Raw genomic sequence first — 72089 nt, 5'->3', positions numbered from 1 at the left:
CACCAAAGAAGATTACACATAAGCATATGAAAAGATGTTCTACATCATATGTCATCAAGAAATGCACATTTAAAACAGTGAGATACCACCACACACCTGTTGGAATGGCCCAGATCCAGAACACCGCCACCACCATTTGCTGGTGAACATGTGGAATTCTCATTCATTGCTGGTGGGCATGCAAAATGGTACAGCCACTTTGGAAGACAGGTGAGCAGTTTCTTACAAAACTAAGCACACTCTTACCATGAGATCTGGCAATTACGTTTGTTGATATTTACCCAAAGCAGTTGAAAACATGTCCACCCAGAAACCTGCACATGAATGTTTATAGCAACTTCAGAATTGCCAAAACTTGGAAACAACCAAGGTGTTCATTATTTAGGTGAATGGATAAATAAACTCATACTTCTAGACAATGGGATATTATTCAGTGCTATAAAGAAATGAGCTGTCACATCATGAAAAGTCATGGAGGAGCCTGAAATTCATCTTACTAAGAGAAAGAAGTCAATCTGAAAAGATTGCATGCTGTATAATTTCAACTATCTGATGTTTTGGAAAAGGCAAAACTAAGAAGACAGTGGATTGGAGGAGAGGGAGGGATGAATAGGCAAAGCACAGAGGATTTTTTGGGGCAATGAAACTACTCTATAATGATGGTTACATATCATTATCTATTTGTCCAAACCCACAGAATGTACAACACCAAGAACGAACTCCAATGTAAATTATGGACTCTGGGTAATAATGATGTACCAATGTGTGTTCATCAGTTGTAACAAATGTACACTCTTGTTGGGGATGTTGATAGTGGGGGAGACGAAACAGGGAACATATGCGAAATCTCTTCCTTCTGCTCAGTTTCATTGTGAACACAAAACTACTTTAAAAAATAAAGTCTATTTTAAAAAGAGAAGAGGTCTTAGGACAGAACCTTAGAGAATTCTTAATATTGAGGAACTAGCCTTAGAATAATTCTGCCGTTCCTTGTGAAAGTAATTAACTTAAATATCTGCTCTGAATATAAAAGTGAACATAAGCTGTTTTTGAGTAAATTTTCTGTAGGCAAATGATGAAATAATTTTTTTTAGCTGTTTTCTGATATAATGACCCTTAGCATTCATACTTTCAACAGTCTCAGCTTTGATACTCAGAAACAACATGGAGAGCCAGAGATTTGCTGAAGCACAAATTCAAACCACATTCACTTTAAGACTCCCATTTGGGAGAGTAACTTAGCTTTTGAATAAGCTTACCATTCCTTTCTGTTATCCTCTGCTCCTCATTTCTTACTTAGTGACACCTGAAGGATCTGAAAGAATTATGTATATTTGTTCATTAGTTTCATGCATATTAATTGGGGAATTCCATGTAGTATTGGTGAGTTTGAGGATTAACAAAGATTTGTATTGGGCCACATATCTTGAAAATACCAAGGATGTACTGTGCCTATTGTAAATTAAATTTGGCCTTGTCTCCTAGCATTCGAATTTTTTATGACTAACACTAGGAGTTTAGTTATGATAGGGGAAAAGGGATAAATATTTGAGTATCTCGTTTATATAAGAATAACTTTTTTCTGCTTGGGGAGAACATTCATTGGAGATCTTAATAAGGATTGACTTTTCTTGGTAATAGGATTGATATCAGTGGTGCATGACATCTATGCAGCCAGACACAAATCTGAACTTGTTGGACCCTAAATAAGTGTTTAAATATTTGTTAATGTTTCCCAAAATGATTGGTTTGTAAGATGGTTAATAGTAATTTATGCAAAAGTCCAGAAATTAGGTGTTCTTATTCACTGAGAAAAGTCTGCCTTAAAAATTAAACTTTTTTTTCTGATATTAAGAGCACTATGAAAATATATAGAATAAAAAGTAGAAGCTATCTTCTGCCCACTGTGTAGAAGTCGGCTTATCCTACATTGAGTGTTGATCCTTAGATTTTTCCTTGCATTTCTGTACATGTATGTACAGATGTGCAATCATCATTTTAGGGTTTAATTTGTTTTGTTTTCCCTTAGTGGGGTAATACAATAAGTATTATTTTCCAACTAGCAGATTTTTTTTTTTTTTTTACCGCAGCATTTCTCAGAGTTTGCATTATGCCTTATGCATTGTGCATCTCCAAAAGTGGGATACATGATACTGCATTTGTCAACTTGACCATAGAAACCTCTTGTCCAGGAGCCTCTTATAGAAACACTGGTTTGGGGAGTACTGATTTGCAGTTTTTGCCTAATATCTGGGAAACAGGGTGGTGATTTTGCTTTATGATCCAGTTAATGGTGAGTCACTTTATAATATAAAATTATTTCACATTTGGCCTTTTTGTTTAGATCTGTTAGTCAAGTGTATTGGTGAAGAAACCAAGTATGAAAGCATCAGACTTCTGTTTGATGGCTTACAGCAGCCAGTACTCAACAAGCAGGTAAAGCTCATTAAAGCTGGTAAACTCATGTTGGCTAGGTTTGGTGAATGACATAGTAGTAAGGTGTCTGGTAACTCGTTAGCTGTATAAATGACACTATACTAAACCAAGGCAATGTAATTTTAAACATTCAGATAGAAAAAAAGTTTTATTTGAGTTATTCTTTTTGTTTCAGTTTTTTCTTAATAAGATGAATTATTTTGATTTAAAATTAATATACAGTAATTGTAGAAAGTTTGGAATAGAAAATTCATGAAATACAGTAAAAAATTAAAAATGGATAATTCCATTATTCAAGTGATATAGAATAACCAGTTAACATTTTTGTGTTTATGGTTTATGTAAACTATATATAAGCTTTATATATTCTGTTGAGATCTCAATACAGTTGTGCTTTTGTGTTCTTGTTTTTCTAAAAATTAAAATATTTAACATAAAAATGAATTAATGAGGCATAATGAAGGGTCCTCCTGCAAACACATGTGTACTTATTACCTATTTTGAGAATAGAACATTATTGATACTACTGAGGCTACTTTTGTGCTTGTTTTATATTATCAGTCCCATTCCTTGCCTTCCCACTTAGAGGTAACCACCATCTTTAATTTTGTCTTTATCTTTTTTATGGTTTTTGTGTTTAGTGCCTTAATATTTACTATTATTATTTTTTTGGTGCTTTAGCTGACTTATGTTTTATTGGACATTGTGATACAGGAACTGTTTCCAGAGCTCAATAAGGTAACTGAAAAGCAGTAATTTTATTCATTATTTTCTTAATGATATGCTGACATTTATTTTAATTAGGGACATAAATGTAAGAAAACCCTTGTCTGTGTTCCCTGTGGTTCTTTAAAAAATTAACCTCAGCAAATTGCCTTTTGTATTTTCTTTATTAAACATGCCCAAACAATTCTGGGGGACAGCTATTGAATAGCTTCTGCTTTGACTTCATCCCTTTTTAATTACAAGTAGATAGGGACCCTATATAGTCTTTCCAGGGGAAGAAGTGAGTGTAAGTCCTACCACTAGAATAGGCCAAGCTCAGTGTTATCATCTGCACCACTGTATGCTATGTAAGTCAGAAACTAGAGTATTTTTGAAGCAAGTTTTATATAAACCCAAGCACAAAATGAACTAAAATTAGAGCATGGTCATGTTATTATTGTGTTGAATCTTGAGGATTTTGAGTTTTGAGCAAAGGTTTAAATCATTATTTTCTGTCTTATTTTTTGACTAATCCTTTTGATTGGATGAAACAACTATTGTTCAGTGCTGTGGTATTGCAATGAAGTGTGACTTTTGTAGAGTAGAGGAAACCAGATTTGGGCCATTTACCTATTATAAACTTTCAAGTTGGCTGGGCACGGTGGCTCACGTCTGTAATCCCAGCATTTTGGGAGGCCGAGGTGGGGGGATCACAAGGTCAGGGGATCAAGACTATCCTAGCTAACATGGTGAAACCCCGTCTCTACTAAAAATACAAAAAATTAGTTGGGCGTGGTGGCAGGTGCCTGTAATCCCACCTACTCGGGAGGCTGACACAGGAGAATCGCTTGAACCTGGGAGGTGGAGGTTGCAGTGAGCCGAGATCGTGCCATTAAGACTCCAGCCTCGGTGACAGAGTGAGACTCCATCTCAAAAGAAAAAAAAAAACTTTCACGTTATTGTGATATTAAGTGCATATTAAAACAGAGTGGCAGTTACAGACTTTATATCTTTAATTTTCATGGGAATCAACAACAGGAAACCTTTAGCTCTGTTTGAGACTTCATAAGGTCTGTCATTAAATGTTGCCTTTTTTCTCGTGTCTAGATATTACTTGCTCCATATGCCAGCCAATTTATTTTGGTTTACAATATATGTATGTCTTAGGTTAGAATTTTAATACACTAGAGCTGTTAGGCAATTTACAAATGAACCTGTGTCATCTTGTCTTCTATTAAATGGATTTATTTTTACTTTAGGTACAAAAGGAAGTTACCTCTGTGACATCTTGGATGTAAACACTTGGATTTGGTATAGAATAACCCATTGAAATTTCTGCTGTGCTAGGGTGGTAGAAATTTACTTTTTTGGGTATATTCTTATATATATTATGTACATTGCTGTCTGAAATTTTAATTATTTTTGTTTTTAATAAAGACTAACACAAACTTAATAATGATTAAAAGTGATTGAGTCTCATAGTCTTTCATTTGCTAGCTGTGATCCAAATTTTATTAGAACATACGTCACTTGTTATTGCCATTTTTAAAAGAGAAAATTCATAATGATGTTGGGGCAAACAGATAAGACTGATAAACTTCGTATTGTATAGCTTTGAAAATAATTATGCCTAGTATGGAGAAACAGGAATAAGATCTGATTTTCTTATTTAGAGTTAATATATTTTAGTAGATTGGTTTTCTTTTTTTTATTTTGTACATAGTTAACTGTGTATCTATAAATAAAACATCCTATATGAGTTTTTAATAATAAGGGATTTCTCCTTACTCTTCCTGGGTGTCTGACAGGTTGTAGCCCTGTGCGGTTTGAAAACTGAATACTTATAGATACTCTTGATTGTGTGATTGCCTCTAAGTTTCACTGAATTGTCTGTAACTATCAGTATATTCCCAAAGCTCATATAAACAATTGAGGCAAGTAGATTTTTGGTTTATGTTGTCTGTTATCTCTTCAAAAGAAAAATGTGGAATTACTTATACTTCTTGAAAGTTAAAAGATTATTTTTAAAGAATCAGTGTTTCAAAATTTTTGCAATTCCTTACCATGTCGTGCAGTTATCCTTGAAACAAGTTTGTCAAGATTGAGCATTTTGCATTAGGTTATTGGCTGTAGTGTTGATTCAGAGTATTTATTGAGCTTCATCCATGTATTAGACACTAAGCTGGGTAATGTGAGAACACTGAATATAATTTAGAAAACTAATAAATTTAATTATACCATTCATTAATTTTTCTCAAGATTTCAAAAAATGATTGTTAGGTGTTACAAATTTTTGAAAAGGTTTTCTTAGCAGTTCTATTATATTTTTAAATACTCGAAAGTTCTAGGATATGTATGAGTTTCCATGAATCAGTGGTTTAATACCAGGCCTTAATAAACAGTTACTGATTTCTCAGGGGCAGGTGGGAAATTGATCAAACTATTCACATTTAAATCCATAGCATTTTGAATATTATTATTTAAAATGTTATAGGTAAACTGGAAAAATAAAATATTTTACAGCCTTTTTTATGTCATCCTTACCTACTTTTCTTTAAATTGTGATATTCTCTTTATTAAGAAAAAATTTGTGGGTGTATCATGTCTACTCAAGTTGCCATAACAAAACACTCGACACTGGGTGGCTTACACCACAGAAATGTGCTTCTCACAGTTACGGAGGCTGGGAAGTCTAAGATCAAGGTGCCAGCAAATTAGGTTCCATACTGAGGCCTGTTCTCTTGGCTTGTAGGCGGCTGGCTTCTCGACATGTGCTCACATGACCTCTCGTGCACATGTGGAGAGGTAAAAATAAATCTCATTCTTTCTTCCTCTTCTTAAAAGGCCACCAATCCTGTTGAATTACGGTCTGACTCTTCGGTCTTCATTTAACCTAAATTATCTCCGAAAGGCTGTATCTTCAAATATAGTCATATTGGGATTTATGGTTTCAGCATATGAATTTTAGGATATAGTTCAATCCATAACAATAGGTGAGCTCCATTTAAAGAAGATGTTATGTATAAAAGACTGAATGAAGAAACAAATGAGTCTGTACATGTAAAATTAATAAATCATATTATGAAAGGGGAAAGGAACTAAAATACAATCCCTATTTAATTTGCCAGGCATTTTATATACATCATCACAGCAACTCTGAGGTGGCGTTTCTTCTATTTTATAGGTGAGGATATGGGGGCTTGAAAGAGTGATAAAATTAGAATTTGAACTTAATATCTCTAGTCTGCATGTTCTTATCATTGTTGCACCATGAAAGGAACTTGTTTTCAGATGTAGTCACTCTCTGGATCCCTTTAAAAAGTATCCTCTCTGGTTTATTTCAAAAATTTACTTTGCACATTCCTTTCTATTCATTTTTGTGTGTGTCCTCTAGTGTATGAGCTTCATGAAGAACACATTTTTAAATGTGTTTACATAAACAGAGCTGTCAGTTTTTCTGGTTAGGGGAGATACAATGCAGTGAAATATATGTGAAAACACTTTGAAATTTATAAAGAACATTGTAAGATTGTGTTAAAAGTATTAAGTGTTTTTTTCTTCAACTTTTAAGTCCCAGGGTACATGTGCAGGATGTGTGGGTTTGTTACATAGGTAAACGTGTGCCATGGTGGTTTGCAGCACAGATGAACCCATCACCTAGGTATTAAGCCCAGCATCCATTAACTATTCTTCCTGATGCTCTCCCTCCCCCTGCCACCTCCTAGCCCCCCGCCACAGGCCCCAGTGTGTGTTTTCCCTGCCATGTGTCCATGTGTTTTCCTTGTTCAGCTCCCACTTGTGAGAACATGCAGTATTTGGTTTTCTCTTCCTGCATTAGTTTGCTGCGGGTAATAGTTGCGTATTAGAAGATCCTGTGAAATGATTGAAAGCATTTAAATTACCATGTATTGACTTCCTAAAAAATGTTATATTTTTACAATAGAAGTATAAACAGAAGTCTAATTTGCCCACTGTTGTTCTTAGCAGACTGTATAATGACATATGTACCAGCTATAATTTCAGATACAATCAACATGAGAATAAAAAATGACTGACTGAATGAAGAAACAAATGAGTATGTCTTCTTAGTCCACTGTACAATAGTACTCCTTTATTCTTCCTGATGCTTTCCCTTCCCCTGCAGTTTTGCTTTCCAAGGTTTCAGTTACCCAAGGTCAATCAAGGTCTGAAAATAGGTGAGTACAGTGTAATACATTTTGAAAGACCACACTCACATAACTTTTTGTTGTAGTATGTCATTGTAATCGTTCTATTTTGTTAATCTCTTACTGTGCCTAATTTTACGTGAAATTTTATAGGTATGTATAGGAAAAAACAGTATAGTCATACGCTTCATAATGATGTTTTAGTCAATGATGGATTGCATATATGACAGTGGCCCCCTAAGATTGTAATGGAGCTGAAAAATTCTTGTCGCTTGGTGATGTAGCCAGCTTAATGTCATAGAACAACATTTGTGGTGATGCTAGTGCAAACTAAACCTACCGTATTTCTAGTCACATAAAATTGATAATAAACCACTATGTTACTGGCTTATATATTTACTGTACTTTTTAGCATTACTTTAGGGTGTACTCCTTCTACTTATAAAAAAAGAGTTGACTATAAAACAGCTTGAGGTAGGTTTTTCAGGAAGAATTCCAGAAGAAAGCATTGTTATCTTAAGAGAGGACAGCCCCATGCATGTTACTGCCCCTGAATACCTTCAGTGGCATAAGATGTGGAGGTGGAAGACGGTGATGTTGATGATCCTGTCCCTTTGTAGGCTTACGCTAGTGTGTATGTGTCTTAGTTTTTTGTTTTTTAAACTTTTATGAGACGGGGTCTCACTTTGTTATCCAGGCTAGAGTGCAGAGGCGTGATTGCAGCTCACTGCAGCCTCAAACTCCTGGGCTCAAGGGATCCTCCTGCCTCAGCCTCCCAAGTTGGTGGATTCGCAGGTGTGAGGCTGAGGTGGGAGGATCCCTTGAGCCCAGGAGTTTGAGACCAGCCTGGGAAACATAGTGACACCCTTTCTCTGCAAAAAAAAAGAGGAAAATTAGTCAGACATGGTGGCACATCACTGTAGTCCCAGCTACTCATGAGGCTGAGCTGAGAGGATTACTTGAGCCTGGGAGGTCGAGGCTTCAGTGAGCAGTGATTGTGCCATTGCACTCTACCTTGGGCAACAGAGTGAGACCCTCTCTCTAAAGAAATTAATTAAAGAAAAATAAATTTAAAAATAGAAAAAAAGCTTATAGTATAAAATATAGTAAAAGAAAATACTTTTGTACAGCTGTACAATATGTTTGTGTTTCAGGCTAGGTATTATTACAAAAGCATCAAAAAGTTAATGCTACTGTCACTCATTTGCATGTTGTGGGCTTTCCTGAATAGGATGGGGATGGGTAGAATTTTAAGCAGTGACCAGATAATCAAGGGACCAGCAGCCTGCATTATCAGTGCTGTAGTTCTAGAGAACAGCAGTTACTGAAGTTACATTACTAGTTTGTTCATTATCACTTTTATTTTCCGGTAGTAGATGGGATATTTTTCACAAAGAGATAGTTTTACCTAGAGATAGATTTTTCTTTTTCTTTTTTTTTTTTCTTTTGAGACAGTCTCACTCTGTTGCCCAGGCTGGAGTGCAGTGGCGTGGTCTCGGCTCACTGCAACCTCCACCTCCCGGGTTCAAGCGATTCTCCTGCCTCAGCCCTCTGAGTAGCTGGGACTACAGGCGCCCACTACCACCCATGGGTAATTTTTGTATTTTTAGTAGAGACGGGGTTTCACCACGTTGGTCAGGCTGGTCTCGAACTCCTGACCTTGTGATCTGCCCATCTCAGCCTCCCAAAGTGCTGGGATTATAGGCATGAGCCACCCTGCCTGGCCTCAGAGATAGATTTTCATTGAGGAATAAGGCAAGGCTAGGTGAAGAAGACTTAAGCAGATTAATGATACATCTGTGTTGTAAATGAGCAGGAATGATGCTATTTGTATTTCTTAGTGTGACACAAAATTTGTGATCACATAATCACAGTGTCACAATGTGATGAGTTATTGAAATTTTCAGGAGCACTGTTTGTGTTAATGCTAATAATATAAAGTCTGTGCATTGTGATGTTATCAGTAAAATAAAACATATGTTTATCCTTCAAATATATAGCCTTCCTTACTTCATCTGTGGAGTTTAGAGCTGAACAAAGAATCAACATCCAATTAAGAACATCAAGCTCAGTTAAAAATTCAATTAGCCGTATTTATTTATTGCTATAAAATAATACTTAGAAATATTTTAGGGGCTGATTTCATTACTCACATGCTTACAGATTATTTAATGATTTGTCTTACCAAAAGAAAAGGTTATTTTGTTTACTTCTCTGACATTTTTGACTTTCATGAAAATCTGGATACTCACAAGTGAATATATATTATTAGAGGGGGAAGGTTAAAGTGTAGTTTTTAAGAAACACTTAGAAGGTAATTTTTTTTTGTTTTTAACATTTTTTTGCATGTTTTTGTACATGAATTCATATTTTCATAGGGGCCATTTCTGGGTAATTGATAAAGAAAAGGGGTTTAGTTGGCTCACGGTTATGCAGACGGTACAGGAAGTATGGTGGTGGCATCTGCTTTGCTTCTGGGGAGGTCTCAAGAAACTTACAATCATGACGGAAGGCAAAGGGGGAGCAGACACATCACATGGCCAGAGCAGGAGCAAGAGAGAGAGAGCAGGAAGTTGCCACACACTTTGAAATGACCAGTTTTCATGAGAACTTAACTGTCACTAGAATAGTACCAAGGGGATGGTACTAAAGCATTTATGAGAAATCTACCTCCATAATCTAGTCACCTCCTACTAAGCCCCACCTCCAATGCTCAGGATTATAATTCAACATGAGATTTGGGTGGGGACACATATCCAAACTGTATCAGAAACCAAAAGGCTGGAGTTCATTCCTCAGTCATCCTTCTATCTTTATAAATTTGGACTTGAACCAGGCTCAGCAATTTAGATGTTCCCGTCTCTATGTAGGCAACAAACCAAGGCACAAGAATAGTCTAATGTCCTGGGTTTTAGCTGTGGTGAAGGTGAACCCAGCAGCTCTCCAGCCTTAGTCTGGGACCTGCAGCACCAGGGCTGTGTACTAAGACTGTTCTTGTGGTGGAATTTTAGCCATGCCTCACTTACCTTGCTGTCCATTTTCTAGGATAGCTTTCCAAGTTGCTTGATTTGGGGAGCAAGCTAATACCCTTCTGATAATGTCTCTGTTTACAGAATATATTTTTTTCCAACCAAGTATCCTAATGAATAATGAGCCTAGTATAATTTTCACTGTTGTAACTAATATGCCAGCCATCCTTGTCATGGATTAGAGTTAATTATTTTTAGATTCTAGCTAGCTTATTTGTTAACAATGTCTTTCATGAAGTATTTAACTTAGGTTCTTAGAGGCCTCAGAGGCACTACTCGCTAGAAATTTGAGATCCTCCCAATTTATTATAAAACTCCAAAGCTCCTTCTTTGATTGCATTGGATAACAGAACTGGTTCCTTTTGCTGTATAGGAGGTAAAGGAGCTTAAAATGTCTTCGATTTTATCAGCAAAAAACAAAAAAAAACAACACCAGGAATTATAACCTCTCATTTACAAAGTATATAGGACACAGAGCTGTAGGTTGCCCCAGGGCTGCTGCAGCTGATTATGGAGTTGTACTGAGGACTGGTAATCAGTTGAATTGTGTCCTCCAAAAAGATCTTGAAGTCTTGTGTGGGGGGACTTCCATCCTAACCCCCCAGTAACTATGAATGTGACCTTGTCTGTAAAGAGGTTTTTGCAGACAATTAAGATGAAGTCATTATAGAGCAGGCACTAATCCAGTATTATTGATGGCCTTATAAAAGGGAAATTTGGACACAAATATAATCATGTAAAAAAAGAAGAGGATGTAAAGACATGGAGAGAATACCACATATAAGCCAAGGATGCCTTAGGCTAGAGGCTACCTGGTAGGTAAAGCTCTTTTCCTGCTAGGTAAAGCTAGTAGGGTTAGGGTTAGGGTTAGGAAAAGCTCTTTTCCTGCTAGGAAAGAGGCATGGAACAGATTCTCTCTCACTGCCCTCAGAAGAAACCAACACTGCCAGCTTGACCACAGACTTCTAGCCTCCAGAACTGTTAGATTATACATTTCTGTCATTTCAGCCAACCAGTTTGTGGTACTTTGTTGTGGTGGCCCCAGGAAACGAATACAGGAACCTTTACCTAATCTTGGCAAGCAGTTATGGCTTCTTGCCAAACCAAACATCCATGGGACTACATCCTCACAGAGGTAGCAACTTCTTCTGAAGGACACCTGTTAGCAGCCTAAACTTTCCTCTAAGAAACCCAGCCTACTCTTGTCTCACACTGCTGAAGGCAGCTACTGCTATGGTCTGAATGTTTATTTTCCCCCAAATTCTGTATGTTGAAACCTGATGGTCAATGTGATGATGTTGGAGTTTGGGCCTTTGGGACGTAATTGAGTCATGAGGGTGCTGAATGGGATTAGTGCTTCCTATAAATGAGGCCCCAAAGTCGCCTGGCCTCTTTCATCTTCTGATGATGCAGTCAGTTGGTGCCATCTGTGAATCTGGAGGCAGTCCCTCACCAGCCACCAAATCTGCTAGTGCCTTGCTTTTGGATTCTCCAGCCTCCACAACTGTGAGAAATAAAATTTCTGTTGTTTATAAGCTACCCATTCTATTGTATTTTGCTATAGCAGCCTGATACCGTTTGGCTCTATCCCTACGCACATCTTACCTTGAATTGTAGCTCCCATAATCCCCATGTGTCTTGGGAGGGACCCGGTGGGAGGTAATTGAACCATGGGGGTGGGTTTTTCCCATGTTGTTCTTGTGATAGTGAAAGTCTCATGAGACCTGACAGTTAAATAAAGGGCAGTTCCCCTACATATGCTCTCTTGTCTGCTGTTATGTAAGATATGCCTTTGCCCCTCCTTCACCTCCTGCCATGACAGTGAGGCCTTCTCAGCCATGTGGAACTGTGAGTCCATTAAGCCTCTTTTTCTTTATAAATTACCCAGTCTTGGGTATGTCTTTATTAGCACCGTGAGAATGGACTGATACAGTAAATTGGTACCAGTAGAGTGGGTTATTGCTATTAAGATATCTGAAAATGTGGAAGTGACTTTGGAACTGGGTAACAGGCAGAGGTTGGAACAGTCTGGAGGGCTCAGAAGAAGACAGGAAGATGTGGGAAAGTTTGGAGCTTTCTAGAGACTTGTTGAATGGTTTTGACCAAAAAGTCCAGGCCGAGGAGGTCTCAGATGGAGATGAGGAACTTACTGGGAACTGGAGCAAAGGTGATTCTAGCTATGCTTTAGCAAAGAGACTGGTGGCATTTTGCCCCTGCCCTAAAGATCTGTGGAACTTTGGACTTGAGAGAGATGATTTAGGTTATCTGGCAAAAGAAACTTCTAGATGGTAAAGCATTCAAGAAGAAGCAGAACATAAAAGTTTGGAAGATTTGTGCTCACTTCAGCAGCACATATACAAAAAAAAAAAAAAAATTGGAAGATTTGTAGCCTGACGATGCAATAGAAAAGAAAGACCCATTTTTCGGGGGGAGAAATTCAGGCCTGCTGCCGAAATGCGCATAGGTAAGGAGGAGCCAAATGCTGATCATCAAGACAATGGGGAAAATGTCTCCAGGGCGTGTCAGAGACCTTCATGGCAGCCCCCCCCATCACAGGCCCAGAGGCCTAGAAGGGAAAAATAGCTCCCTGGGCCAGGTCCAGGCACCCCCTGCTGTGTCCAGCCTAGGGACTTGGTGCCCTGCATCCCAGCTGCTTTATTTAGCTCCAACCGTGGCTAAAGGGGGCCAAGATGCAGCTCGGGCCATGCATTCAGAGGGTGCAAACCCCAAGCCTTGGCAGCTTCCATGTGGTGTTGAGCCTGCAGGTGCACAGAAATCAAGAATCGAGATTTGGGAACCTCCTTCTAGATTTCAGAGGATGTATGGAAATGCCTGGATGTCCAGGCAGAAGTTTTACCATGGTGGCAGGGCCCTCATGGAGAGCCTCTGCTAGGGCAGTGCTGAATGGAAATGTGGGGTTGGACACCACACACAGAGTTCCCACTGGGGCACTGCCTAATGGAGCTGTGAGAAGAAGGCCCACTGGGGCACTGCCTAATGGAGCCATTAGAAGAGCTGTGAGAAGGGGGCTGTCAGAATGGTAGATTCACCAACAGCTTGTACCATGTGCCTGGAAAAGCCACAGGCAGTCAATGCCAGCTCATGAAAGCAACCAGGAGGCCGGGGGCGGGGTGGGGGCAGCTATACCCTGAAAAGCCACAGGGACGTAGCTGCTCAAGACCGTGGGAACCCACCTCTTGCATCAGCATGACTTGGATGTGAGATGTGGAGTCAAAGAAGGTCATTTTGTAGCTTTAAGATTTGACTGCCCTGCTGGATTTTGGACTTGCATGGGGCCTGTAGCCCCTTTGTTTTGACCAATTTCTCCCATTTGGAATGGCTGTATTTACCCAATGGCTGTACTCTAGTTGTATCTAGGAAGTAACTAGCTTGCTTTTGATTTTACAGGCTCATAGGTGGAAGGGATTTGCCTTGTCTCAGATGAGACTTTGGAATGTGGGCTTTTGAGTTAATGCTGGAATGAGTTGAGACTTTGGGGTACTGTTGGGAAGGCATGGTTGGTTTTGAAATGTGAGGACATGATATGTGGGAGGGGCCGGGGCAGAATGATATGGTTTGGCTGTGTTCCCACCCAAATCTCATCTTGAATTGTAGCTCCCATAATCCTCATGTGTCATGGGAGGGACCTGGTGTGAGGTAATTGAATCATGGGGGCAGGTCTTCCCCATGCTATTCTCATGATAGTGAATACGTCTCATGAGATGGTTTCATAAAGGGCAGTTACCCTTCACACACTCTGTTGCCTGCCTCCATGTAAGATGTGCCTTTGCTCCTTCTCCGCCTTCTGCCATGATTGTGAGGCCTCCCCAGCCATGTGGAACTGTAAGTCCATTAAGCCTCTTTTTCTTTATAAATTACCCAGTCTCGGGTATGTCCTTATTAGCAGCATGAGAATGGACTAATAGCCCAAACAAAGACAGCTAACATGGTTTTAACGTGTCTGACTGATGGAGGTATAACGAAACCAACTCATTGTGTTATTAGTATACTTGAGGAAGATCTTAGGCACACAGCCAGTACAGGTAAATTAAAATCCTCAACATTAACTTGGAAGTTTTTATTTGTAGGAATCAGTACTGGCCTCAAAACCATTTTTATAGCAGATTCTGTATATCAAAGCCACCAAATTTCGTAGTCTTTCTTAAAATACCACTCACTTTTCTCTCCTACTTAAAAATTGGATGCATTTTTCTTCTCATTTTAGGGGTGTGAGGGGGGATGGAGTGTCATCAGATGGTAAGTGGCTTATGATCAAGAGAAATGATACCAGTGAAAATCTGTCAGAGTTTTCCTTCAGTCATATTGTCTTTAGTTGCAGGTGTTTGAGTGAGAGAAGAAATAACTATCAAAGACCAAAGAGCTTATCTTCAATTTTATTGTTGGGAATCTACAATTGCAAAGTGGTTCAAAGTCATTTCTTACACCACTGCACAATACACACACACGTTTAGGAAACTTAAAAAAAGTTCTTTAAAAGAGTCTAATAAGATTTACCCTATTTTACTGGCCAAGTGTAAAAAGTAAACCCTAAATGTACCTTTCTCTAATTTTCCTTGTACAATCTTATTGACATTTTTTATAGCTAATCCATATATGCATAGAACTGAGGCTATTATTTTGCTGCAACAACTTTTATAAAAAGGTTATGAAGTTTAAAAGTATATTTTGTATCAAGAGTACTTAATATTTGTAAACACTAAGAAACAAACATACTTCCTATCAAAACCTCCAGCTGCCATTTGCACACTATTTTTAAGGTGAAGCCTCCCGTTTCTTGAATTACTTATGCAGAGCTGAGCAGGCTCATATGGTTCCACTCCCACCTTAAGTATTTGTTCTTTGGGCCTAAGTCATTTCATCAGCATGGGTATTTTCTGACCACCCACTCAGAGGGTCCCACTTTCCAGCAGAAGTTCTCATATCTGGACTTAAGAATGATTTACAGGCTGGGCACGGTGGCTCAAGCCTGTAATCCCAGCACTTTGGGAGGCTGAGGCAGGCGGATCACGAGGTCAGGAGATCGAGACCATCCTGGCTAACATGGTGAAAACCCGTCTCTACTAAAAATACAAAAAATTAGCCGGGCGTGTTGGCGGGCGCCTGTAGTCCCAGCTACTCGGGAGGCTGAGGCAGGAGAATGGCGTGAACCCGGGAGGCGGAGCTTGCAGTGAGCCGAGATGGCGCCACTGCACTCCAGCCTGGGCAACAGAGCGAGACTCTGTCTCAAAAAAAAAAAAAAGAATGATTTACAGTGACTGTTCAGATTTGGAGGCAGAGCAACTTAAAAAATGAATACCTCTTCCTAAAGTCATTTATTTTCTTCAAGAACTCTGGATGTTCCATAACTAGATGTGTGGTATGAGTAGAATGAATGCAGTGCTGGCATCTTGCTGGAGAGGGAAAAGTGCAGGTTTAGAATTACAGCTTATCTTAGAAGGTTCTCTTCTCATGATACCTTTATATTAGGAGAAGAAAGAGGACAGAGGAAGAGCTGATGAAATCTCATAAAATAACAGCTAATGCCATGTGTTGGGCACTATGCTTAACAAATATCTGTTTAACATGTGTAAATGCTCTTTAGCTCTTGCTTTTCTATAGTATAAAACAGTCCTGGTGTCCTGTTCTTCCCTTTCCTTTCTCTCCTGTCCTTTGACTGTCTTTTGCAGCCTCTGGCCTTTCTCATTATCTACTACAGCTTGCTACCTGACTCATCAAAGGCACATGGGTATTGCAAGAGAGGATGGTATCCTGTGTTTATACCATTAAACTTGCTATTATAACAGGAGCTATAAAGTGAAAAAATAGAGACAAGAAATAAAGCAGAGATTTGTCATCCATGAGCTTGGGGCTATTGATAATTATGAAGAGAGGAAATATTAAATATCATTCTGAACAGTAACTTGATATAGTTGAGAATGCTGGACTTGAGTTCAGAAGACCTAGGTCTAGGTCTTGGATCTGTCAGCGTTAGCTGTATGGTCAAGTCAACCCTTTCTGAGCTTCAGTTTTTTTTCATCTGACAGGTGGGAAAAACATCTCTCTTTCCTACCAAAAGTAAGTTGTGGATATCAAATGAGACAATGTGCTTAAAACTTCCTTGTGAATGATAAAATTTTATGTAAACATAAGCTGTTTGATGGATTAGAAATGGATATGAAGAAGAAAAATATGGTTTAAAATTGTTAGTAAAATTTTATTAAAATTTGGACACGTAAACTATAGTTGGCTTTCTCCTTATAGGGCCCTATGTTAATTTTTTTCTAACTCACTAGCTTGCTGACCCTGAGTAATCATGTCAGTCTCTTCATTTTATAATGCTCTAACCTTCAGATTCTAGGAGCCTGTAAAGATGGTTTTTGCTGTCACAAAGCCAGGTCCTAAAAGGCAGATTTGAATCTCACTTGAAAAAATGCAGTTTCACACATTAAATGCAAGGAGAATTTTTGGCTATTGGTATAAAACAAAGATCACTGCCCAAAATGAAAGAAATATTAAAGAAAAGCTTCCATGGCAGTGACTTCCTGTGGAAAACTTGATCCGACCTTCAACTGCTGGATAAATTACTTTCATTTTTGAGATATATGTAGAAACCACGTTGATATCTTGGTCACCTAGAAAAACATATACATTCTTTTAACTACAGAAAAGGTAATTATCAATCAACAGTAAGGTAGTCCTTTGTAATTATAAAAGGGAAGCTATTTCATAAGCAGGGGTAAAGCGTCACAGAAGACAAGAATGCTAGTGATCATAAGTACAAAGAATTTGATTGCTTTTTCATGCTCCAGATGTAAAATGTGTCTGTTGTTCAATATTGGGTAATTGGGGGAAGTAGAGTTGCCTCAGCTCTGAGATGACTCTAGAAAGAGGTCATTGACATCATAGCCTTTGAACCACTCCAGAACAAGGGCATTAGGGAACTGGGTCAAGAGCAATTAGTTGAAAGATAAAACTGGCTTCCTTTTGCTTGCCTGCCCTATAATTATTTTCACATAATTGATGATGGGACTTAGGGGGATTTCCTTTACCAAAGAGAGGAGAGGATAAATGCTAATTGCCTATAGCTACAACAAACCCGTGGGAACCTAACAGAATTTTATTTTAAAAATATCACCCCAGTATTTAAGAACCCTTCTCTCTTCAGTGGTTTTCACTTCTGGGTGTACACTAGAATCACAGAAAAAGAGTTTAGCCCCAATCCAATTAACTTAGAATCTCTTAAGAGCTGTGGCCGAGCCATTGGTATTTAGTTTAAAATGCTCCTGAAGTGATTCTAATGTATAACCAGTGTTGAGAACCCTTAGGTCCAGGGCTTCCTTAGCCTTCTGCATGAGCTCCTCTCTCTAAAATCCTTCAGTCTAGGCTTGAGTGGTGGACAGCTGATGGCCATCAGCCTCTTTGTCTCATGGGGCTTTTATGCCTGCCCTTCCATCTTCTGTCACGGAAGGGACAGAAGAAGCCAGCACCTTTCCTCCCAGGAAGGGCTGCCTCCTTTGGTCTGGTCCTGCCCTCCACCCTCCTTGGAATAAGTAGCTAAAATGACAGGTCCAGCATGATAAGACTGAGGAAGATCCTGGTGGAACTTCCCAGAGATGCCAAGAAACTGCTTGTGTGTCTTGCAAGCATGCTGGTCTCTGCCCTAGGAAGAGGAAGGGGAAGTGTGTTCTATGTCAGTGGTCTGTATGCACATAATGTGACTCTCAACAGAATTTCTAAAAGTGAGGCTGGCATATAATGTCCCTCAATGCTGCCAGAAATACCAACTGACATCAAGTATGGTTATTCCTATGATTTGTACCACCAACCCACTGTACTGAAAGGGCAGTGCTTACCCCTTCCACTTCTACCTGACTGATTCACACAGAAAGCTTCTTCAAGAAAGAAAATTTAAATGATTTAATGTGATGGTTTTCCATATCCTAAAATTCCAGAGGTGTGATTTTTCTGTAAATGCAAAACTCATTTACATTTCACAATTTAAATAGCTGCTTAGATGTAGTTAAAAGGATTTTAAAACATTTTTGATTTACAAATGTTTTCTCTCTGGGGTTGGATGAAGGCATGTGTGTGCTCGGGGAGTGACAGGGTACATGATCCTCTGCTGTGCTGTGCTGCTGCTTTCCAACAAGCAAAGCAGGAGGGAGTCAGCAATACAGGGAGTCACTTTGCCCTCCTGGCACCACTAGAAGCTCCCTTTCTTGGCCCAATTTTGTTGTTCTTTAGAGAAAGGAAGAGACAGTCATGCTTACCAGAGTCATGTCTTAATAATTCATCTTTTATCATCTGGAACCCATCTCCACCATTGGCCAGGAAGTTTGGGAGGATCACCTTATATACCTCGTCCATTTTGAGAGGGTCATAACTGGGCACTCGACACTTGGTGCAAAGAACATCTAATTTGACTACTCTGTCTCCAGGTTTTCGGGAAAGATCATATACCACATGGATTCCTAGAAAAGAAATGAGTCTGTTTCCACCAGATCCAAAGGGAGATTTCTGTTTCCTAAGGAATTTTGGCCAAACTCTAGAATTGGGGCATGGGGTTGTGGTTTTTCCTTTAGTTTAAACCTGAGTGAAATTTTATCAAGAGAATTGTGACATTACAGCCACCCTTTATTCTTGAGTCCTTCCAGGACATACGAGAACCACTGGAAGGAAAACCAGCTCTGGACCAGAATGGGCAAAGGGTGACTCTACATGGAGAAACCACGTCTTTTTCTGTTTTTCCCTTAAAATGCTGAATTGGCTTACTAAATTGATTCAATGGCCTTAGAAAGTGAGAAACAGATCAGAGGCACAGAGCATTTTACAATTTTGAAGACCATTAAATGGTGGTCATTTGGGATTGGGTGACTTTCACAAGGCATAGAGCTATGCAGTGCTTTGCTAGAGCATCAAAAAACTGCTTTTCCCTCAACTCCCTTCTGGGAAAATGGAGGATGTTTGGGTTGCCCCATAGGCAGTAGGATAGGGCCCCACTGCCTTCTGTAGCCCTTCAATCTCAACAGCAATGTGTTCTGCAGAGGAGAACTCAGCAAAGCAATTCTATCAATCAAGCGGGACCACAACCTAAGGTTAAAAAAATGAGGCCAGATTATGGTTTCCAGGTAAAATAAGATTGCTTTTAAAGGATTAATTCACTGGACTGTGGAATTATTAACAAAAGTGTTTCAGAAGTCCTTGGCAATTTAGGAAGCATTTATTTCCGTTCAACTTTCACTGCAGCCCATGAGATAAACAGGAAAGGTTTTCTCCCTGTGCGCAGAGGGGTTGAGAACTTGCCCCAGGTCACATGGGATTAGAACCAGGTGTGTCTAGAATCAGGTGTGTCTGTGCAGTAGGCTGTTCCTTCCAGGAATCATCCTGGTTAATACAGATTGGACAGCATTCCTGTAAATCTTGGCATGGTTCTGGGCAACGATGAGTAGAACAGAGGAGAGGATTTAAAACATATATATATTGAATGCTTAAATAACTAAGATTTTATTAGAAACTAGACCTCAAAGCAGCTGACCTGCTTAGAGGGCCCACCTGATGTCCAAATCAGACTTGGCAGATACTGCTTATTGCCAGGGCTTTGGGGCTTTGACCCCAACCTAATCTCAGTGGCTCTGAGAGTCCACAGCCATTAAAGGATAAGGTATTGGTTTTGGGTGGGGAAAAATCCAAACCAACTTGACCACAAGAATTTTGGTGAAGGGGAAGCTGAGCCAACCAGCAGGAAATGCCATGTCACTTTAGATGGGCCAGCCCTACAGGATGGGTGACTTACCGCCCACCTGCAGGAACTCTCCGGTGGACTGGCCATAGCGGTGCACGCTGTGCTCAAAGGCCTTCTTCAGGGTGGAACCTTTTAACTGGACCAGGTCAAATGTGCCTCCAAAGGGCAATACAGCAGCCAGGTTCTCCCAGGTAATTGTGCCTGAGGGTAGTCACAGATGAGGCAAGAAGGAAAATAACTTGAGAAAATGCTTACACCATGACCAGTTTCCCTCAGTGCTGGGGGAAGAAATGAGGGGGACATGGGGAGGCTTATAGAGCATCATCAGCTATGTCTAAGTGGTTCCTGACACTGAGGGAGGGAATGAGTTTAGGAGGCCTCTGGCCCTGCACTCCATCACTGGGCAAGATGGCGGGAGCTCACAAATGGCTGTGCCTCAGTTCACCATGCTCAGTCTTAGATCTGCTAGCTTGGGGCTGGATCTCCAGTAGTTTGTTTTGCATTGTTCCGTTCCTCCAGACAATGTGTCCCTGCAACCTCTCCCTGTTGTCTGACAATGGGATGCGTTTGGGGCCTTATACTGATACTGACTGGTTTTCACAGTAAATCAGGGAGGGCTACAAGAGTGTCTTGAGTATTTGTGTAGTTGATTTGTTTTGCCATATGATATAATCTTGGATATCTGTAAATATACTAAGGTAACATTTTAATCCAGTGGTATGTCTTTTGCAGGACAGAAGATTGGTGATTTTGTCTCTTTTTCAGATGCCAAGGTGGCGACTGTTGTTATTTTGCATAAATCAGAAACAACTAGTATAGCTTTGTAAGTCAGAAATTCAGACCAAGTTTGAGTTCCACTAACCTTACCTGCAGCTTCTGTGTGTGAATACATATAAGAACACACAAGCTTGTGTGTGTCCTTCGGGCTAGATTTTAGACCTTAATAATGGCTAACCCTAAGTTAAAGGACTGACATTCTGGTACATGGCTGGCGGCAGAGATGAACTGAGGCTGAACGTGGGTGTGTTCAGGGCAAGAACCACAGCAGAAAAGGAGATCAGAGAGAGAACATGACACACTGAGGAGCTGGGCCTGGGAGCATACCATTGTTGCGCTCATCAATGGGCGACCGGATACCACCTCCATTTAAAATGCACATAGATACATGGTTCCAGAACATTTCATCCGCATGTCTGAGGTTGTTGTTAATCTGCAACAGTAGCACAGATTTACACTAGTTACTCTGGTTCTTCTTCCTTAGGATCAGCTTCAGGAATCTGGTTAGCTCTAGTGAGGAAATAAAGGTACTTTTCACCTGCTGCTGTGTTCCCAGGGATCTCTCAACTATAATTAGAACTAATTTTATGCTCCCAGAAGTAAAAATATACTGTTACCAGTCCATGTCAAACTCTTAGTTCCCCCTCCTAAAAATCCCATACTGTCAGGCCAGGTGGCCTTAGCAAAATGGTCTCCCGGTTGTAGCCCTGGTGTCGGGACTGGGCCTCCCATGCAAGGTGGCCTGCAAAGCCACTCCTGCACAGGCTTCTCCAGGGCAAGCTATGCACTCTTCCTGATTCTGAGGGCTTGGCCCTAGAGCCTGCTCAACACCAGACCTCATGCCAAAGAGAACCTGGCCTCCATGTCTGTGTCTCCAGCTGATTCCCAAGTTGGCAGTTTTGGAAAGACAGAGACCGCCTTTTGAAACTGGGGAGAATCACATCCATTCTTTTATTTTACAAAATATATGTTTAGTTATATGAAATAAAATGAATATATTCTCATTTAGGAGAAAAAAAGCAAAAAAAAAAAAAAAAAAAAAAAGGCCAGGCATGGTGGCTCACACCTGTAAATCCCAGCATTTTGGGAGGCTGTGGCAGGTGGACCACCTAAGGTCAGGAGTTCGAGACCAGCCTAGCCAACATGGTGAAACCCCGTCTCTACTAAAAATACAAAAATTAGCTGGGCATGGTAGTGGACACCTCTAATCCCAGCTACTTGGGAGGCTGAAGCAGGAGAATCGCTTGAACCCGAGGGACGGAGTTTGCAGTGAGCTGAGATCATGGCACTGCACTACAGCATGGACGACAGAGCAAGACTCCATCTCAAAAAATAAATAAATAAATAAAATAAAAAGCAAAAGCTCTCCTTTGTTCTAGCCGCTTTAACAGAGTGGGTAACACTGTCAAGAGCCTGGGTTGTTTCCCTCCAGACTTCTCTTAACATTTATATACCAGCTTCTCCTTAACTACTTCTCTGGCACTGACCGCATGATGCCGAGGAGACACCATGAGTCTGGTCTTGGCATGAGCATGATTGTTGTCATTTAACATGGCAAACATTTATTGAGTGCAGTTGTATCCTGGGCACTGGGCAATGCATGCCAAGCACTGACAGAAATGACTTCCCTGGGTGCAGGCTGTGAGCCCATGGAAGTGGTAGTCCGACACAGGAGACCTTGGCTCAGTAAGTCCCCCAGAGAGCTACCATGGCCATTCTGCCTGGAGACAAGTAGATGGTCTTGTTCTTCATAGCTGATCTTGCTCAGCCATAGGACTTGTTATTACCATTAAAACTGTGTGTTGTCTTTCTGTGCCTGTGAAAGAGGTTCCTGTCACACAAGGCCAAGGTTCTGTGGAGTCAAGTGAACAGATGAGGGAAAAACAGTCTGGCCAAGTGGGATCCAAGCAGATATGCTTTTATCTATTATGTTGATATCTCCAGGGTAGCAGAGTTTGTGCATTTGCATCATCTTACAAAAGGAAAGCAACATCCAAAATTCAGACATCTAAGAACACTTTAAAATAAAGGTTTTAGTTCTTGTAAAGCAATATGTTGGTGGTTACCTGATCTCCTTCCAGCACCTTAAGAAGGTTCTGAGTATGAAGCTACATCAGGCTTTTGTTTAGGCACTAGTGTTTTATTTATTTTTCATATTTATTTAATTTTAGAGTCTCGCTCTGTTGCCCAGGCTGGAGTGCAATGGTGCAATTATAGCTCACTGCAGCCTCCTGGGCTCAAGCCATCCTCCCACCTAGGCCTCCCGAGTAGCTGGGACTATAGGGACATGCCACCACCCTGGCTAAAAATGTTTTGAAATCCCTCATTCTGTAGCTATCAGTCTATCCCTTCTCACATCCTTCCTTACTCTTCCCTCTTCATTTCCTTCCTCCCTAGCATATATCCACTCCTGCTGATGACTTACCATTGCATCACAAATCAGATTGCCCATGTTGCATTCTCTAAAGCGGCACGATTGAGAGGAGCCATCCAGATAGACAATTGTTTTCCCCAGTTCCTGGGTAGAATAATTATCCAATTTTATCCTCCATTTGTTAATGTCTGCTTTTATGCCTGGATCTAAAAGAAAGAAAAGAAGTTAGCCTACAATTAAAGCAAATCTCACACTGGGCTAAATTCTGGAAAAGGAATGAAACATCATCTATCTTACTTGCTGTGAGAACATATTTCTTTACCATATTTGTGTGCATTTTGGTTTTGACCATGAAATTTCCTTAGGAACTTCTATTTTGTTTCCTGGTCATAAGACCTGGAATGCATCTTAATTTAAGAATATTATGAACATCTACCAACTCATCACATCTGTATGAGCTACCCATTGGCCCACCTGGGACAGCATTAGCGGTGGCGGTAGGAGCTCTGAAAGGCCCAGGGGCAGTTATAAAAGGCCTGCTGAGGTGCAGCTGGGCTATTGCTGTCAGCGTGGTCCTGGGCCCCTTACCCATCTGGCTACTGAGAGGCCTGTGTTGTGACTACAGGCTCTCCTGGGTGCTGTGCACCTCACCTTCCTGACGTGATCATAGTCAACAGAAAAGGGAAGGTGAGAGACAAGCACAGGATTGTGTTCTGTATACATATGAAAATCAATGATATAAAAATGTATTTTTACTCTGAGGCTCAGACATAAAAATAAGGTACTCCCTCATTTGATAAAGAAACTGAGGCTCATGAGATTGGGCAACTTGCCCAAGGCACACTGCCTCTAGTTGGGGGGCCAGGACTTGAGCCCTGCTCTGCCCAATTTGAACCCCTTTAGTTCAGTTATCTCTCCTGTAAACACAAGCTGAGAGTGGCTTTTGCATGTCAGGATCAAGATTTTAAAAGGCAGAGGAAGCAGTGATGTATGGAATCCGATGCTGAGAAGACTTGAAGAAGCAAGTGGGGCTTTTGGCATTTGGGTGTGTTTTAAATCTATCCATGAAGAGGGCAAACTCAAGGAAGAAGCTAAATTCTTCAACAGTATTATAGTCTTTTCCTGAAACATTAAAGGAAAAAAATGGGAAGGAGGAAAATATCCAGCCATCTAAATTTTAGATTGGTGGAACATTCCCCTGAACTTCACTTACCTTCAGGAATGCTGCTGTTTAGAAGAATGGGATTTCCATGGGAAGAGATGACATTTCCTCTTTCATCAAACTCGATCTTCAGATAGCCTAAGTATTTGCCAAAAGCATAGGCCTGGACTACAGGAACCTTCCGCCCATCATCAGAAGTGACTATGAATGGGTACTTCCCAGCAGGCACCTCTTTGGAAGGTGGATTGCCTGAAATAAAAGAGCCACAGCTGATCAAGTCAGCCCTTGTACATACATGGCTGGCTGTAGGCCAGCAGGCCACTGGCTGGATGACAGAGTTCTAAATTGATGATTTGCCATCTGTTGCTCTACATAGTTAGTCTTTCAGAGCCCTCTCTGGGCATTTGCCCATTTCCGAATGCCCTTTTGGTACATGAATCCTACCATTCTCAACTCAGCAGTCATTTACAAGCTCTTCCTAAGACCCGGGCATTGTGCTTGTGCTGTGGGGCACACAAAGATGGAACGCTGCGAAGAGTATCCTCCAGGCCCACTGTGGCTCCATTCTTACTAGCCAGGTGGATTAGCCAAGCCACTTTACCATACTGTAGTTCAGTTTCCTTGCCTATAAAGTGGGTGAAACGCATTTTAAATGAAATCCATTTTAAACAATCCCTATTTTACAGGGCAGTTGAGAGGATTAAATATCTAAACTCCCTAGCTGGGTGCCTGGCACATTGTAGGTGCTCAATAAATATACAATAAGAGTGTATTTTTTCCCTTATAAGGGAATAGCAATCTCTAGAAACTCCAGACATGTACTTCAGAGCTTAAAATCTTTAGTAGAAGATGCAGAGATGACAAAGAGCTGTTCTTGGGGTTTGCTGCTAAATTTTGCATCCCTTCAGGTGTCTTTTAGAAGAGCCACATTCACCCTGAGGGCCAACAAGCATGCACACTCCTGACCCCAGCCAGCCCTCACACTGGTCAGGTTCTGCAGGCCTCTGTCTCAAAGGGGAGGTGTGGGAGCTGCTCATCACCCAGAGGCTAGGAGGCCCACCACTGCCTGGAGTAGTGGAGAGTATGCAGGAGGGTGGAGAGTGTCGCCATACAGGGAGCAGGCACCCTAGCCTTTAATCACTTAGCACATTTAAGTTCCTTAACTGTGGACCTGCTTCAGGCACTCTGTGGCTTATATCTTACCTCCAAGGAGACAATGGCACAGTTCAGCTGTTTCAAATTAGAGACTATGGGACAGATTCATTTGACCCCATTACTGTTTCTATCATCTCCCTCATCATACCCATGGCTAGTCGTTCCTATTAAATATTTACAGAGGGTCCAGAGAACTTCAGCACATGTTGGTTACACACATGGACCTGTTACGAGAATCAGCCATGAGCCAGGCCCTGGGCTTAATCTCATTTAGTCCTCCAAGCTTCCCATGGGGCAGGTCCTCTATTATCTGTACTCTGCGGACAAGAAAATTGATTGTCATAGACAGAGTACCCACGGTCACACATCTGGTATGTGATGAGGGTTGGGAGGAGGCAGACTGAAAACCCAGGCTGTGAGGTACTGGAGCTTATGTTTTCTCCACTACCCACAAGCCTACCGTGTATTTTTTTTTTCCTAAAGTCTGCAAGCTGGTTGTGAAAGGCCACTTAACAAATCAAATGCAAACCCAGGATTTGCATGTTTGTGTCCCAAGCTCTTTCTGGGCTTCTCTTTTCACATAAGACAAGCTGGGTAACATGTTATGAAGAACCCAATCCTGCCATGCTCCTATGCCAAGAGCAGCCCCCCTTTCAGCTCAATAACCACAGGGCAGAAGCACTGCAAATACCGACGCTTCACAAGCAGGAAATAGTTGTTGCCAATATTAATGTCCAATTTTCTTGCTCTCATTGGGGAAAAAAAAGAAAAAGGTCTTGGAACTTTACTTTTACAGAAGCACCCAACTTGAGATCCAGAGAAAGCCTTTGCTCCATCTCCATCTGTAGTGGATGCAGATGTTGTCTGTGACAGTGGCAGACAACGTGATGAATAGAAGACCAGCATGGAAGGTTAACATCCTACTCAGCCTCATTCTGCTATGTGCTGGTCCTCCTCCGGGCAAGCCTGGTGCCTGGTTTTTACTTCAGGGGACCAGGTGGTTATGGCAGCCTCTGTCAGTTCCTCTGATTACAGATGCTTGGGCGGTGCAATTCCCCAAATGTCCACAAGGTGGCGGAGAACGCCCCTCCCAGGGAGAGAAAGCACTAGTTGCAGATATCAGGAGTCTGTCAGTTTCCTGGAAACCGAAGAGCTAGGCAAGCCTGATCTTTTTTTTGGCCTTTATCTTTCTGCCTTCTGTAGAAATATCTGAGCTTAAAAAGAATGTAAAAGTTAGGAATCCAGTAATCCGGTCAGATGCCTCAGCATGCACTATGCAAATAGGAGCCAGCAATCTCAGCTCCAGAAAATATTCATTCATTTGGAAAGACCTCCACGATCCTCTTGTCGTTGGCATATTAAATGGGCTTAATCAGGAACAATAAGGAAGATGCTAACCATGCAGCGGGGGCGATAGCTGGTCTAGTTTGGCTAATCTCTGCCTCCTCCACAGCTGAGCGCTTTCTGCTCCCCTTCAACTCGGCAGTCCCAGGAAACCACTGACACAGAAACCAGTCCAGGGCTTCACATTTTCCCACCATTCCATGCTGTTCAGCTGAAGATGTTCGTGCCCAGAATATTTTTTCCACAAAGAGCTACACATCTGTCTTTAGAAACCTGACTTGTCATCTTGGCAGGAAAGAAGATGTTCACCAGAACTCTGTTCCAGTCATCTAGCCAAGAATTCATTCAGGAACCAAACCCAACGGGGCTATGGAGTTGTGGACTGACATCTGGAGTTTATAAAGTCTGCATTTCCCAGCATGGAGTGGGTGCTTGAAGGAACTTCAAAGGACTATGTCCTGGGAGCCAAGGAATGCGGTGAACCTAAGTGTGGGTCTGGACAATTGCCCTTCTCGTGTCACATGGTAATAGACAGAAGTGCCAGGGAGCAGCCTTTTCTTTCCCTTTCTCTCTCTATTTTTTTCTTTCTTCCACCTTCCCTCCCTCCCTCTTTTCCTTTTTTCCCTCCTTCCTTCCTCTTTTTTCTTTCTTTCTTTCAACAGGGCCTCATTCTGTTGCCCAGGCTAGAGTTCAGTGGTCTCCAGTTCCTGGGCTCAAGCAGTCCTCTCACCTTGGCCTCCAAAAGTGCTGGGTTTATAGGCATGAGCCACCCACCTGGCCTGATGTGGTTTTCAATGGACTGAAGTATAAAATGTTGTAAGGCAGTCCATGCTATGATTTTAACACAAGAACTGGTTTAAGAATTCCTGAATTGGGACCACATAAGAGGACTGGATAAAAAGGATTGGTAATTAGGTTATTTCAAATGATTGCTTCTAAGGGACTTGACTCTTTCTTTTAAATTACTTAGAAGTGCACACTCCCTGGATGCTCCTTTTATCTGTCTACTTCTCTACACTTCCTCAAGCAAGCTAGTCTTGACCACTACTGTCTTGTGCCTAGGTTACTGTGACAGCTTCCTAGTCTCTGTAGTTCTCTTCTATGCTTCTTTCTATTCCAGTCTCCACACAGCAGCCTGAGTGATCTTTCTAAAACATAAATATGATCATGCACTTCCTGTTTTTAGATATTTCAAAAACATTAACAGTTTTAACATGAATATCCTAACCTATAAGACCTGCATGATGTGGCCCTTTCTTATCATGCCAGCTTCATCTAGAACATTCAGTCTGCCCTTCAGCATTCTTAGCATCTTCTCATTCCTAGACCACACGCACGTGCCCAGGAACCTTATGGAGTAAAGAGCTTCTGAAGCCAGAGGGCTACATGTGAATTAGTTACATCTTTTTACTTCTTCTTTATTCATCTGTAAAGTGGAAAAAAAGTAAAATCACCTACCTTACAGAGTTATTGTGGGGATTAAAGAAGTTAATGCAGCAAGTGAAGCCTGACTCGACTCAAGGGAAATGCTTAATAAAGATTAACAGTGATTATTGACCATGGTAACTCCTGGACATCTTTCTGATCTTCGCCCTAATGTTAGTCCATCAGGGAAACGCTCACTGATGATCCTCTAGACTTGGCCAAATCCTCCTTTTATATGCTCTCACAGCATCTTGTACTTTTCCTTTCATACTATGCTTTGTAATTATATATAATATGATTTATTTGCATAATTATATATTTTTTAAAAATCCGATCAGGGCCAGTATCTCTTTCAAGACATTTAGTTCCATGAGGGCAGGGGCAGCTGTGTCTCTAGGATTTGCCTAGCATGTGGTAGGTGCTAGATAAATGTTTGTTGAATGACAACTTAAGGAGTTTAGCAAACACCTTTCTATGGATCATACATGATTATGATGCTTTCCCTGTGGTGGAATCTTGTAGAAGCCAGCAATGCCTGAGTGCCAGCCCTCTACCCCAGGTCCCCTCAATTCAATGTCCTCAACTATGCAGCTGGGTGGGAGCTAGTGAAGAGGAACCTGAACTGGGAGTTGGGATACAGAAGAATGGGTTTTGCTACTAGCTCAGTTTCAGTCTGGTTTCTGGACCATGGGAGAGACATTTAGTCCCTGGGGCCTAATTTTATTTTCTAAATTTGTAAAACCAAAGATTTGATTAGTGGTTTAAATCAATAGTTTTTTTTTTTTTTAAGCTATTAGTATCTTTAACACACAAGAAATCCTTTGTGGCAAGGCAAGCCAATAAAGCAGGAAAGCTGAGTTCCTCAAGCTGTACACCGGTAGAGCTGGAACCCAAGACTAGGTTCCTGCCACCAGAGCCCCTCAGAGCACAGCACAGAAACTTCTGGCCTAGAAGTCCCCTGCACCCAGTCCCTCCAGCTGTCCAGTCAGGCCCGGCTGCTGTCTCTGCTTCTGCTAGCCTAGGAGCACCTTCAGGTGACCAGGACAGAGCACGCTCTCCGGTCATCACAGCCCATTCAAGAGGTGTCCAGCAACCAGAGGAGCAACCACTGTCTCTTCAGTCATCTGTACCAAACCATAATGCACAAGCTGTCATATCAACTTTAGGGAATTTGAGGGGTCAGACACTGTTATCTATGCCCAGACTATGTCACTCTGCACATGCTTCAATTTACTGCTCAAATTCTTGCCTCTGGCCTTTCAGTGATGACCCAGGAAGTCTAAAAGAGATTATGCATCTTCTGGTAGTATCCAGAGTGGGCACAAAGCCCTCATGAAATGCAATCCAGGTTATCTGCTTATACCCAAGCCTGACAGGCTGGGCAAAGCAGGGAACCCTGTAGGTAGAGAACAGTTCACCACACATTTAGTCACTCATTCAACAGATCTTCACAGAGCTCCAGTGAGTGCCCAGTGTTTTGGATCTCCACCGCCTAGCAGGACCAGGCCCATGGTCTGGTGCATCACCTTTTGGAATGGCTGCTCCATGAATACAGAGTAGGGAAAGCGAGCAAATACTTAGCTTTCTGCCAGCCTCTTCTCTTCACATGGAATCTGGCCATCTCCATGGCTCAGCATCATTCCAGATATTAGGATTCCTATTCACTTCTTACATTATAGAACAGGCTTCTATACAGCAATGTTTAAAAATAAGAAAACAAAAATCATCAAAACACAGCTACCTTCTGGTTCTATCCCTATGGCCTATTAAAATGCAGTGGCCAAAAGAATGGGGTGGAGAGAGAGAGAGATTAATTTTCATCTTGGCATGCCCGTGTAGTTCCATTACTGGTGTTCTTTTCAGAAGTAACGACTTTATTTCTTGAGATTAAAAAGGAGGTAACTGTGACCATACATTGATATACTCCTTATATATACGCATTTGGCCAGAGGTCTTCCTACAATGGTCGTCTACTGCTGTGTGAAAGGCTGTGTGTAGTTGGTGAGTGGTCTGAATGACCAGTTCCCTTGAGTCATTCCTTCCCATCATGCTGGTGCACAATGCAGTGTGGAGTACTTCAGATAAAGCTTAGAACCTGGAGGTCATCTGGAATGGACGGCCAAAGCTCTGGTTCCAAATCATGACAGAGTACTTGGAGAGTGTCTTACAGATGAGCAGTCATGAATTCCTAGCCATAAATGTTTCTTGGCCTGGGGGAAACATATACTGAGGACAAGAGAAATGAGTGAAGAATACCTAGGCTGCTTGGGTTAAACCACTGCATTCCTGGTTTCTTATCGTTTAAAAGTAAGAAGATACATTTAGTCATTTTGTGAATGTAGCTTAGATTCTCAAATTTAGGATATCTTTTTTTTATTTAACAAAAATATGTATTACAGTTCAAGTTTAGAATTAGTGGTTAATTTGATAGGGTTTAGAGGGACTTTAAAAATTTGTTATAAAAATAAAACTAGCATTACAGAATATTTGGCAAATGCAGAAGAAAAAAATTATTCATAGTCCTACCGCCTTATGACCAATATAATTTCTGTGAATTAATATGTATGAGAAGCAAGGAGGGGAAATTGGTGTTGGAATACATTTTAAGGAGAAACCATTTTGTTCAGTGAAATACCTGTATTAGAGTTCTTCAGATAGGATATATCCTACTGGTTTCTATTTCTCTAGCTCTCTCTCTCTTTCTCTCTCTCAATACTATATATATAGAGAGAGATAATACATGAGCAGAACTGGGCCCTAGAACATAGTAGGGCTAAGATAAATATGTCAGTTCTCTAATATTCTCTCTCTCTCTCTATATATATAATATATATATTTAACAGATCAAATATGTCTAATATAGACATATTTATATGTTCTGTTCATATATTATCTCACTTAATCTCCACAACTCTCTAAGGTAGCCCTCTCACTGTCACCATTTTAAAAAAAGAAAGCTGATGCTCAGAGTGGTTGAGTAACTTGTCCAAAGTCAGACAGCTAGTGGTGGCTAAGCCTGAGAGGAAACCAGTTCTTCGAGTTTAAAGCACTTTCCAAAACCCCATGCCACTTCTCAGTGAAAGCTGGAGAAATGAGATCCTTTGCAGAAGACCATCAAGCAGAAAAGTTAAGGAAACACAAACTTCAGTCCTGGTAAGAGATTCGTATCTATGAGTGGGCTTAAGACTTCACAGTAGCTGGCCATCACCTTTCCTTATAATTCAACCCTGCCAAATGACCTTGGACTGCCATTTGTTCTGTAGTCATTCTTTTTAGATTTTGGTTTTGGATAGTCTCACTTCATCCTGGAAAGCAGTTTCATGAGACAGCTAAAATGGATCAGTGTTATGTGGCTGCAAAAATTACAAACCAGAAGGCTCTGGCTTTGCTCTATAAAGGAAGCAGGTGCTCAGGCTGGGCCATGGCCAGAAGTTTACTGAAAGGACCCAAGTGGGTGACCACCAGTACAAATAAGTCCTTGTGCTTACCACATTCAAAAAGACCAGGAAAGCAAAGTCCTTTTTTTTTTTTTTTTTTGAGACAAGGTCTGTCTGTCACACAGGCTGGAGTGCAGTGGCGTAATCATAGCTCACTGCAGCCTCAAACTCCTGGGCTCAAGTGATGCTACTGCCTCAGCCTCCCAAAGCACTGGAATTGCAAACACTGGGATTGCCAACATGCCCAACCACACTCAGTCAGTAAATTATCTTTGAAGCTACCACCCACACCTCTGCCCCTTGGTTGATTCTCCCACATCACTTAATAAACACAGATGTCAGCAGTTCTTATCAAATGCCCAAAGGAAGTGGCTCTTTGTTGAGGCGTGTTTCCCTGTCTTGTGAATGTTGTAAGTAATAAGATTGTTTTCTTGTTCTAAAAGGCAAGATTATCTCAACTGCAAGGATGAAAATTAATGGAGAGATGAATAATGATTGTAAACACCAACAACAGTCTCCCACCCTCTTTACTTATTCTTATTACAGCAGGGATGCAGCCATCCCATCAGACTATGCACCAGCCTGATGGCAGCATGAAGAAAACGCAGCAGGTGCTTGTAGTCTGTTTTAGTTATAATTACATTGCAAGCTCCATTTGTTTTAAGAGCAAAATTCTGTGGTCATTAAAATTATTTCTTTAGATACATGAAAAGTTTTGAATTTTATATTCAATATGTGTGCCTAAATCCAGAAGCAATGGAAATTAGGTACTTAATTAAAAAAAACTGATCAATCAAATAAAGAAATCTTACTTTTTAAAGAAGTGGCACTTGTTAACATTCATTTAACAATACTGGACACCTGCCTTCCATGTGTCAGCCTCGACACAGTCAAGGGTGTAACGGACACTTCCAGGCTAGCAAGGAGAGAAGTGAAGCCTGCTGGACTGGGAGGGAAAGAGGAATTCAAAAGACTTGAGGTTTCATAAGGCTGAAGGTGAGCTCTAAAAAAATAAGGGAGTGAGAAAGATTTATGGATAGGAGGCCTGTGATAAGAGAGTTGGAGAGTGGAGGCAGGGAAATACTAGGTAGAAAAGAGTGGGGTCCCTGGCAATGGCTCCACCCTCAAGCCTGGACCCATGGCCCAAAGTGGGAACTTTATATCCCCGTTTTGCTGCCTGAATGTTGCCTTTTCCAAAATCACCCTGGCCCGCCCTGCTCCCCATCCTGTCCCCATAAAACCCCCAGGATCCACTGGCAGTGGAATGGCAGAGAAGGAGAGAAGAGAAGAAGAAGTTTGACACTGGTGAAAAGCAGCTTGACTTCAGAGGGATGGCTTGACATGGTAGGACCTTGGAGAAGAGTTCAGCCAGGGATGGCCTAACTCCAGGGGGAGACACCTTCCCACTCCCTCCCCTTTCCAGCTCCCCGTCCCACTGGGAGCCATTTTCATCAGCAATAAAATTCTCCACATTCACCATCTTCAATTTGTTCGTGCAAGCTGATTCTTCCTGGATGCTGAACAAGAGTTCAGGATACAGAGGGCTGTCACATTGAGCTGTTAAACACTTAAGCTGTCCACAGAGAGCAAAGCTAAAAGAGCACACTGTAACACATGCCCTCTGGGGCTCCAGGGGTCACAGATACTCACCTAGATGCTGCCACGGAGCCGCACAGAGTTCTACTCCTTCCAGCACCCAGAAGCACTTGTGCCACCCTCTGAACCCACTCACCTATGTGCTCTCCCTCCCGTGAGGAGTTGAGAGCTGCAGGATGAGTAAACAAGACAACCCCTTCATGAGTCTCACGAAGGGGTCAAGGGAACTATCCCATTTCAGTTTTGGACACGGAGAAATGCTGGAGATAATCAAGCCTCAGCCTGTGGCCCCAGAAGTGAAGTTGCTGAAATGGAGTGGAGGTGTCAGTCACTGGGTTGAGGAGATCAAGGGACTCTGAACTTTGGGTATTAGATCAACTACCCACATGGACACTCTGCCAGGTGAAGGCAGGAGCTGGAGTGGAGAAGAAGACAGGAAATTAGGTGCTAAATTCTCAGTGATGTGGGACATTGCTTGGAGGTGATTAGATGAGAATGATAAGATGGGGGACAGGTGGTCTGAGCCTCAAAGGAGTTAGAGGAATAATTAAGTTCATATCAGTAGCCTAACGAAAGTATGAGGTATTCTACCAAATTTTTTTTTTATTTCCCCAAATCCTGAAAAGTAAGCTTTCAGGCTCTGTGTATGGATGACTTTCTAGATAACAGGATGTTAGAATGGGAGGGATAACAGAATTAACAATTCGAATCCCTTTAACTTGCGGCTATAGAAACTGGTGCTTATATTCACCCAAGGCCACAGCTAGCCAGGTTGATTTGCGGAATCCAAAACTCAGTTAAAATATTGGGAGGCAAACAGAGAAACAGCATTTTTGGAGTCCCTTCAAGGACAGCACAGAGAATAGAGTCCCCTGGTGTACCTGCTGCAGGTTTCAAACTGCGCTCATTTTACTACTTTTTTCTCTAAAGGAAGCAACATGGACCAGTTCGTGACTCTAGGATTTAATTTCTTTAGAGAAAGCATTTGCATTTTAGCTCTTATCTTTGTAACTTTATCATTTCGTAAGCCTCGTAGAGGGAAGTTCCCTTCTCTTCACTCTGATGTTAGACTGGTCAGCCAATGCTAGGGTTAGCTGCATATGCACGGTACTTGGAAAGGAAAGGAACCGGAATAACTTCCAACATTTGGAAGGGATCCATTCATGCACTGTTTTAGTCATGCCTTATTTGAAGCTGAGTTTTAAAAAAATATGAGCAAGCTACAATACAATAAAATTAATGTAATGGGTGGTAACCAGCATTTAAAAAATCAAATAACAGAACAGAAAATATGAGGGTGCAATTCATGAGCTTTGGAAAGGTTTTCTTCCATGTGTGTTTGTATATTGGATACTGTGTGTGCAGAAATGGTTCTCAGTAAGATTTAAAATTCCAAGGGATGCATTATTTTAACTGTATTTTTATTAACTAATCATATTTATCAGATTCATTATTTTAATGTCATTCTAACTCCATAAAATTTTTCAGCAGAGTTGTTTTCTTAAGGCCAGGAAAGTTTATTTAAACAGACAAATATGCCTCATCCCTATTGTGTCCTGGAATTACCTTCAATGTTTTTGTTGTTGTTGCTGTTGTTGAGACAGGGTTTCACTCTGTCACTCAGACTGCAGTTCAGTGGAGCCATCATAGCTCATTGCATCCTCAACCTCCCGATTCCAGTAATTCTCCCACCTCGGCCTCCTGAGTAGGTGGGACTACAGGCATATGCCCCTATACTTGGCTAATTTTTAAAAAATTTTTTGTAGATATGGGATCTCCCTATCTTGCCCAGGCTGGTCTCGAACTCCTGGGCTCAAGTAATTCTTCTGCCTCAGCCTCCCAAAATTCTGGGATTATAGGCATGAGCTGCTGTGCCCAGACACCTTTAATTGTTAAGTTCGCTCATCAAAACGGTGAGTATGAAAAGTGAAGATTTTCATCAGAACAAGTTTAATCTTGGTAAGCAATCATGAAACGTGAAGCAATCATGAAATGACTGAGTCTTAGTTATCTCAGTTTTCTCAGAGACTGTAATTATTTACTTCAAGATTTACAGATAAGCAAACTCTAATTTTTATCCTCAAATCTTTCTTTCATCCAGTCCTTCATCATTAACTAAATTTATCTACTTAGCAAAGGCTCATACAGTTGGCTATCTCTATCTGTGGGTTTGCATTGTTAGATTCAGCCAACCATGAACAAAAAATATTTTCTAAAAAAGGATGGTTTTATCTGTACTGAACATATAAAGATATCTTTTCTTGTCTTTGCTCCCTAAACAATACAGTATAACAACTATTTACATATCATTTACATTGTATCAAGTATTATAAGTAATCTAGAGATGACTTAAAGTATATGCGAGGATGTGCACAGGTCATATGCAAATGCTACACCATTTATATAAGGGACTTGAGCAACCATGGATTTTGGTATCCACGGGGAGTCCTAGAACCAATCCCCCACAGATACTAAGGCATGACTGTACTGTTATGGGAACAAAGGACAGGCTACAGAAATAATGGGAAGCTGGGCATGGTCTCCCAATCTTTTCAGGTCTATCAGGGCACACTCATTGACGGACACATACCACAGGCTATGAATGACTAATTGTTGCTGTAAGACAGCATTGATTAAGATGGTGTAAAGAAAAGTCAAGGGGAACACAGGAATGTTCACATCTGAATGAAGGGATGAAACTCCTTTGAGTGTTCATGCATTATTTTGGTCATGTCCCATTTAAAGCTGAGTTTTTAGAAACATGGATTAGCTATAGTACAAGAAAATCAATTTAACGAGTGGTAACTGGCATTAAATGAATAAAACAGTAAAACAGAAAAGTCGGGGTGCATTCCATGTGCTTTGTGAAAGTTTTCTTTCACTTGTATGTGTGTGTGCTTTTGCGCATTTGTATGTGAATGCACACACACATATATGTTTGTGTGTTTTGGCTCCCTGTCTAAAATGTTCTTACTACGGGTCACAGTTTAAACATTTTGAAACCATTATTCTAAAGGAAGAAGCGGGAGGAGACATATCTAGCTCCCACTGTGTGTCCAAGAGTGCTGACACTGCCTCAGAGAAAAGCTAAGGTTTGGGTTTTCACAGGTCTTATCCAGTGAGCCAGCACATAACTAAAATAAGAACAGCTAACATACTAGGCCCTGTGCTAAGGCCATTTACCCATACATTCATTACACATATTAAGTCACAGTGACCCTTTGCAATAGGTACTCTTGTTACCACCTTCATTCCACAGATGAGGGTAATCAGGCATTGAAAGGACCCCACCATTAGTGGTAGAGTCAGAAGGACTTCATTGAATCTTCACCCCTACCCAGTGCTTCCCAATGACCTGATCCAGTTATTTCCTAGTCTTGGCTCTCTTAGTTCATTTAACCCTCATGGAGTTGTTGAAGCTGTTTGATTGCAAGTTATCCATGCCAATAATGTCCAGTGCTAGTTGTCATCCTCATCACATTTATGGATTGTCTGCTATGTGCCTGGGGCTGTTCTCGACATCTTATATACATCTTTTCCCATGGAACAATATTTATCATTCTTAAGAGTAACGTAAGTGCCTAATCTATTTTAGTCTTATCTGTCAAAAAAAAAAAAAAAAAAGCCCTACTACTGGCCATAACCCATAAATTGATTTCACAACCTCTCAGTTTAACTCGGTTTAAAATTATTCCTTAGCCTGTGTTTACCAAGAAGTAAAATATCTGTGAAGGAATTTAATTAGCACACATTCATAATGGTATTTTCTTAAGTGAAGGCCAACTTTAGTTTGTGAGTTATGATTTTGACTGACATGTTTTTATAAGCAGGCAACCTCTATGACACTGCATACCAGAATATAGCTATTTATAGTTTATAAACTGCTCTCACATATTTGTACATCTCATATAATTTTCACAGTAACGTGGAACTTTGAGCATGATCATCCCCTATTTTGAAGCTAAGCTAGCAGATTCAGAGATGCTAAGTGACCTGCTCATTCAAGTGAATTAGGAATGGGGACTTTTGACTCAATATTGTGTTTCTTTCCTTTTTCTAATTTATATCTTGCTTTCTGATTGCAAAAGTAACATGCATTCATTATTTGAAAATACTCCAAAGTACTAGAAAGAAAATAAAAATTATTTTCTTAGTGATAATCCCTTTTAATGTTTTTGGGTATTTCCTTCTTATTGTTTGGGGTATTTTGAGTTTTGCTTTTATCAAAATAGCATGGTCTTTGACAGTCCACATAAGGATGGTAGAAGCAGGAGCCTCTTCAAGGGGAGGGCTGTTCCCACGCCAAAACCTTCCTTGCGAATGCTGATAGACAGAAGAACTGTTTACCAGTCTCTTCTTCCTTTCCTTGGGCATACTTCAAAGATCTATGCAGTGCAAGGTGGGGGAAGTGGGAAAGGTGGAACCAGATTCAAAAGTTTTGGGACATTATAGGTTTAAAGTGGAAAAATCATAAAAGAGTTATTCTAATGAAAACTACTTAACACCAATCTGAGAGAGAAAAAAAGAGAGTGGTGGGGGTAGTCAGGTAGTGGGTAGGAAGAGTGCATGCTCTCCTGAGGACCCAGGGTCATGTGGCTTCCAGGATACTTATATTCCTAGTCTGCAGCAGAGTTAGGACTCACACTCAGAGTTCCAGCTTCTGCTACCTGTGCAACCTACAAATCAAATCCACCTTGAGTTATAAAGGCCCTTATTTACATTATTTTGTTTATGCTTAAAGTTTTTATATGACATGGTGCTTTTTGATAAGAATCTATCATAAATGACTTGGTTGGGGCTCAATAGTCTTTTTGTTTTACATATGTATGGTATATATATGTTTTATACATATTTTATTTCATATATTTATCACATACATAAATATATGGAATTGACTTATCATGAAACCAATAAATTCTTAGTAATGTTTGTAAGATTTACACATGTTCCCATTTAATGTATATTACATATATATTATAAATCATATAATATACATTACATATTAAATAGTAAAAAGAATGATAAGTTACAAAGGCAAAAGAGACAAAGTACTTATCTGGACATCCTGGCCTGTGCAATCCTTTTGAAACAATTACCTGTGTAAAGAAATGTGTTGGAGTGTCCTCCCACCACGACGTCCACACCCCTCACTTTCTGAGCGATGAGTTTATCCATTTCAAAACCCGAATGTCCCAGTGCAATAATTTTGTTCACATTTAGAGTTTTTAACTTATCTACTTCAGGTTGTAATGCAGTGATTTCATCTTCAAACACTAAATTTGTCCCTAAGGAACAAAATAAATAAAATGGATATTTATAACAATTTTTATTATATTACTTATTATACATATTAACATGCAGAGGTTAAACACCTTAATTTACTAAAGCTCAAGAGTCAGTAAAACCAAAACATATTTATTCATTAAATACAAAACCCCTAAGAAGTAAATAAAATTTCAAAGCAATATCCTCGTTACATTCACTTTATGTTGTATTAGTTTAAGGTTGTGGATATTGTTTTGCTTGAACTTGGTTGCAAACTGTGAGGAGGCTTCAGATATTGTTTTATATATTTGTACATCTCAACTTCTACAATACCAATGCAGAAAATGCCTGAGCACGTAAGCATGATATACAAAACAGTATTAGCAACTCCAAGATGTTGGTTGGAAACTTGGGATAATCAGTGTTCAAACTTAAAACTGTCAGGAAGTACTCCTTGAATGCCTATTTTAACACGGCAGTTGATAACTTTGTCTTGTTCTCTTTAATGCCAGCAGGCCAGGCACAGTGGCTCACGCTTGTAATCTCAGTACTTTGGGAGGCTGCAGCAGGCAGATCCCTTGATGCCAGGAGTTTGAGACCAGCCCAGGCAAAATGGCGAAACCCTGTCTCTACTAAAAATACAAAAATTAGTCAGGCGTGGAAGCAAATGCCAGGTACTTGAGAGGCTGAGGCAAGAGAATGTCTTGAACCTGCCAGATGGAGGCTGAAATGAACCGAGACCATACCACTGCACTCCAGCCTGGGCAACAAGAGCGAGACTCTGCCTCAAAAAATATATAAATAAATAAATAATGCCAGCATTAGAGCATTATTGATCTCTGTGTTAATCATGGGGGCCTCATCTAAATGTTGCTGGCACTGGGATTGTGTACGTTCTTCTCTGGGTGCTTATTACTGCACATAGTGGTAACAAATGATAGCCTTTTGTTATCAATAGTCAAGCATGGCTCTCACTGTGCAACCCAGGTGCTCTGTGTGTGGCAAGGCAACTGGTTCTTCCAACTGGCTCTGTAGCCACACTTGAGCAAGCTTTGAGGTTTTATGGCTATCACTGGCATGAAGATGACTGCAAATACAGACATGCTGCCCTGAAGTCATGTCTGGTACTCTATGACTAGGGAGTCCTCCAGTAGATCCAGACTCTCTTATGCTGATTTCTAAGAACTAACACTAAACAAGGGGAGGAGGGTGGGAGAATGACGTCTCATTAAAAGCTTTCAAAATGCAGGAGCCTGCAAACTCCAGTTTGAAAAGTACTAACCCAAAGAGTAACAAGACTTATTAGAAATGCATCCCTTGTTCCACTGTGATGTTTAGGAATGTCTGTGTGCTTCAGCAGGGGAACTCCTGAATCCTTAACATTAACCAACTCCACAAGTGCAAATTATCATGGAAGATAATTCATGGCTGACATCACAGCCAGGGACGCCCCAGAATGACAACCTAATAATTAGCAGATCACAGATGTGTTGGACTGGCAAGGTTGTCAGTAACTCATAGGCAATGTTGAAAAATCAAGAGTTGTAGTTTTGCCACCGTTGTCTATCATGAGAACATCAAGGACAATCTGCTTCCTGTTGGTTGCCCCAAGAAGCCCAGGGCTCCCCGTTGACCCTCAGTGCTATGTTGCCTTCTATGTGAGCCTTTCCTTGAGCATCTCTTTGAAACAACAAGGTGCACCTTCCCCCATGCTGCACTTGCCATTCCCCTCCTGCTTAATTCTTCTCCACGGCCTTACCACCTTCTGACCCACCAAACCATTTACTCATTTATTGATTCCCCCACTGAATATGTAAGCTTCAGTGGGCAACTTTTTTTTTTTTTTTTGGTCAGTATCCCTGGTGCCTAAAACAGTGTCTGGCACACAGACAGGTACCCAGGAGAATGACTGAATGTCGAGAGTATGCTACCATCTTTTGCTTAAAGTATGGCTGCCAAGAAGGAAAAAAAAAATCAGAGAAATGCCTCTGAGGACAAAGGAATGTATTCCTCTATTATATCAGAACCTCACAGGACCAGGCATCCCATATATACAAAGCACGGGTTATATTTCAAGATGTCATGAGGAGAGTTGTATTACAGGTATTTCATGATCTAGCTAAAATAAATTAGATTAAATGTGCTAGAAATACAAGTTATACCCCTGTGGGTGCCCAGGCCACTAGGACTGGGAGAATTGGGCTTGATTAGGGTCAAAGAACTGTAGGAAGAACCCACACCAGGCTGCTGGGCCTGTAGTCTTGGAAGAAGCAGTGCTCCTGGAAACATTCTATTCCACCCCATCCCTTTCCCCCCACACTGGGCCCTGCAAAATGCAGCCCTCTCTTCCAGCAGCTGCTGGAAACAGCAATGTCACTTTGGATCCCCTCTCTGTTACAGCCTGGTAAAGGGCTGTTCAGAGTCCCAGCTGGGGCAGTTTGATTTCTGGAGCTGCTGTGCCTTTCCACCAAGACCTGCACCTCCTACCTCCTTATGGGTGCCTTGTAAAAAAGAGACAATGCTTTCCTCCAAATCTAGCCCTACAATCTAGCCCTGACCCAAATTTCTAGCTTTTCCTAGTCAGAACCCATGCTCCAGGAAATGGAACTAGCTGCTGTTCTGTGACTGTGGCCCCTATACCTTCCTGCTCTCATGTATTCATCCCAGCAATGCTTCCTGAGGACTTATCATATGCCAGGCACTGTGCACAGTCCATTGGGCAATAGTGAGACAGCAGAGGTTGCTGCCCCCATGGAGCCTGCATCCTAGCATGTGACTCTGACCTCACTTCTGGAATGTCCTGTGCCCCAGGGATGTTTTACACAGCTCTCAAGGGGACCAAGGAGGTTCTTCAGCAAGTAAACCTGACCCCAGGGTGGGGTTGGGGGGTTCTTTAGCAAGTCCTCTCACTCTTCTCACTGACCATTCCAGCCCCAGCCGCTCCACCCTGCCTCCGTCTCTGCCTCTATGCCAGCTGCAGGACCCGCTTGCTGCTCTCAGTAAACACAGCTGACTTTTCTGTTGTTGTTTCCAATGGCCTGGACTTATTTATTTTATAATAACAACAACAATAAATATATATTTTTGAATTGTCAGTTATATGTCCTTTATCAGTTAGTTCTTAATGAAAACTCATGTTTCTAGACAACCCTAGCTACTAGTTTCCCTTTTTTTCTTCAAATATGGAAACACATTTAATTTGGATAATTTAAAGAAAATGTCATTTTTGTTCTCATTGCCAAAGTATTTCAAAAAGTGTTCTTATAAAGTGCCTCAAAATAGTTTCTTGAAGGGTCTTAAGATTATATATGTGTGTGTGTCTTATATGTATGTATGTGTATGTGCCAATTATGTATGTGTGTGTCTTAAGATTATATATATTATATGTACATATGTGTATATATGTCTATAAATGTATATACATACACTTATATATGTCCGTATATATCATAAGACCACTATATATATTTCCCAGAAAGTCAGATACAAGAATGTCATTAAAACGAGATGAATAATGAAAAGCGAGAAAGGTGAGTTAGCTGGACATGTAATAATCATCCTAGAAAAGGAACAATAAGGTAAATTGAGGTAAAACCCTGGCTCTGGGCTCATGGCTCCACAGGAGAAGGGCAGTGAGTTTTGAGGCTCTCATTCTCTAGTAAATGAATCTGTACTGTTTAGCACTGGCTATAAATTGTCTCCTCTTCCCATTTTGAAAGCACTGAATTAGACAAAGATACTGTTTTTGTCAACAAAGAAGTTCACTGAGCAGAGGAGGACATCTCTTTAAGAAGTATCTTGGAACAACAGCATAGAATTTACCAGATTGCTTTTATCAGTGTTATTCTAGTGCACTATTTACCCAGTTGTTCCTACTTTTATCTACAGTCCATAAATATAATGCCAAGCTGTGATTTAGGGCATCTGTTTTCAAGCATTGAGTGCTATAAAAGTAGAAAATACCTGGATTTGAGAGATAAGGGGTTTCTTTGGAAGTGTATCCAACGATTCCCACAACTTCATCACCAACAGGAAGAACTTTATATGGCAAATAAAGTCCTGATATTTGAGATGCTAGTGGCCCCTTTGCTTTAATGTTTGCACTCAGAATTGGAAATTTGGCCTCTTTGAGGAGTGGCTCGATTAGTCCTTCTACACCATTATCAAATTCATGATTTCCCAGTGCCTAGATAAAACAGAAAAGAGAAAAAGAATTACGTACTTTAAAAACATAACATTAGTCCAGTATTTCCCCAAACTGACTAAGCTCTATGAGATCTATTCCATGATTTTGTGTCCTCCTCACCTGGGTCAGGCCCAGGAACATTCAGATCATCATATTGGTTGAGAATTGCTACCCAGGTGTCACACCACCTAATAAAGGTGGTTTGCCAGTGTGCATATGCAACACCTGGAGAGCTGGCCAGGGTCCACTGTCCCACCATCTCAGATCGGGGGCAGGTTCGAATGTTCACATTTACCAGCCTCTGCCCAATTTTTCCCTGTTGCTTTTCTCTCATAAACCCACATTTCAGACCCCATGATTCAAGCCACGATCTGCTGGTGAGAATGATTAACATCAGCAGGACTTTAGCAAAAGGCAACCTGAAATGTACGGTTGGCGGAGACCAAAGGCCTCCTTCCTCATTTCATCGCCTCGGTCATCATTCACATAGGTTCCCACAATTGCTTCTTCCCAAGCACTCCTGTGGTCCTCTAATTCTTCGGGGAAGATGAAGATCCTCAATAGCAGGCAGGAGCTAGCGTCTCCATGTGTTCCAGTGTGGCTCTGGCTTCCTTCTCCAGTCAGCTCTGGGCACCCTTTGCTCCAGTCCCAGCAGTTTCACATCTGGGGAAGAACTCCATGGTGAAATGATTACGTGACCTTCAGCGGGTTCTGAACCTGCTCCCAGCTCAGGGCTTCAGGGGGAGCAGGGATGGTGACAAGCAATCCTTTTTTCCCACCTTCTTATCTCTCTCCCATTCCTCACTGGTTGAGGAGTGGCTGCTGGGTACAAAACTACCCGTTGTCTGTCATTGTGCAGCTCCCCGTAGTGAGTTGGGGGTTGGGGGGGAGTGGGGGGAATCCATGCAGAGGCCCCACTGACAAAGCATGACATGTCAGCTGGCTTCCCAGAAAACCTTCCTCTCCTTCCTCCATTGGCCTCCGGGATACACCCATCTCCTCTGGCCCCCTACCTACCTGCTCTGTCTGCCAAGGCTGGTTTGCTAACTTAGTACTTAAACCAGCAAATCTCAGACTTTCTAAATACCACATCCAGTTTCGTTTCACTTTGCGGGTCATCTAGGAACAGGCATGAAGTGCTGGCTGGTGACCTGTCCATTTAAATGAGGGCCCTGTGCACTCTCTTACAGCCTCACCCTCTTCCTTCCTTGCTCATTCCACACTCTGTAATGGCATGTTAGCAGGGTCTTTCTTTTATATCAGTCTCCTGACTATATAAGTGCTCCTGGGCCACCAGGCCCTGCCACCTCTCCTGCTCAGTGCTGTCCCCCTCCTTGGCACGCAGGCATTCACTGAGTACCTGTGCCTCCAAGGGTTGTGTATACATCCTCATGTGAATGTGTTTATGCAGAGAAAGCAGCACAATGTGTTTACATTCCTACATATTTGTCTCCCCTATTAAATTCAGAATTTCTAAATTTGCCTTTTCCCCCATCTCTCATGATCTACTCATTTTTACCTCTTCCTGTTATCTAATTAACTTTCCTCTTAAAAGCTGATCTGGTCTTACAGGTTCTTGCAGGCTTGGGTAATTGTTATTTTTTCCTTCTATTCTTAGAATGTTATGATTTTTTTTCCTATGGTGAAATAAGTCTCCCTTGTTATAGTACAATAACTTTCTTGCTTAACTATAAACTTATTTTGTTGTTAATGAATGCTTCTACAGTTCTTCAAGAAAGACTTATCCAACTTGTTAGCCACCTTGCAGTTTAACAGCAACATTATATTCCTAGCACTTGGCAATAACTGAAGTTATAGTTTTCATTGATTTGTTTGGTGCCTTCTCCACCTCCCCATCCTAACTTGAGCCTATTCCTCCTGAAAGTAGTGACTTTGACTGTCTTTTCACCTCTCTTGCCCCATGGGGAGAGGAGCCCCTGATTCATGGTGCTCAATGTGGTGGGATGGACTGAGTAAATGATCTCATTCCTACTCATACCTTCAACTGTAAACTGAAAATCTCCAGCCCTGACTTTTCTCCTGACGTCTAGATCTGTATGTCAACTGCCATGTGTCATTTCCTCCCAATGTCTCAAAAGTGCCCCAAGCTTACCAGGCTCAAAGCCCCTTCCCTGTGACTCACAGTCTTGGCCCAAGATGCCAGTCAATAAAGCCAGAAACCCTGGTACGGTGGAGTCCCGCCCTCTCCCCTCTCCCTCACCATCACTTCCTCTGGCATCCCTCTCCCTTAAATGCTCCAGTTTCCATCCACCTATTGTTACTGCCTTAGTGTGCTCCTGGACTACCACAGCCTCCTAACTGGGTTTCCAGCTATTCTCGTTTCTTCCGCTAAACCATTCTTTATATTGCTGCCAGAAAAATTTTTCTCAAATGCAAACCTGACCTTGGCACTCTCCACCTTAGGTCTCTACAGAGGCACAGCCTTTATGATAGAAGTAAACACCCTAAGCAGGGTCCATGGGGCTCTGAGGGATCTGGTTTTGCCTTCCCCTCCAGCCTCATTCCTGACACCCACCACATAAAGTGTGACGAAACAAGGCAGGAGTAGCTCCCTCCCAGGCTCCTCCCGCTCCTCAGCAGTGACCCAGGGCACATCTCAGAACCGCAGTTTCCTCTGGAAGGGCAGTGAATGAATAAAATAAAAACAGTTAAGGAAACGAGTCAGCATTGAGTCAGCACTTGCCACATGCCAGCGTCATGGAAAGTGAGTTTGTATAGAGTACAGAAAATCTGATTTCATGCTGTGAGAGTGGTACTCTTACTGCACTCATTTTACTGATGAGAAAATCTGAGATCTAGAGAAGTTAAACAAATTGTTGAAGATCACACAATTTGTAAGTGGGAGCTGGGACTAGAACCACTTCGGTTTGATTCCAAAGTTCTTAACCTCTGTGTTTGGCTGTACGTTTGCATAAAGCCTAGCCCACACAAAGCACTAAAAAAAAAAAAAAAAAAAAAAAAAAATTCCTAACTACTTGCACAGCAAATGTATCCCTTGCACTACCACAGTGCAAGTAGTTAGTACTACCACGGCAGGGATTCACTGTTGAATGAATAAATGAATGAATGAAAGAATTACTAACAAGTTTCTTTCTTCTATACATAGCTAACTTTTCCACAGAAATTAATGCAGACAAATTCCTTTGTAAATACTTATTTTCTTTAGAAACTTGTATTTTCATCTGACTTCCTTCTACTAGTTTTTCTTCTATTGCACTTACGAGAACTCAGTGATTCCTAAGCTCTTCAGGATCATGCTACTCACCTCAGTACACCAAGTTCCCACCACACCGAGGCATACTTTAGGCACTCAAAAAATCTTGTAAATACATTGATCTAGTTTATTCATTTCTGTTATTTTTGATTAATAACATGAAAACATCTCAGGAAAAGACGCCCAAGAGAAGAACATAGAGCAGTGAAATACAGGGGATCGTAACAGAGCAGATAATCTTATTCCACCTTTTTTGGTCCTCTCTGAACGTTCCCATGTAACTTTCCTTATGTGTTCCTGTACATTTTTTGTAGCTAAACTGTTACTTGCCACTTATTGTTTAACCATCAGTTTAGGTATGTGATTTCCATGACCCTAAATCATATCTTTTTTTATTTGTATAAATGTATGGGGTACCTAAATCATGTTCTGATGCTCTTTCTCTCTTGTTCTGTTGCTTTCCAAACATTTCATTACTAAGATTGAGCTCATTCATTCACGAACTCTATTCCTTCACTAATTCTAGCCCTATGACATCTTGTATATGTTTATTAAAAACACTAAACTTCACCAAATGCACTTTTCTGTAATTTAAGAGAGCAAAGCCCAGCAAAATGATCTTCAGTATCTCCAACAGCAAAATCATAGAAATATAATGTGAGCATCTGGCCCACCCCCAGCTCCTCACCCCCACCACTTTCTTTATGTAGGAGAAAGCCTAAAACACTATTTTTAAAAAAAGAATTGATGATCTTATATGAAAGAAACTTTCCACACTCACACAGAACAATTAACAAACTCTCAAAAAATTGTTTCATTCACAAACAAGTGCCAGTAAGGTATTAGTAGAAATATAAAGGTAATTCATAAATTAAAACACAGAAATGAAAACAAAAAAACCTGGGCAATTGCCCAGAGAGGGCTACTGGAGTGCCAGGCTGTGAATTGTGAAGCTGTTGGCTAAGCTTTTCACCTGTTTCCAAGCAACTTGTTTTCTCACTTTACAATGAAGACATTGCGTAACTACTTTTTACCAAGTTTGTTTCAAATCCTGACTTCTGAAAAGTTTTAATGGTTCACACACCAAATCATACCAAAATGGAGCCCATTTAAAAGAAGCAGGATGAGTGAGTAGTTTTATTAATCATTCAGTAATCATCTGCTGGGCACTGGTGCCAGAGCTCACCTGGTGTCACAGAGAACATAGGGTCAATCTGATGTGTGAACAGACAGCCACAATGGACAGATGGTTAGAGACATGTGTGCAAGGTACAGCTGATACACCAGAGACAGACGTCTGCAGTAGAGGTGTTGTGGAGAGACCTCAAAGATGTCACACCTTGAACTGTGTCATAAGTAGCTCATGGCATCCGGGTGATTTGGTGCTCCTGGAACTGAGGGCACCTGAAAATCTGGCAGAAAAAAAATGATGCTGCTAAGAGCATCGCTGGGAGATCAAGGAGGGTCTGCATTGTGTCCAAGGAATCAGGGCTTTCATTTTGAGGGAAGTGGGAAGCCTTGAAGAGAAAGTAGGGCTGGAGGCAGTCTGGGGGTGCTTGGAAAGCTCAGTCTGGCAGCCTGCAGTGAATGGATGGGAGCTGCATGAGCCTGGTGGTGAAGAGACTGGCAAGAAGACACCTCTCCCGCAGGGGAGAGATGACACGGCAAGTGGGGCAGTGGGAATGTGGTGGGGAGGTGACACTGAGGGGACAGTGCAGGAGTGGAAGCCACAGGAATATTCAGCTGGCTGGGCATGAGGGCACGGGCAGGGGAGAGGATGGGGCTTCTGGTGTTTCACTGCTCCTCCGTGCATTTCCAACAGGAACCATATGCATCCTCACAAGTGTCTCGCTCACAGCGTCACTGGAGCTAAGCGCCCTTCTCTGCTGGTGGTTGGCCTGGCAGGATAGGGAGGAGTGGGGAGCTAAGGGGAGATTGGGGGCAGAAGGAGCAGTTACCCCCAATCTCTCTAGACAACTCCACAAAGTGACTCTTGAAACAGAAGAGAGAGGGGTGCTAGGCCTCTACCCCACCTGTCCCCTGCCATCTCTCAGTGTCTTAACTCATTTTGCCTGGTTTCAAGCTAGGCAGGACCGAAATGGGGGTGGGAGTTGGGGTGTCATCTCAACCTTTGGAAAAAGCCTAACTAACTGTTAGCTCTTGGAATAAAAATTCTGCTGCAGGTTGAGGCAAACTAACCAATGATGCTGTACCAGGGTCTCGTCAGAGCTGGGCCATGGTGATCTCACAGCTTTATATATCTGGAGACACTCATTTCCCAGTTAAGAAAGCAGCCTCTGTCTCAGGTGCAACCTAACTGCCTCTTGGCCTGTGAGGCTTTTCCAGCCTTCAGGGCTTTGTGGCTTGCTTGCTTTTTGTGGCTCAATTTCCTGCTAAAGTTATCACTGTGGCTGTTGTGTTCATTTGTCAGAGGCTTTCAAAACAGAAGTCTTTACTATCTTGGTACCCCAGGCCAGAAAGACTGTGTTTTGTAAACTTTTTTTCCATTACAACACACATAGAAAATGATGAGACTTATACAGAATTCAAGGTCACATGGATGGGGCTGCCAGGGGCAACTGGACAAGGGGCTGAAGGACCAAAAACTCCAGCCTCAGGATTTAACTCTGTCTCTTTCCGCCTCCCCCCAATTATTTATTTGTTCATTCATTCATTAAATATTTACCAAACATTTCTCCTGTGTTAGATACATTTTAAATGGTTATAGGGATCAATTAATGCATATTATTTAATTATTTAATAACAGGGAGAGGAACTGCTTTGATCAATCAATTCTAACTGGGGAGATCAGGAAGTGGGAGATTTCTCTATAGAAATAAAATGTTCCAGAATAGTAAGAGGCCTTCATGGAAGATGGCTGGATGTCCACTGACCTCTGTGTCTCCTCCTGCAGACAATGCAGACCAACGTCCTGCAGGCCAGGGTCAAGTCTGAGGCCTCCATCCTGGTTCCTGTGTTAGTCACCATCTCTGACCTGCTCTCACACCACGTGTTTTCATTCCTCTTGCTCTCACCCCAGGAGTGTTCTCATGATTTCTTTCATTCACCCATTTACTCAATACCAACGGGAGCATTCATTTACAGGTGAAAAGAGTAAATGGAGAAGTGGCAGCTCTTCCTTGGAAGAGCTTTGGGAAAAAAACATAGAAGTTGGCACATGGCCTCAGGACAGTGTGGTTATGCAGCAGAGTTTCAGTGTGACTGCTAAATTCAGTTGCAGATTCCATCCACATTGCGTGTGGGTAAAATGTGATAAAGAGAAAAGTCAGAAGGATTCTTCCCTCTTTATTTAAAAGTATTACCTCTACCATTTGTTACTTGCTAAAGATATATTTTACTGTTGTGAAAAAACCAATAAATAGATTCCATGCTTATTATTATATTAGTACAGGATGGAAAATAATTTTATCTTGAGTGCCATCTCTAGTTGATTGACAGTAACTCCTTGCAGTATGGGGATAAGGAGGATTCTGAGGCTCAGTCCAAACACAGTGGGAAAAGCTGACTAAATCAATTGACTTCTCTCTTCTTAGGGACAAGTTTTTCTTAGTATCTGCCATGCACAGGGTAAGGGCTAGGGGAGGGTCACATAATGATACCATGCATTTGTTTGCATTTCAACTGGGGTGAGTACCCATTTAATTTAGTTTCCAAGAGATGATAATTGAATGTTATTTTGAATTCTTTTTAGTATATGAATAGAGATATTATTACTTCATAATTACCTGAAGTAATTTCCAAATAAGGTCATCGTATATTCCCAAAGGGAAGGTAGTTTTTGGCCTGTATAGAGAATTCATGTGAATTACAAGCCAAACTTTATACACAAGCTTTCTGTCATGCCTAACTAATTGCAAGATATTTTTAATAATCAAAACAAGAAACTTGGATTCAGAAACTTGGATTCAGAATATCTTCATTCTTCGATCGTTGATTCATATGACCTTCTGGGTCTTATTCTTAGTGAACAGGGTTTACCCAAAGCCACTGGACTTTTATAAGCTATCCACATCAAATGTAAATATTGACAAATACCCCCAGAAGGTGTTAAAAATACCAGACTGTATCCCACAGGGTTCATTTAACAATAACAACAGGATTTTGAGTCACAGAAGAATAAAATCTCCTTTGGTTCTTCACATTTTCATTTGGTTTTGGCTTTAAACATCAGGCAAAATTCCAGGTATTTTGGTGTCAAAAATACTGGGCTGGGCTAGGCTAGGGAATGGAAACTAGAGGGATGAGGCAGTAAAAATGTTCCGATTGATGACAAGAGGCTGAAACAGGTCAGAAGGGAAACAAAGAAATGTTAGATGGTAAAACAAAGGAAAGCAGAGTTTCTTTAAAAGCAGTGTAGGATGCATGATACGGAAGAAAATAATTTTTCTAATCCACATAAATAAGTTTTAACAATGTCAAAAAGACATTTGTCAGAGGTTTGCAGCACATTTATTTAGCGAGTCACTTACACAGTAGCTCATTCGTTAAGGGCTGAGGTTGCAGGAAGCCCTATAATTGAAGAGCTAAAGAGACAGCCTAGGCTGGGCATGGTGGCTCATGCCTGTAATCCCAGCATTTTGGGAGGCAAGAAGGGATGATTGCTTGAGCCCAGGAGTTTGAGACCAGCTTAGGCAACATTGGGAGACTCTCTCTCTCTCTTTTTTAAAGAGAGACAGCCTGATTTATTATACGACGGGGCTCCGTTGCCAATCACTCAACATCATCCAGGGAGGATTACAAATTACATTTGTTTTGGTTGATAGGTTTCTGGCATTGTTGCCCACTTCTGATGTTGAGTTGGCTTCCATCCCTGCAGTCCTGGGCCAGGGAATGTTGGCCACAGCAGGTGAATGTGGCATCCCACTGAATGGCAGGAAACACCCTGGGACTCAACCCAGCTGCACCTGGGTTTGGTTGTTGAAAGAATGCATGAATGAGCAAGTACCAAATAGACAGCATTCTACTTGTATGGGGAGGGGGTATGTGCAAACTCTCCATACATGCAAAATAGGCACATCAACATTCAGAATTAACTGCCCAACTAATTGAGGTTCAGGAAGGTTCAATTATATCTCTGAGGGGCTAGAGGGCTCCAGCTAATATTTGGATTATATATAGAACTAATTATTCAAGTGAGGGAAAAGAAGTGTCAAAAGAATATTCAAATTCCAGTTATGTGGCTGAGGAAAATAAACACTGGAGAGTACAGAGCATTCAGATGTATTTGTGAGTGATGTGCAGAAAGCTGCCAATATGATGTTGATTTGTTTGGTTCTCTCCAATTTTCAGTTAAGAAAACAACAGATGCTATTAATAGTACAAGGACAAGATGAGCTGAGAAACTACCTTTGCTTCCTCTCTCCCCTGCCTGAAGCTGGTCATCCAGTATCTCTCTGGAATTTAGACTGGAAAAGAGGAAGCAGAGGCCTGAGGCCACAGCCCCAGGATGGGAGTGGTGCTGTTCCTGTCTCTGAGGTCAGGGATCCACAACCCCCTAGACATTCACAACTTCTGACACCTGAGCTTTAGGAATAATTACTTTTTTGGTGGTTGTTGCCTTTTTAAAAGTGTCATTGCAAACAGGATCTCTCTTTCAAGCTTCCCAAACTAGTATTGCTAATTTTTCTTTCCCCAAGAAAGGCTTCATGATTGAAGATAAAGTAATTCTGACAGTTTCCTTTAGCATAAGAGTCCTTGTAAGCACTTGTCTCTCTTCTTAGGCCAAATGGAAGCACCTGAAAGACCTACGCTATCTCGCCACAAGTTTTTAGGGGAGAAGAAACATGCTTACTGCTGATTTGGGCATAGATGCTAAATATGAGGGTCTGATGTGTCTTCTTCTACAGACCAGATCTTTAGCTCAAGAATCCCCATGCACGGGTATTAGAATTTCAGTCACTTTTGCTTTGCTGTTTAACCTCTCTCCTTTATAGATCTTACCCAGCCCCTCTGTGTGGTTAAGAGGAACTCGAATGGCTGTTATCCACTCTGCTATCTTCTGAAGAGTAATTTTCACCCTAGCAGGTCCTGATCGCTATCCTCAGCACTTAGCAGAGAGCCTGGCATGTGGTAATGCTGAATGAAGATTTGCAGATTGAATGAATAAATGAGCCCCAAAGACTCAGGCTCAAAACTGGGCTCATACTCCTCCCATTCCCCAGGCCATCATTTCTGTTGCTACCATAGTAACATCCCGCGAGCATCCTGGAAACCTCTTAACCTGCAAACAGTGGCCAAATGGAAGCACCTGAAAGACCTATGCTATCTCTCCACAAGGAAATAGCTGCCAAAAAAATAAATAAATAACTGTGAAGGAGAAATTAGAGAGTTGTCATGCAAACTTAGACTTGTACAGAGACAAACCAAGTGATGTAGGCAGATTAGAAGCAAGAGAGAGGGGTGGGGAGGAGCTGAGGTGCTGAGATGTAACATGCGATAGACCACCCTCTCCAATTCCTCCATTTTATAGATAAGGAAACCACTGCCAAACTCACAGAGCTAATAAGTGGAAGAGCCAAGAAGTAAAATCTGGGTGTTCTGACGTCCCATCCAAATCTCTTTCCACTGCTCCTGTCTGACACAGCCCTGTACAGTCCAATGGTGCCCAGTAAGTCCAGAAAAAGTCTTCAGATTGCATTTCAGGGCTCGAGGTAGCAGGCCTCAGCTGTCAGCGGTAAGCTGAAGTAGAAGAATCCAGCCCCTGTGTAGAAGCATTAAAACCTGCTAACTCTACCATTGCCTGGTGCTTGAACCCTCGTAATCATCTTTTGATTACACCCTCTCCTGAGCCACCCCTGCCAAGAGAAGGTGAGTACAGCCAGCATGTACTGTGGGCTGGCCCTGTGCTAAGCACATTATGTGTACTACTATCTCTTCTAAACCCCACAGCACCCTAGGGGTGGAGACAACAATCACATACCTCACACATGTGGAAATGGAGGTTTCATGAGATTAAATAACCTGCTCCCAGTCCATAGATTCTAAGTGGTAGGAAGGGGACTTGATCCCAGTCTCACCCCCATGTTTACTCCCTTAGCCCTATACCTACCAGACAGAATGCCTTTTGCAACTAGTTCCCATGGATTTGGTCTCCTCAATTACCAGAGTTCAGGCATTATCATCTCACACTTGGACTGCTGCCTGGCCTCTTTCCTCACCCTCTTCTCTCTGTCTTCTCCCTCCCACCCTTTTCTGCTCATCTTCCAAAACCGTGATTTCCCTATGTAGCTGGAAGGGTTTTTCCTCACATCAACCAATTCTCCAATTCTGTGTGGACACCAACTTGGTGTCCAACAATTCAAATGAATTCTGACATTCTCTACCTGGACTTAGCATCAGATCCCACAAGTGAGAAGGCTCAAATGCACAAGACTGCCCCCACTTTAGACACCAGTCTGAAGAGAGAGAGAGTCCTGGGCCACCTGTATTCCCAACCAACTAGTTATAAATTGGAGGTTCCCATGACCCTATCCTTAGGATTGATAATTGGCTAGAACGATTCACAGAACTTGGAAAGCACTTTACTCACCATTACTGGCTTATTATAAAGCATACGACTAGGGAACAAGCAAGTGAAGAGATGCACAGGGCAAGGCATGGGAGCAGATGGGCGGAGCTTCCATGCCCACTCTATGTACACCACCTTCCCAGCATCTCAATATGTTCACCAACTTGGAAGCTCTCTGAATCTGGTTGTTTAGGGGTCTTCATGAAGGTTTATCGTGAAGGCATGATTGATTAATTCATTGGCTGTTGGAGACCGAACTCAATCTGTAGCCCATCTCCCCTCTCTAGAAGTGGGGGAGGTGGGGCTGAAAGTTCTAACCCTCTAGTCATAAATTAGTCTTTCTGGCGACCAGCCCCCTTCCCGAACCTATCTAAGGGTCCCCAGCCATAGATCATCTCATAAGCATACAAAAGCACACACACACACACACACACACACACGAACAAACTGCTTTTTCTCTCTACTGTCACACTTAACACAGAACACTTCTGTGACCAGATGTGTGTGCGATTTCCCCCAGACACCAAGCAATTCTCCAGAAAACACAAACTGAGTGTCCTATAATTGAATTCAATTCTGATACTATCTCAAGACACTGTCAGATCCCATCGGTTAAGGGCTCAATCCTACAATACTGCTCTGACTTCAGGCTGATCACGAGCCTGAGGTTGTGCTTCTGGCTGAATAGCTATAAATCGGGGGTTTCCATTACTTCCTCCTTGGCTTCAATTAACTTGCTAGGACAGCTTACAGAACTCACTCATTAGTTTACTATAAAGGCTATTACAAAGGATATAGATGAACAGACAAGTGAAGAATGGATAGGCCAAGGTATGGGGGCAATGCGGAGCTTTCATGCCCTACCTGGGTGTGCGCCCTCCAGGAACCTCCAAATGCTCAGCAACTAAAAAGCTCCTCACATCTTTTTCAAGAGTTTTTGTAGAGCTGAATCTCCAGTCCCACCCTCCTTTCCCGGACTTTGGTGGGTGGTACTGAAAGTTCCAACTCTTTGATCCCCTAATCTCTTGGACTTGCTGGTGACTGGCTCTATCTTGAAGCTATCTAGGGACCTCACCCTAAGTCTGCAGGAGCATAAACCCAGGTATTATCATGGGGTTTATTATGAATCACAAAGGACATTTCTATTACTTAGGAAATTTCTAGGGTTTTAGGAACTCTGTGACAGGTACTGTGGACAAGGACCAAATATTTATTTTTTATTATACCACAGTGGTCTTCTACGCAGAAACCACATGGCTGTCCATGGCCACATAGCTCAAACTTCTTAGGTGGCCTTTAGAGTTTACACAACCTCTTCTGCTATGATTCCTGCCACCTCACTCTGGTCCAACCTGGTCCATTGTGTAGATTCCTGCCTCTACATCTTTGCCCCATCCTCCTGTCCCTTCACTGAATCAAAACATTTCACTGTAGGGCTCCAGTTGTTCAGATATGTATGGGACCTCAGAGGTAAGCTGGTTCAAACATCTATTTTATAGATGAGGAACTCGTGATGCTGAGAAGTGAATTGCATAGCCACAGATGGTAGATTTATCTCTTAAAAGGCAGAGAGAACCGTAGTGATCTCTGAATTTCCAGTGAGGAGTGTTAAAGGTGATAAGCTTTAAATTAGCAAACTATTAGGCAAACTTTCAAAAGCACAAGCCACAAGGAAAAAAAGATTAATTCAATTACAACAAATGAAGAATTTCTGTTCAATGAAAGATACCATGGACAAAATTAATAGACCTAATATCATCATAATATATTTGCAATGTCTGTAATTGATCACAGATCAAAACCTATAACTCCCGAAAGTCAAAAAATATAAAGCTAACCCAATTTAAAAAATACCAATGAATATGAATAAGCAATTAGGGAAGAGGAAACTTAAAAAGTTAAACATATCAAAAAATGTCCAAACTCACTAGTTATTAGAAAAGTACATGATAAAGCAGCAATGTGTATTTTACACCTACAATAAAGCTGGATACTGCCATGACATATAGGTAAAATATAGAAATTTACACGCCCTGTTTGGGGATGGGAGTAGGTGGAAGAGAATGGAGGGTGTCAGTCATTGAGGAAACCAATCTTGTAGTACTCAAAGTATGCCCTGTGGCCAGCAATTCTGCTCCTAGGCAGAAATCCTCTGGTGAGACCATCCAGGAAGATATCTGGAGCAGCATTATTTGTGGAGGCAGGGTGTTAGATGCCACCTCCAAACCCATCAGCCAGGGAGCAGATGGGTAAAATACGTGGAGATGGGTAAAATACACAGAGCACAATTCACAGTGATGTATAGGTATAAGCGCATCTAGGGCAACATGGACAAATCATAAAAACAACAAGTTCAGGACAAAAGTAAGAAACAGAAAGGGCTAAATAACAGGACTAGGTATGCAATTATAAAATAGAAGCACATCAAGGTTTTGAAAGTGCATGTAGAAACAAAACTATATGCAGTCCATTGATGGACACATTAGAATGTTTTCTATGTGGGAGGTGGAGGGTGGCGAACAAAGGACCATTCTATCTGACTGACCTGTCCCCTGGGTGAGTTAAAGGCAGGCGCCATGGTTCCCACCCTGGCTGCTGCCTCCCCCATTTAGGAGCAATTGGCTAGGGCTAAGGCTGCCGTCTTATGGGCAGGAAGTGGGCTCAGCAGCCAGGGCCTCAGAAGCAGCAGCCAAGCTGAGAAAAGGCACCCTTCTAGGGGACCCTAGAGACCTGCTCAAAGCTACCTTCCCCACAGCCTGTCTTGATGGTGAGAATCTCACCTCTGGAGGTGGATACCTTCAGTTTTGTGCTGTGGGGAGATTTCGTAAGTCTGCTCAATGAGTAACTATAACAAAAATAGTTTAGGCAATGGTACTTAGGTAAGATGGTAGAGGGCAGGCAGGTGGTAGACTGTGCCAGGCTGTGAGAATCAGATAATCTGATGCACAACCCAAACCTTCCCTTCCTCACAATTCCCCTCCTCCCCACCCAGGGCACATGAAACTAACTTTCAGTGAGCACCAGCAGGGGTTATCTCATGTATTCCTCACAAAACCTCTGCAAGATGGGGGTTATCACTCCTATTTTACAGCTAAGGAACATGAAGCTCAGAGAAAGTAACCAGGCCAAGGGCATACTGTCAGTACTTCCACGCTGTCTTCCTCATGCCTCAGGGGACAATAGTCCTTCCACTGAGACAGCTACACTAACTGGTGAGTTTTGCCATCCTCTTCCCAGTTTTCTGCCTAGTAGTGGGTCCAGGGGGTCTCCAGGATTGCCCTGGGTCCTCTACAGCAATCAGGATTACTCCAGTAGGTCTAGAAAGTGTGCACCTCCTTGGAAGTTCCTGCTCAAGGGGACTCCTGTGTTTTAGCTGGATTCTAGGAAATTCCTCTTTGTCCTCCACATGCTTCAGTCCTTTTATGTAGCTCCTTTGAACTAGGTCCAGTCTCAAGGAAACTGGAGATGCCCCTCCACAACCGTTTTCCACCCTGATTTGGATCCCCAGTGTCCTAGGAATCAATATGTGGTGAGTGGTTATGGTGGAGGAACGTTTATACCACAACAGCAATAAATTCTCTGAGGGTTAGTATAATATAAACAATTGACAGTGAAACATCTGTGCAATACAGGAGTACAGCAGAGCTTTAGCACATGCTTTAGCACTACAGAACTGGGATTTTATGCAGGTCAAATAATGTTTGACAAACCCCCAAACTGCACAGAGTAAGTCCTGAGGACACAGCCATCTAACCTTGCCATTTAATCTGCTCCCAATCTTTACCCCCTGCCAACATTATGTAAGTAGCCTATTTTTCCTCAGAACCCAATTCAATTTTCTTGAGCAAAATTTGAAAGAAAGTAATTTCATCCAACAAAAAGGATTCTGAACAAACACAGAAGGGATAAGCTGTAACTTACAGCAGTTTACTCAGGCCTCACCTAGATATCCTGTCATAAACATTTGATACCATGATTAACACCAGGAGCTCAACTAGATTTACAAGAGGGAAATATTATTAGGGAAAACTAGGAATTCTTCATTCTTATTTTTCCACTAAAAAGGGTTCACACAGTTGTGGAGAAAACAGTGTCACAAAAAGTAAAGTTTACAAAGTCGTGGTTTATATGCAAAATAAAACAAACACATGTAAGTTTATTCTACCCTTCTGGGAGGAAGTGGAGACACAGGATAGGAACAACTCAATTCTACAAATATTTATTTTGTCATTACTGAGTGCAAAGTATCAGGGAAGTGTAGCTGTGGAATACCAATGCTTAAGAGACCACAGAGTTCTTGAAACCCACGAGTCTTCTTCAAATCCAGATGTGGGTGAGCCCCACCTCATGAACTCTGAAGGCTGAAGGATCAGCTGGAATTTCTGCTGCTGAGTGTCCCTGATAAGCTCAAAAGCATCAGAACGGAGGGAGCTTTCTCTCCTCTCATCTCATTAAAATGAGCTTTCTTGTTGTGGGGGTGGGGGAGGGACCTTTAAAACCAAACAATGGTGCCCTCTTATCATCTTTTCCTGTCCTCCTTTCTCCAAGTTTCCAGAGGGGAAAATAAAACCAAACAAACCCCTCAGCATTGTGCTCTCCTGACTTCTAAGCTCTTCTCATATAAAGTGTACCGTTAGCCTTCTGTATCCCAGCCTGATCACACTTCCCTTTCCCTTCCACACTTGTGGACTTCACAGATTTCTCTGGACCTTTCTCTGGAGATTTCTCTGTTCTTCCTCTTCCAAAGCTCTTAAGTTTTCTTCTCCCAAGTTTCTCCACAGTCTTGCTGAATCCCTTTACTCAAGGCTTTTACACAGGGTTAAATTTGGGTGGTGGTTTGATTTTTTTTTTTTTAACCACCATATATACATCTTGGTTGTACTTATTTATTACTATGCAAACACCTCTGCTCCCTTTCTAGAATTTAGTGCAATAGAAAAGGCATTACCTTTAACAGAACATTTGGGACTTTGAACTAAACTTTTGCACATGTTTTAAGAGCCCATTATCTCTTAAGTTGGACTCTTCCTAAATCTCTGCTGCCAAACATCCTTTATTGAAATACTTTGAAACCCAAGTGTTTCCACATTTTGGCTCTCTCTGAAGTTTCTTTCTTTCTTTCTTCCTTCTTTCTTTCTTTCTTTTTTTTTCTTTCCTTCTTTCTTTCCTTTTCTTAACCCTATATTATAGTGTCTGGTAATAACATTTATAGACACCACACTATGTGTCTGGTAATAATATAGAGACCACACTACGTGCACTATGTACACAATTATGATCCTTATTTTTATAGAGGATAGAACTGAGGCAAGAAAGAGTAAATAACTTGCTCAAGGTCACACAGAAGGTAATTTAACAGAGAATCTACCCCAAAGCTGTGAGCTTAATTACGCTCAAGCTCCGGTGTCAAAGGGATCTGGTGTCCATAGTTATCACGTTTCCCTTTTTGGGGGGCATGGTGCCTGTTAATTTATTCAGCGTCTTTGACGCTGTTTCCCTTTCAATAAGATTGAGATAAAGCATTTCTCGAAAGATCTAGATTGAGATAAAGCATTCTTTGAAAGATCTAGCAGTAAAATGAGAGCTGCGTGAGGGATCTGATTCAGTCCCTAGCGCTGGATAACTGTCAGTGCTTCTACGCACCCCACCTGAAGCCCCTCGCAGGCAGGACTGGGTCCTGCTCCTCTAAATACTCCCATCTCATAGTGGGGGCGCAATAACGTCCGTTTAAGACGAATTGTCCAACGGACTTCTATGCATCCAGCTGGCACACTGGCCGGAGTCTCACTTTATCCCCACATCTCTCCGCGCCCTGGTCTTAGGCTTGCCACACTCTGCCATCCGCTGCTTCTCCAGCCCGGCTCCTCTCTCAGTCCGGGACTACTACCCCGGGCGCGGGCTCGGGTCTTACCATGGCATCGTAGCGCAGGGCGTTCATGAAGTGCGCCACCTCGGCGCCCTTGTACACGGTGAACCAGATAGTGCCCTGGTACTGGTCGCCGGCGTCCAGCAGCAGCACGTTGGGCTCGGCGCGGCGGATCTGCTGCACCTTGGTGAAGAGCCGAGCCACGCCACCCATGCAGCGGCTGGCGTTGACGCACTTGCTGGAGTCCTCGCTGGTCTGCTCCAGCCGGCTGTGCACGTCGTTGGTGTGCAGAATTGTGAGCTCCCAGGCGCCGGCCGCAGGCCACAGCACCGCGCCCAGGGCGAGGAGTAGCGTCGCGGGCGCCCGCGCGGCTCGGGGACACATAGCTGTGGCGCGTGAACTGGGTGCGAAAGCGGGCGAGCCGGGCGAGTGCCGGCGAGTAGGGGCGAGCAGCTAGGGCCGGGGTTCGGTGCCCTGGCTGGAGGGGCGGGGCCCGGGTCAATGCCGGGGCGTGTCCTTCTTCAGCCCGGAGGCCGGCTTGGCGGCCAGGCGCAAGTTCGCGACGTCACCCGATCCGACCCTGGCACCCGGAGCGGCCCTGGCGCGGCTGTCGGCTGGCACCAGCTCCCTGCAGGAAGAGTGGAGAGGTTGTTCCCGGCGGGGAGCGGGTACCGGCCGCATCCCGGCCGGGCCAGGGAGCCTGGGCGCAGGCAGTTCGGCTGCTGGTGCGCTGCTCGTTCGGGGGCGCGAGGAAGGAATTGGAGGGGTCCGCCCCACGCATGGGTCCTCGCTGAGTCTCGCCTCATTCGAGGCATGGGTTTTTCTACAAGAGGAATGTATGGTTTGTGTTGGGTTTGTGGTTGCGCTAGCTCATCACTTCAAATAACCAAAGAGACAAAAGAGAGGGGGCGGGAAGAAAGATGAGCGAGCTGAGGGGCAGAGAGGAGGAGTAAAGAGAGGCCGGGCAGAGGAGCTCCTTGCAGTTTCGGGCTGTGCAGAGCCGAAGCTCACTGAGATGTGACGCTTTCTATTGGGTTGAGAACGCACGAAGTGTACGATGCTTAGACAAAAAAATCTCAGAAACTAAGAAATCATTCGAATCCAGTTCCTCGTTTATTCACAATTAAAACCTTAGTGATAAAACAGTGGCGACGCGTGGACAGCTTCTGGGAGCAAAAACACGATCGGGGTAAAATCCGACAGCTATCAGGACGGGAAGGGATGCTGCCCTTCGTTGCTTTTCTGGTCTTATTTTATTTTTATTTTGTCGCGTGTGCTTTCGGTGTCATAGTGAAGTCATAGCCAAATACAATGTTAGGAAGATTTTCCTCTATGTTTTCTCCTAAGACCTTTAATCCATTTTGAGTTAATTTTCATATATGGTATGAGTCCAAATTTATTCTTTTGCATGTGGATATCCAGTTTTCTTAGTACCATTTGTTGAAAAGAAGTTCTGTCCCCGTTTTTAAGACATTGGCCTGAGGTTCGGAGATTGTAAATCATTTGCCAAGAAAGTCCATGCAGTTTGGGAGCAGCAGTGCCTGGGGCCACAGAAGACCCTTGCTTCTGGGACACCCTCTAATGTCATGCTTTGCAAGGTTTTGCTCTGTCCCTCTTTGAGCACCTGCTAGAAGCAGGTAAAAGAACTGGTAGTTTTACTGTTTTAACTTAAAAAATGATTTTAGACTTACAGAAAATTGCAAAGGTAATAAAGGGAGTTCCCACATACCCATCACCCATATTGCCCTATGTTAACAGCTTATATAACCAATGAAACTAAAAACAGTGATACATCCTCTCCAGCACCTGTTGTTTCCTGACTTTTTAATGATTGCCATTCTAACTGGTGTAAGATGGTATCTCATTGTGGTTTTGATTTGCATTTCTCTGATGGCCAGTGATAATGAGCATTTTTTTCATGTGTTTTTTGGCTGCATAAATGTCTTCTTTTGAGAAGTGTCTGTTCATGTCCTTCGCCCACTTTTTGATGGGGTTGTTTGTTTTTTTCTTGTAAATTTGTTTGAGTTCATTGTAGATGCTGGATATTAGCCCTTTGTCAGATGAGTAGGTTGCGAAAATTTTCTCCCATTTTGTAGGTTGCCTGTTCACTCTGATGGTAGTTTCTTTTGCTGTGCAGAAGCTCTTTAGTTTAATGAGATCCCATTTGTCAATTTTGGCTTTTGTTGCCATTGCTTTTGATGTTTTAGACATGAAGTCCTTGCCCATGCCTATGTCCTCAATGGTATTGCCTAGGTTTTCTTCTAGGGTTTTTATGGTTTTAGGTCTAACATGTGAATCTTTAATCCATCTTGAATTAATTTTTATATAAGGTGTAAGGAAGGGATCCAGTTTCAGCTTTCTACATATGGCTAGCCAGTTTTCCCAGCACCATTTATTAAATAGGGAATCCTTTCCCCATTTCTTGTTTTTGTCAGGTTTGTCAAAGATCAGATAGTTGTAGATATGTGGCATTATTTCTGAGGGCTCTGTTCTGTTGCATTGATCTATGTCTCTGTTTTGGTACCAGTACCATGCTGTTTTGGTTACTGTAGCCTTGTAGTACAGTTTGAAGTCAGGTAGCATGATGCCTTCAGCTTTGTTCTTTTGGCTTAGGATTGACTTGGTGATGCGGGCTCTTTTTTGGTTCCATATAAACTTTAAAGTAGTTTTTTCCAATTCTGTGAAGAAAGTCATTGGTAGCTTGATGGGGATGGCATTGGATCTATAAATTACCTTGGGCAGTATGGCCATTTTCACGATATTGATTCTTCCAACCCATGAGCATGGAATGTTCTTCCATTTGTTTGTATCCTCTTTTATTTCATTGAGCAGTGGTTTGTAGCTCTCCTTGAAGAGGTCCTTCATGTCCCTTGTAAGTTGGATTCCTAGGTATTTTATTCTTTGCAGCAATTGTGAATGGGAGTTCACTCATGATTTGGCTCTCTGTTTGTCTGTTATTGGTGTACAAGAATGCTTGTGATTTTTGTACATTGATTTTGTATCCTGAGACTTTGCTGAAGTTGCTTATCAGCTTGAGGAGATTTTGGGTTGAGACAATGGGGTTTTCTATATATACAATCACGTGATCTGCAAACAGGGATAATTTGGCTTCCTCTTTTCCTAATTGACTACCCTTTATTTCCATCTCCTGCCTGATTGCCCTGGCCAGAACTTCCAACACTGTGTTGAATAGGAGTGGTGAGAGAGGGCATCCCTGTCTTGTGCCAGTTTTCAAAGGAAATGCTTCCAGTTTTTGCCCATTCAGTATGATATTGGCTGTGAGTTTGTCATAGATAGCTCTTATTATTTTAAGATACATCCCATCAATACCTAATTTATTGAGAGTTTTTAGCATGAAGGGTTGTTGAATTTTGTCAAAAGCCTTTTCTGCATCTATTGAGATAATCATGTGGTTTTTGTCTTTGGTTCTGTTTATATGCTGGATTACATTTATTGATTTGCGTATGTTGAACCAGCCTTGCATCCCAGGGATGAAGCTCACTTGATCATGGTGGATAAGCTTTTTGATGTGCTGCTGGATTCGGTTTGCCAGTATTTTATTGAGGATTTTTGCATCAATGTTCATCAAGGATATTGGTCTGAAATTCTCTTTTTTGGTTGTGTGTCTGCCAGGCTTTGGTATCAGGATGATGCTGGCCTCATAAAATGTGTTAGGGAGAATTCCCTCTTTTTCTATTGATTGGAATAGTTTCAGAAGGAATGGTACCAGTTCCTCCTTATACCTTTGATAGAATTCAGCTGTGAATCCATCAGGTCCTGGGCTCTTTTTGATTGGTAAGCTATTGATTATTGCCACAATTTCAGAGCCTGTTATTGGTCTATTCAGAGATTCAACTTCTTCCTGGTTTCTTGGGAGAAATAGGAACACTTTTATACTGTTGGTGGGACTGTAAACTAGTTCAACCATTGTGGAAGTCAGTGTGGCGATTTCTCAGGGATCTAGAACTAGAAATACCATTTGACCCAGCCATCCCATTACTGGGTATATACCCAAAGGACTATAAATCATGCTGCTATAAAGACACATGCACACGTATGTTTATTGGGGCACTATTCACAATAGCAAAGACTTGGAACCAACCCAAATGTCCAACAATGATAGACTGGATTAAGAAAATGTGGCACATATACACCATGGAATACTATGCAGCCATAAAAAATGATGAGTTCATGTCCTTTGTAGGGACATGGATGAAACTGGAAGCCATCATTCTCAGTAAACTATCGCAAGGACAAAAAACCAAACACCACATGTTCTCACTCATAGGTGGGAATTGAACAATGAGAACACATGGACACAGGAAGGGAAACATCACACTCCGGGGACTCTTGTGGGGTAGGGGTGGGGGAGGGACAGTATTAGGAGATATACCTAATGCTAAATGATGAGTTAATGGGTGCAGCACACCAACATGGCACATGGATACATATGTAACAAACCTGCACTTTGTGCACATGTACCCTAAAACTTAAAGTATAATAATAATAAAAAATAAATTAAAAAAAGTGATACAAAACTATTAACTGTATTACTGATTTTATTTTAATTTCACCAACTGTTCCACTAATGTACTTTTTCTATTCCAGGATCCAATACAGGATACCATATTGCAGTTAGTTTTCATGTGTTCTTAGCCTCCTCTAATCTGTGACAGTTTCTCAGTCAGTTGTCTCCAAAAACCTTGACACTTTTGAACAGTACTGGTTTCTGTATACTATCCCTCAGTTTGGGTTTGTCTGATGTTTTCTCATGATTGGACTGAAGCTGTGGATGTTTAGGAAGAATGCTACAGAGAGTATGTGCCTTTCTCATTGCCTGGTATCTGTGGGTACATGGTATCAACATGACCTATCACTGATCACTGGGGAACTGATCATTTGTTGTTTCTTATCTTTTAAATGTAAGCCACTGCAGTAGTTTCTGAAATTCCTTTCCTGGGGATGCTACCAGATTTCTGCTTCAATATCATTTCCATGCCATTTGTTTTCATATAGATCTAAAATGGCCTTTGATTGTTTATTGCACCAAGTTCAAGCTTCACAAACTGGCATTTCGAAGTCTCATTTTATCCAGCCAACTTTACCTTCCACTGTTCCTCACACATTCCGTTTGTCCTCATTTCTTCTCTCCAAACCACCATTTCCAGTCTGTCCTCAGGCCAAGGCCCAGGGTTCCTTTAATTTCTTGTTCCTTTAATTTCATGGAAATTCCTTTGACTCCTTCAGACAGCAGTGAGTTTTTCTCTTTTCTAAATTTCTGGTCAGTTCCCACAATCTCACTTTAATGTGGTTTTACTTTTTTTCTCCAGGTGTTTAATGTGTGTTTTTGGTCTTCACTCCAAGCGATGGAAACAGAGTTGCTGCTTCAGTGGTAGTAGTACTTGCAGTTCAAGTAACACTAACCTAAAATCTACTTTAGACACAGTGGGTGATAGTATGAAAGAACCAAGAAGGATTTCGGCTGTCCTGGAGCTGATAATGCTGCACACAAGGTGAGGGTGCATATACTAAGTAGCTGCAAAGCCATGAGGATCATAGAAAATTTCCCAAGTCCATGAGGAAAGAAAAATATACAGGCAAAAATTTACATACAGATCAGGCTTTATTTATCATTTCATCAGTTGATTAGACTTAAGAAAGTAATGAAGAAAATGTCAAAATAATGCAGAATAAACTTAAAAGTGTGTGGTGCTAATATCCATTACATTGGGAATAGCCCCTCAAATTGAGAAAATATTCTTTCAGTACATATTAGAAAATTATTATCTGACTCAGGAAAAATCTCACTCACATCATTGATGAACAACGTATCTAGTGCTAAAACTAGGTTTTAATTTAATGAGTATAGCCTATACTACACTCATTATATAATAGGGTGACAAATACTTTAATAATAGATTACATATTAGATCCAATAACAATACATTATTGATTTATTAGAAAATAAATGGGTATATAACTCCATTTGTCAAATCACAGTTCAATCGGAACCATAGGTTGGCTATGGATTACAAAAGTTCTGCAAAAATCAATGAAGGCAGTCTGTAGGAACTAATAGTAAAATTTATAAATAGTAAATTGTGTGTAACAATCTTTTGTATCAGAAAAATTTATAATAAATATGTGTGTATATAAATGCATGCAGTTTTCTTTAAGAGTCAGTTGTTGAACATTTACCAGCACACCGCTGGAGCTATGTATGTTTAAGTTTCTTTTGTGATGAGAACCTATTTTATATCTTATCACAAAGTCTTTAATAAAATATCAATTTTTCTTTAAATTTGCTGAGATAGCGTTATTTAGGTAGGCTGAATTAAAAATCTGAGACCTGCTTTTAGATGAATGCAGGGTGAAAACAGGGACCGGCCAAGCACAGTGGCTTACACCTGTAATCTCAGCACTTTGGGAGGCCGAGGTGGGTGGATGACCTGAAGTCAGGGGTTTGAAACCAACCTGGCCAGTACGGTAAAACCGCATGTCTACTAAAAATACACAAAATTAGCCAGGTGTAGTGGTGGGCGCCTGGAGTCCTAGCTGCTCGGGAGGCTGAGGCAGGAGAATCTCTTGAACCCTTGGAGGCAGAGGTTGCAGTGAGCTGAGATTGCGCCATTGCACTCCAGCCTGGGCAACAAGAGTGAAACTCCGTCTCAAAAAAACAAAAGAAAACAGGGGTACCTTGTCATAGGCATCCTGGCACATTTGGATTATACTGTTAAACTACTATTAATATTTCATCTTATTGGTAAGAAAACTTAATGTGATATTTAACCTGGCTGAATAATTTGCTTAAGATCATTCATGTCCAAGTAAGTGGCAGGCAGGTTTTCAGCACAATTGAATTCCAATACTTAGGTTACATTGTTAAGTCTTCACAAAAGCATGAAGGGTAAATAATATTATCTGCTCCCCACCCCTACTTTTTCTGTGGTGAGAACTCTTAAAATCTACTCACATAGTGATTTTCAAGTATACAATACATTGTTATTAACTATCGCCACCAAATTATACAGTAGATCTCTTGAATCTATTCTTCCTATCTAGCTGAAATTTTATATTCTTTGACCAGCCTCTCCAGTAACCCTTCAGGCAGCCCCTGGTAACCACCATTTTACTCTCCACATTTTTTCTTTATCCATTCATCCACTGATGGACAGTTAGGTGGATTCCAAAGCTTGACTATTGTGATAATGCTGCAATATCATTCTCCTTTTATGGGTAATAAAATGGAGCTTCAACATGTTTAATTAATTGCTCAAAGTTCCACAAGTGGACAGGATTTTTTTTTCTTTTTATATTTGTTACTGTATTTCACATAAAGGCTGTCTGTCCACTCAAAAGGTTTACCTCCTGCTGTCTGCCACCTGTTACGCCCAAGGAGTAGTTCTTGGTCTGGGGACTTCTGAGAAGGCTACAAAAGCTCAGAATCCTTTCTTGCAACTTTGCTGTGGTCTCTTTGTGGCCATAGGAGGACCATCAATGTATATTGGCCTCTTTCATAAGCCACAAATAATAGAGTGGTTTAGATTTGAGTCAATCCAGGGCACAGAATGTATGTTTTCAGAGGCTGCACGTAGGATGCACAGGGAATGAGGAAACTGGCCTCTTGCACAGTCACTGACTCTGACATCTAAGCTCAGACATGCCTCTTTCTCCAGCACTCTGGGACAACAGAGGTTCAATGTGCGGCTTCTCTGTCACAATCTACTACTCAGCTGCTCACAGCAGAAGTACAAGCAGAATCTTTCTCCTCTTCCCCATTAGACCTTGGTCCCTTCACGCAGTGGACTTCCTCCCTCCCACCAGCTTCCCAGAAGCAACATGGAGTCTGAGTCTCTCTCCTCCATGTGGGATGCTTCTTTTCCAGAGGCAGGAGGACCTGTGAGTTTCCTGGGGCAGATCCTCTCTGTCCCTGGGTAGACGACTTTTAAAATATCATTATTGCTTTCCAATCCCCTTCTGCTACTCTGTTGTGTAGTTCCATATTGCTGGATCCTGAGTCCAAAGGATTAAATTACATCACTCTGTTAGATCCCACCGAATTAGCTACCTTCTAAAACCAAGAGGAATTAAAGGAAAAGTTTTCAACTATATTAAGAATTGATATTTCCATGGATATTGTATTATTTTTAACTTAAATTATGGGAAAAGCATAAACAACTGTATTATTTTCTTCAGGAAGAGGATTAGTAAAAGATACCCAGTTCAAAGCAAGTTAAGAATTTTAGTAGGAGCATGGACCTGCTCCAACTAGATTGTAAATATCAATATAAACTACTTCCTTTATAAGAAAAACGGTTTAGCTCTTCCATTGAAATAGCCCAACAGTGGCTGGCCACGGTGGCTTACGCCTGTAATCGCAGCACTTTGAGAGGCTGAGGCGGGTGGATCACCTAAGGTCAGGAGTTTGAGACCAGCCTGACCAATATGGTGAAACCCCATCTCTAGTAAAAATACAAGAACTAGCAGGGGATGGTGCTGGGCGCCTGTAATCCCAGCTATTTGGGAGGCTGAGGTAAGGGTGTTGGTTGAACCACGGAGGCAGAGGTTGCAGTGAGCTGAGATCGTGCCACTGCACTCCAACCTGGGCAACAGAGTGAGACTCCATCTCAAAAAGATAAAAAAAAAAGAAAGAAATAGCTCAAGAGCAATGTGACCCCATGACACACCTTAATGCTTACTACTATAGTAATATTATTTTCCACTAACGGGAACCAGGATCCTTAGATAAATGACTAATTTGATATTTGAGGTTACCTCCCATCAGGGTCACAAACAAGAATGTAGGCAGCTTCCCGACCTAAATCACTGCTAATAAGATGATGAAATCATCTGTTATAAAACAAGCAGCAAGTGGTCTTCCAGTTGCTATGATGAGAAACTCAGATTGTAAGCAATCTCATGAGATTGCTCATGATAATTCCAACACTTGAAGGGCACATTGCTGTCACTTTCAAAGATTCACTGCTATTCCAACTTCCTTTTCAGAAAAACTGTGAGTGGCCAGGCCGTACTGTTTTCTACAATAACTCATCCTTTTGAGCTCAGAGGTACTTAGATTTTCTGTGCAATGGCTCTTTTTACAATCCAGTGAAGCCTATGGGCCCTTTTTAGAATAATATTCTTAAATGCATAAAATGAAATAAGTTGAATTACAAGGAAAGCTAGGTATAGTGAAATAAAGTTATCAAAATATTTTTAAAATTTGTGATATAGTAATATATACATTCTTTATTAGTAAGTTAAAAAAACAAAAACATTTAAAATTTTGCCTAAGTAAGCAAAATTTTATTTTTGAAAGACATCATTATGAAAGCAGTAGTTGCTTAGCTTAAATAAGAGAATTAAACTATAAGGTGGTCTTTGACAAAGCAATATGTGTCATGTTGGCTATCTGATGAATTTTGATCTTTTTTTTTTTTTGGATGGCCACAAATGCTGACAATCCCAAGTCACAAACTATATTGTTGTGAATGGAATTGAAGTTTCGACAGCTCACTTTACAAGGCCAAGACAGGCAGATTTCTTTCAAAGAATATCACAATTTTTTAGTTAAATTTCAGTTGTAGTCAAATTTTTATCCAAATATCAATGACTTCATCTTTGGCTAGGTCAGTATTTTCAACATAGTTAACCAATATTTTATTTCAATGTTTAGTGCTTTTTAGTTTAGTGTCTTGGTGACCTGGGATATGCAAATATTTCATCAACAGAAGATCTCCAATACAGTGTTGGCTAGAAATTATAATAGGGCTGGGCGCAATGGCTCACGCCTGTAATCCCAGCACTTTGGGAGGCTGAACTAGGCAGATCATCTGAGGTCAGGAGTTCTAGACCAGCCTGGCCAACATGGTGAAACCCTGTCTCTACTAAAAATACAAAAAAATTAGCTGTGTGTGGTGGCGGGCACCTGTAATCCCAGCTACTTGGGAGGCTGAAGCAGGAGAATCGCTTGAACCTGGGAGGCGGAGGTTGCAGTGAGCTGAGACTGCACCATTGCACTCTAGCCTGGGCAACAAGAATGAAACTCCATCTCAAAAAAAAAAAAAAGATAGGGCTGGGTGCAGTGGCTCACGCCTGTAATTCCAGCACTTTGGGAGGCTGAGGCGGATAGATCACAAGGTCAGGAGTGGTGGCGTGCCCCTGTATTCCCAGCTACTTAGGAGGCTGAGGCAGGATAATCACTTGAACCTGGGAGGTGGAGGTTGCAGTGAGTCAAGATTGCGCCATTGCACTCCAGCCTGGGTGACAGAGCGAGACTCTGTCTCAAAAAAAGATAAAAAAGAAATTATAATAATAGATATATTTATGTTATTCTCAAACTTAGGTGAAAACCATTCACTATTTTCACATTAACATGGTTTGGGTATGTGTTCCTTACAAATCTCATGTTGAAATGTAATCCCGTGTTGTTGGAGGTGAGGCCTGGTGGGAGGTGATTGGCTCATGGGGGCAGATCCCTCATAAATGGCTTGGTACTGTCCTTGCAATAATGAGTGCATTTTCACTCTATGAGTTCACATGGATTTGGTTGTTTAAAAGTGTATGGAATCCTAACCTGCTGCTGATCTCACCATGTGATGCATCAGTTCCCACTTTGCCTTCTGCCTTGAGTAAAAACTCCTTGAGGCCTCACCAGAAGCTAAGCAGATGCTGATGTCATGCTTCCTGTATAGCCTGCAGGACTGTGAGCCAGTGAAGCCAGGGTTTAGGCAGAATTATAGTTAGGTATTGACCATGGTGCACTGGCACAATTTGATCCACTTCCCTGCAGCTGCTAACTAACTTGAGAGTCATGTAGACCACCTGATCCCACGATGTTCCTATAGATAGAATCTCTGGAACTGGACTTTTTTTTTTTTGAGATGGAGTCTCACTCTGTCACCCAGGCTGGAGTGCAGTGGTGCAATCTCTGCTCACTGCAATCTCTGCCTCCCTAGTTCAAGCAATTCTCCTGCCTCAGCCTCCCAAGTAGCTGAGATTACAAGTGTGTGCCACCACGCCTGGCTACTTTTTGTATTTTTAGTAGAGACAGAGTTTCACCATGTCAGCCAGGCTGGTCTCGAACTCCTGACCTTAGGTGATCTGCCTGCCTTGGCTTCCCAAAGTGTTGGGATTACAGGCCTGAGCCACCATGCTTGGCCGATACTGGACATTTTAACTCAATAATTGCTTAAGGTGTTTTTTGAGATCCTGAATTCCAGCAGAATGGCTGATGCCAGCTGGTCTGAAGACCCAGAGTGTAACTGACTCAGGACGGGAATGTAGTCTCTTAATCTACCTGCCCTATGACTTCACCTCTCACTTCTTGACCAATTAGCAATCACTACATTTTAGCCTGTCACCTGTCCAGGTCCCTTAAAAGTCCCATCTCCCAATCTTCTGGAGATGTGGATTTGATGTTTCCTCCTGTCTCCTTATTTGGCTGTTTTATGATAATTAAACTCTTTGCTGCAACTCCTGCTGTTTTGGTATATTGGTCTGTCACTGTGCAATAAGCAGTCGAATGTAGTGGTCCTATAACACCTTTGCCAAATTAAGGAAGTTCTCTTCTATTTCCAGCTTGCTGAGAGGTTTTGATAATGTTTATTTCCTAGAAAAGAGAAATCTATAAAATATCCAGAAAACTTCAGAAGTCTATCAAAAGTTCTGTCTAGATGACATTAAAATTGAACCATGGATTTATAATCATTTCCTTTCTGATATAAACTGTATCCTCTGGCATTGATTAGATAAAAGGATCAATAAAATATTAGCAAATTAAATAAATGTGTAAAAAGAATCATACTGTATGACTAAGTGAGATTTAGCACAGGTATTTCAAGGCTGGTTCAACATTTATTCAAAAATCAATTAACGTAGTCCATCATATGAACAAGCTAAAGAATACAAATTTGAATTTCACTTATATTAATTTTTCCTTTATCCTTATTTTCAGAGACTGTGCACAAAAAGAATAACAATTCTATGATCATAACAATAGATACAGAAAAAGTATTTGCCAAACTTCCTCAACTTGTTAAAACCATCTATATGTAATCCCAGCACTTTGGGAGGCAGAGGCGGGGGGATCACTTGAGGTCAGGATTTCAAGACCAGCCTGACCAACGTGGTGAAACCCTGTCTCTACTAAAAAATACAAAAATTAGCTGGGCATGGTGGCACATGCCTATAATCCCAGATACTCGGGAGGCTGAGGCAGGAGAATCGCTTGAACCTGGGAGGTGGAGGTTGCAGTGAGTTGAGATCATGCCATTGCACTCCAGCCTGGGCAACAACAGTGAAACTCCATCTCCAGAAAAAAAAAATCTATAAAATAACCTACAGCTAACATCATACTTACTTGTGAGAAACTTGAAGCTTTCCCACTAAGATCAGAAACAAGGCAAAGATATTTCCTTTCACCATTGCTTTTCAACATTGTCACAAACAAGAATGTAGGCACTGGAAGTCCTAGCTTGTGCAGTAAGAAAAGAACAGGAAATAAAATGTATAATGATTGTGAAGGGAGAAATAAAACTGTCTTTATTCACAGATGGCGTGATTGTCTATGTGTAACACCCAAAAGAATTGACACAAACACTCCTTGTATTAGCAACAATTATAGCAGGGTTGTAGGATGAGATATAAAATTAATACACGA

At 41.6% G+C, this 72089-nt stretch overlaps 2 protein-coding genes across 6 annotated transcripts in view; one reads left to right on the top strand and one right to left on the bottom strand.

Moving 5' to 3' along the window:
* SNX14 (sorting nexin 14) overlaps nt 1-4610 on the top strand; it is an 87203-nt gene extending 82593 nt beyond the window's left edge. For all 5 annotated transcript variants that reach the window (XM_032154601.2, XM_032154581.2, XM_032154590.2 and 2 more), the window contains 3 exons: nt 2345-2436; nt 3118-3174; nt 4401-4610. In XM_032154601.2, the coding sequence (XP_032010492.1) occupies nt 2345-2436; nt 3118-3174; nt 4401-4439 (188 nt within the window). In that variant the 3' untranslated portion in view covers nt 4440-4610. The remainder of the gene's footprint in view (nt 1-2344; nt 2437-3117; nt 3175-4400) is intronic.
* Nucleotides 4611-14716: 10106 nt separating this feature from the next.
* NT5E (5'-nucleotidase ecto) lies at nt 14717-59974 on the bottom strand. Its single transcript, XM_032154552.2, has 9 exons — nt 59474-59974; nt 42577-42799; nt 38445-38633; nt 24443-24640; nt 23281-23435; nt 21183-21288; nt 20130-20279; nt 18607-18807; nt 14717-16968 (listed from the first exon to the last, which is right to left on the bottom strand). Exons 1-9 carry the CDS (start codon nt 59810-59812, stop codon nt 16805-16807), a joined length of 1725 nt encoding a protein of 574 aa, XP_032010443.1. The 5' UTR covers nt 59813-59974; the 3' UTR covers nt 14717-16804.
* Nucleotides 59975-72089: the final 12115 nt, after the last annotated feature.

Source organism: Hylobates moloch, unplaced genomic scaffold (genome assembly GCF_009828535.3).
Source record: "Hylobates moloch isolate HMO894 unplaced genomic scaffold, HMol_V3 SCAFFOLD_2, whole genome shotgun sequence".
Lineage (NCBI taxonomy): Eukaryota > Metazoa > Chordata > Mammalia > Primates > Hylobatidae > Hylobates > Hylobates moloch.
The sequence above is the reverse complement of the archived record's forward strand: the minus strand, read 5'-3'. Positions and strand labels throughout refer to the sequence as shown.

Bases quoted from the DNA above. Each gene is read 5' to 3' on its own strand.
- NT5E (XM_032154552.2), bottom strand. From the start codon at position 59,812: ATGTGTCCCCGAGCCGCGCGGGCGCCCGCGACGCTACTCCTCGCCCTG. The intron at 42,800-59,473 runs GTAAGACCCGAG...TGTTTTATCTAG, and splicing joins CCCTGCGCTACGATGCCATG to GCACTGGGAAATCATGAATT. The intron at 38,634-42,576 runs GTATTTTCTACT...TTTGTTCCTTAG, and splicing joins CCCTTATCTCTCAAATCCAG to GGACAAATTTAGTGTTTGAA.